We start from the raw sequence: 72,089 nt of genomic DNA, 5'->3' as shown, positions 1-72,089 counted from the left end.
GACCCACAGGGACAGGGCAGGGTTTCCCCAACTGGGGCTCTGAGTACCATGGACAGCTGCCCCACCTCAGAGCCCTGGCTCCCCCCTCACCGAAGCACTGTCTCCTCCTCTCCATTGGCAGGATGTTCTCTCTTATGGCAGCTTTGGGGGGATATTTGTTCCCTGTCTGTGTCTCTGTATGACTCAACATGAAGGTTATGGAGAGAGGTAAGTGATGCCTGAATTGCTCCTCCTTGTAGTGGTGGCATGGGAAGGTTCTCGATAGACACAACATTTAGACACTCACCAGGGAGCTCCACCTTCTCTATACACAAGACAGATTCCGGCTCACACTTGGGCTCATTTTTTCTGGTTCTGTTTCACTTGTATTTCTAATCATGTCCATTCCCTTAGTAGCAATTTCATTGAGATAAAGCCTTTCACAGGTAACCATGTGCTGGTACAATGCTTCTTCTCCCTCTTAGGGCTGAAGCTCCTGACCCCCGCTGGGCACTCTGCCAGGCCCCACAACATGTTAGTGGAAGCCCAGGATACTCCCAGAGGCCACATGGGAGTTATGAATGCACTTCACATGGCCACACTCTGGAGAAAATACTTGATATTTCCTTTCCAGTGTAGATGCTACTCAAAGCTGCACAATGCTGAGGAGAGGTAGCAGGGGGTTGGACTGGTATTGGTGTTATTTTGGAGTCCTCAATGGCCAGCCAGTCACATGACAATAACTGAAATACAGCCCCTGCACCCAGTCACTGGGGAGGCCTTGTGATCTCATTGGGAAGCAGAGGCATCTCGATATGTCCTTGTGTCTCTCTGCTTTGGATTAGTTGCTCTGGCTTTCAGAGGTTATGTCACATCTGAGGAAACAGGTAAAACAAACACTACCATTCTCTGCAGCTGGTGCCAGTTGGTGCCCTGAGGGGAGCAGAATCCCCACAGTAGCTGCAGGCTGGCAGGTGTGCCATTGTCACCACTGGCACTGCCAAAGTTATCTTTGGATGCAAATCCTGGGGAAAATTGAGTGCTTAAAAGAGGACAAGCTCTCTAGGGTCATATTAGTCATTCCTCATTAGAAAAGCACTGTTGGGTTCTTTGTTTCTCTCACTCTCCAGTGTATTTAGATAAATATATTTTCTAATTCTCCAAGTCCCACTGAATAAAAGAGAACTGCAAGGTGAGAATATTAAAGCAGCAGATTATCGAGTGCTCCCTGTGAATTGAAACTCTGGCAGAGACATGATTGTGGGGATGGGGGGCAGCATTGTATGGTAAACTGCAAAGGCAGAGAGACTTGGCAGGAGGGAGTGGAGTGAAATGGGGAATGAGAAACAGAGACAGAGAGGGAAGGAAGAAGAAAGAAAGGGGGAGAAATGGAAACAGGGCACAGGGAGGAAAAAGGAGAGGTAGACTGATAATGAAAGAGCGATTGTGAAAGAAAGAGAAGATAGAGAAAGAGAGGAGAGAATGGGAGAAGGATAATGGAGGAGAAGAGGAGTGTGGAAGGGAGGAGAACGGTGCAGGGGAGAGGCTTGGCAGCTGTTGAAAGTGGTACGCGTTTCAATTTTTTATGATTTGAAAATACAACCATTAACATGTCAGATGCAGAGGTAAATGGCAGGGCTCGTTTACAAGCCCTAATGTCTTTGAAGAACAAATGCCACATAAAAGGAGAGCTTTTAAAGCATTCAGGCTGGGAAATGCCGCCTGTTTCTCTCTCCTTTTGCTGGGATCGCTCCCTATCAAAGATTACCAAGGCCAAGGTTGTTTTCGTGATTTTGTTTGGGGTTGCTTTCTTCTTTTTTTTTCCTCCTCTCCCTGCAGTTTGTGCCTCCTGTTTGTCACATGAAGCTGTGAAATCAGAAGTGTTCTGCTCTTCACTTCCAAAAGCCGCAGGCAAACGGATTTACATCAGGTGCAGACAGTTACAAACTTCACATTGTCGTTCTCAATTTCAGCCGAGAAATTCCCTTCTTGTCTCGGTGATTTGACTTGCTATTTTCTCTGTCTGGATCTCTCCCTGCAGTGTCTTTCTTTGCTTTCCTCCCTCTGTCCATGCCACAGCCATATCCTCCATGTAGACAAAGAGTGCATCACAGCTGAAGGCCTGGTTGTCCCCTTTGGGAGTGTAAAAAGCTATAGGGGGAAAAGATACTCCAGAATTTCTTCCAAAATCAGAACCCTCTCATCCTATCAAGTCCAGGGGAAGTTGCAATATCAACAGCGGCCAGCAGGTGTGGTTTCCATTTGGGGAGGTCTTTCTTTTGACAAAGAGACAATACGACACTCAGCAGATTGCCTATAACCACAACAACTGGCTCCCATGCATGACCTCAACCATCTACCATACATAGACTGTGGCAGTGGATAACATCAGCAGAAGTAGGTAGACAGACACCATAAGTTTGGAAGAGAGTGGATAATGGGACTACAATCCTAGATCACTAGAAGGATAGTAACTGTTAAGAAGTGAGGGGTATGAGAATGAATGATTAGTTGACTTGAATGGAAATATGTGCAGATACTGCTCCATGCTCAACTCAGGTGGGCAGGGGTGGCAGGGGGAGCAAATGACAGTAACTCCAGGACACATCTTCTTCCTCTCCCGCTCCCCACCACACACTTTATTAACTGTCATTGATGGGAAGGGCAAGTAATTTCAACTTGTCTAAACTCCTCCTACCACCCACGTTCAGTGCAATAGAATGAATAGCATGGTACCCAGAATATTAATTCCACTCTACCCTTGCATTCCTGAAGTTCTCGAATGAGTAAGGCTCGTGTTCTCACGATGCACATACAACAGGGATTATCCAGGTTTAAAATCAATGAAAATGCAGTGTGTAAAACAATGGAGAGGTGAGGATAGGTATTGCAGATCGTATTCTTTACATAACAGTTAGATAAATGGGCATCTAGAGAGACAGGTGAGGCTGAACATAAATAGGGGGACAGTCAGACGTTGTTTGAAATGACATGTATGGTTACATTCAATCACAAAACTGATCAAGACAGAAAAATGGCTCTACAACAAATCTCTGGCCACTCAGAGGCAAATCTGTCATGGCTCCAGGGTCCCAGAATTCATTTGCATCCGTCTGAATCTGAAGCAGGACACACAGATTCCAATACATGCACATTGTCCGTGTCACCTCAGTGTGCCAACCACTTCACAGATGAGTCACTACACCAGTCTCCAGGCCATTCTACAGGTCTCTGTAGTCCCTGAAAGTGTTATGAGTCTGCCCCAGCCAAGATTGGCAGCTGTCCCAAGCCCAGACTGGAGAAGGTGCAAGATAATGCTACTCTCAGCCAACTTCAGTGCATTCTTTTTTTGCTCCCTCCCTTTCTCTCCATGATTATTGGAGGGAAACACACAGAGGAAGGGATTTGGCCCTGGCCATGCCTCCTTTTTGGAAAGTGCCTCTCATGTTTCCTGTCTCCTGACTGACAGGGACATGGCGTCACTTTGGGTGTAACCAGGGTTTCTGAGAGGACTGAATCTAACTGTGCCCTTTTTGCCAAATGTACATAACACCTGGATGGCATGATCTGGACAAAGGGTTACAACAGACCCTGATTGTTGCCATGTATTATTATCAATTATTTTCAGCATTGTCAATAACACTATTGCATTCGGACAGCTACTGATTTTTAGTTTGTGCTTATTCATGGTAGTCCCCTTGTACTGGCCCTATTCTCTCCATGGAAGAAGAATTGGACCTCAGGAACCTGAGTTATGGGAATGCAAATCAAACCCAATCATTTTGGATGGAGAGAGGAGAAGCAGTTCCAAGTGGTTACATCCCACCAGCGATTCTACATGGAGGCACGCAGGTTCTATGGTGATGAATAAAGACAAAAAACTTTAGACAAGTTATTCCTATTCCTTAGAAGCCTTTTCAAATCCAATAGAAATTGACTTGAACCTGTGCATGGAATGGAAAGTGGCAGCAAACAGAACTGATTTAGAGGGCAGAAAGGAAGTTCAGTTTGCTATTTTCGCACCACTACCAAGGTTATTTTTTGCTGATTCTGCACTTGCTGGTTCCAGCTGGGTTTGGAAGTGAAACGTCTCAAAACACATGAAGAAAGACTGTTCTGACAGCATTCCCTGCCTGCACAGGAACAGGAAGTAAGTGGAATCGGAGGAGACCAGGCTTTCTTGTGAGAGACTCCAACCCATTTATACAGACCCAAGATGTTCTAAAAATTCTAGAAGTTCAGACTTGTAGTCACTCACAAGATCAGATAGAAAGATAGATCGATCTTTGAATCTTTTGAGATTCCTTTGTCACTCAGGCCCTGTCACTGAATGCAAATTCATCTTAAAGTGGATAAAATGTCATTGTTAAAAGAAGAAACCCGACAGCCGATGTCACAAGCAGCTGTGGGGAAAAATATCATTGGAGTAAACCGAGTCAATATCCCTCCATAGGAGTCCTGGAGAATCTAACAGCTTCTGACTTTCAAAATGACTCCAAATGCAAAAGGAATTTCAAAGAGAAGATGAAAAATCTCACCCTTCCTTTCAATCACATCAGCCGCTCTGCAGTCTTCCTCCACCTCTCCTTCCCCAGGCTGCCCTGGCATCCTCATCTTTATTCATGGAGCTGAGTTCAGAAGCAGATGCTCTCACCCCCCTGCCCTGGAAAGATAGGGAGGGGGGTTGTCTCCAGTTTTCATGAACACATCTACAAAAAGTTAGGCTTCCATACAGTACACGAAATGTAGCTTTTCAAGCCCCCTTTGGACCATTATTGAGTTTGACATGTGTTCCACTCCTGATGGATCCTGGCCACTGGAATATCCATCTGATAATAGAATAAAATAGCCAGGCCCCCTGCGTACTGCATTTTTCATATACTACGCCCTGACTTCACATTGTTTAGACTATTAGAACAATTTAGAACAATATAGCCTAGCAGGACTCCGCCTGCCCCAGGAGAAAGCATGTCCTTTCATTGCAGAACAGATAGCAGAGAAGCAATGACTACACCGCCCAGCCAGCAGCGCAGTGATATTCATTATTATTCAAAATTCCTGCATCACAGTTCACTTTACAAAACCTAGAGGAAAGCACATGCCCTGCCCCAAAAAACCTACAGGCTAAGAGAGGCCGAATAGACAGGATATAGGAAAATAGCTTATGAAAAGCAGGGTGTGTGAATGGTAGGAAGGACTCCTGGAAGAAGTTGGATCTGAAGTAAGAGAGAGAGGGCACCCGATGGACAAAAAGAGAAAGGTTGTTCCAGGCATGATAAAAAGCATGTGTGACAGGATGCAGGGGACCAGTCTTATCCCTAGTTCACAAGGGTTAACTCCAGCTCTACTTCCTCCTCTCTTTACTCAGGGAAAGTGCTATGAGAGTGGCTGCTTGGGTGACAGAGCAGGGAGGACTCCTGTGGAGATGTTGAGCTCCACACTCGAGCCCATAGAAGTGAGCTCAAACCCAAGATGAGATAGGGTGCCATACGGGATTTTCTCGTTATAAAGTCAAACTCTTCAGGCAGAGCCCCTTCTTGCTGCAGCTGTGTTTGTCTGTCACATCATCCTGCCAGCTTAAACTTGGTGTCAGGGGCTGGACAATTTCAAACTTGTAGAGAGACTGTGGATAAACTGAAAGCAGAGAGCAGGAGGCCTTGACGAAAGGGACAGTGGTAGTCCCAGCTTTATTTTCTGCTAAATTGTTCCTCATTTTCCAACAGGTTTCTGAATGCTCCTGAGGAACGATCAAAGCAATTTCTGGCTGAGACATATTTGTACCAATGCTTGCAGTTCAGCCAGAGGGGGTGATTCCCAGCCATGGCATCTACCAGGCTGGACAGAGAAAAGCTCCCTTCTGACTCTATGTGATAAACTGGCTGGCTATTGATCCTGGATCCACAGGCAGGATTCAGCTGTGTTAATGTGGAGAAGGCCCATGTGAATATGGAGGAGGGACTCGACTAAGTTAAATCTGTTGGCCAGGCAGTTAGAGTGAGATAGACTGCACGCTGCTAGTCCTACCCAGTGATTTTTGCATTGGCTGTCTAGCTCAAGGCAGCATCCGCGATAGCTTTATCCATGCTGTGGGGAAATGAACAAATGTAGGGATGAATAGCATGTATCCACCACCCAGATGCCTGATCTGCTCCATTTTGCACCTCTCTTCCCCCCACACAGTAAGAACATAGCGTACATTACCAATGTTTGAGTATACCAATTAGCAAACCACACAGCAGTGCAGATGCTCCATGATTTCCAGCACTGCAGCTAAGCCACCCCAAACCTTTCATCATATTCCAGGCTGGGAAGAATCCCAGTATTAATGATGATGATGATGATGTATATGCTACCCATCTTTGCAATATCTAGGTGCCAACACATACGTGTACACAGCTGGCAGGCATGCAGTTTAGCCTTGTTTGACAACATCTGTCATCTAGTCCGCCAGTGACCTTTGGCCAGTAAGATTTCTTCTAGCTGCCAGTGCTAACTGCACTGATTGTTAAACTCACTTAAATCTCCTGTCCTGGTAAATTACCTGTCTGACAATCAAACACAATGAACTGTAGGCTTGAATGGCAGAGCAGGCCCTCCCAGCCTGAGGGGAAGGCATCCCAACCATCCCTCCCTGGCTCAGAGCTGTGCAATCTCCATGCACCAAAGGTACATTAGTAGGACAGCAGTCACCGTTCTTCTGTGAAGTTTTGAATAGGCAGGTGCACCACCATAATTTGCCATGCATGATTACTGTTGTTCCCTCCCAAAGGCATGGCTGAGTAATGATGCCTGTACAAGTCCCCAGGGCATAGGGATATTTCTCCACTGAAATCCCTCTCCTTGGGTCAGTTACAGGCTTTCCACCTCACCTGTCACATGGGTAACAGAAATCTAGAGTCACCACATTTGTCAGCTATTTGCCTCTTGCGTCTATTCCGTGATGCAGCTAACTGATGCTGGGGGAGGGAGAGGAGGGTGCATTGTAAATTACTCTAAACTATCTAACTATGCACATAGCCAGTCTATGTAACCACTTGCTCTGTAACTCAAAAAAGGCTGAGGTAATGTTGGTAGGTTCAGGGAATCAATCTGAATATATAGTGGGATTATATGTGCCCTTGTTAACGAGTATGTGGGCCTGTAGTTTGTTATAAGAGTCTGTAGTCAGGAATTCTTGCTACATCCTCAGCTTCCGCTGGATAGGGTGACCAGAGGGCAAGTGTGAAAATCGGAACAGGGGGTGGGGGGTAATAGGTGCCTAAATAAGAAAAAGCCCCCAAAAGCTGAGCTGTCCCTATAAAATTGGGACATCTGGTCACCCTACTGTTGGAAGATCCTATAGCAGTAGCGACCAGGAAGGCCATTTTTCCATCTCCATCTTGGCCAGAACCCTTCAGCCATTTATTCAGATGGAGCCCTCACTACCATAATCCACACCTGGTTCTCTCAAAATTAGACTCTCCCTGCAGGGTGCCCTACATGGCACTACTTGCTAAATCAACTCACAAACTGGGGCTGGTGCAGAATGTAGCAGGCTGCTTAATATCTCACCTTTGGCCCGTTGCAATACCACTCCATGCTTTGTATTGATTGACCCTCTATTGATTTGGGGTGGAATCTGAGATATTGTTTTGACCTATAAAGTCCTATTTGGCCTATATGAAAGATGACATTGTCCCTCTGGAATGGTGGTTAGCTGGTGCTGGAGCCCCCTTGGTCTGAAAGGGAGGTTGTGACTGAGAGGGTGTTCTCTGGGAGGAGTCTTTCACTTTGGCACTTAATCCCCTGGGAGTTCTGGTGATGGTGATGGGGAAGTCTGTCTGGCCTGGCATTCCTAGCAAGGTGGTTATACAAGGTTAAGCATTCATGCCTACATGGCTTAAACAGAACAACCCCTTGGAGCTGAGCCTTAAAACCCTGCTTTGCACCAAGATGATAGCTCGCCTTGTGTTTACATCTCTCATCCCGGAGCCTCCCACTGGACAGCAGGTATGGCTGCCTACAGACCTGCATCCCAGGCAAAACAGAAAACTTGAGCTTTTTCTAGCTGGCTAAATGAGTCCCCATAAAACCTCTGAATGGAAACAGAAGCTTGTGTTATTAGAAGAGAGAGAGAGAGAGAGAGAGAAGCCCCCAGTGAAACAAATGCCCCCTTGCACCTGCCATATGCCACATTGCATCACAGTGAAAGGAGTGAGTTACAGCCACAGACCCCATGCTTAGCTCCCCTCAGTACTCAGCCCCTTCTGGGCAAGACACACAGACCATTCATTCTTACTGCACTGCTTACATATAGCACACAAAAGGGTTAATTCTCAGCAGCTGCTCCCCAGATGCCGGTTCTGGAATTCACATTTGTGTAATAATAAACCTCAGGGTGGTGGGGGGTGAGGGGGGGGCTGCTTGTCCCCCTTCCCCCTTCTTCCCCCAATAACTGCTCTGCTGCCAAACACCATGGGAGGAGGAGAGGAGCAGCAACCCAGGTGCTGTGGGATCTCTTCCGATGGACTCACAGGGAGATGAATTACTGGGCCGCCAGGAAAACCTGGTTATTTTTCATGTTGCTTACCCTTGCAGCGTTAGCAGTGGGGCGGGAAAAGCAGAAGAGAGCTCAATCCAGAGTGCAGGACCAGGGTATAATTTGTTTCAGGAGAGAGCAGTGAGGAGAGACAGATGTAAATTTTATTTAGAGGCTTTCTCCTTAATAGCCCACATCATGTGGCAGGGCAGCACACCTGCTTCCAATCGCCAGCCTCCACTTAGTGTTAGCCCGGCTTGGGTTTGAAAGGAAAAGGGGCTGCTCCATTATTGAGTTTGCCGCTCCCTTCCTTCCATGGAACACTGATTTAGACTGAGAGGTTTGCGTGGGCTGGAGGTGCTGTGAGGGGAAAACGGGAAAGGTGGGGGAGAGAAGTTAACTCCTATTTCAAAGGGGCTGCAGATGGATGTGGTGTGAAACATGGCACTTTCCCTTCTCCCAGACTCATGCAAATACTTCCCCCAGTCCCAGTCTGGGTGGAGATTTGAATGAATCTAAAATCTCGAGTACAAGTCAAACCCAATGAGTTTCACCTAGTATTGTAAGGAAATCACTATTCAGTCTGGATTTGCCTGAAAAGGTCACAGACCTCAACAAACCTTGTGAGCAGAAATGGGCTTAAGCCACAAACCTGAACATTTCCCATGTATGCCCAAGGGTGTTTGGATTCACAGACCCAGTTCAGGACTCTAAAGGTCCTAGAGAGTTTGACGCGATTTGGAGAGAGATCAGAGGTGAGGTGAGGTGGGGTTGGGGAGTCTATCTGGAATTCTGATTTGGGCCCATCTCTACCAGTGATGAGTTTAGCATGAAACCCCAAACTGGGTGAGTATCTTGTGCTTCCAGATTTCACTGAGAACTTCTCATGCAGGCCAAGGTGACTTTTCCCCCAGCACATACTAGCAGCACATTTTGCACCATAAGGAATGAATGGGGCAGTTTTGATGAGCTGAAGAAGCCTGCTGTTCTCTTAGGAATCTCTGTTCCCCATGCCAGGACTGGCTCCTGATTGCTCCCACTGCCACATGGAGAGTGGGACCCAGCATATGTGGTTGTGACTGTGGATTGAGGAGAGAAAAAGGTGGGATAGATTTCACACCTTGACTGTGAATGCGCAAACCTCAGTATTCTATGGCTCAAGGACTCTGTTCTCTGCCTCAGCTAGACCAGCCCGTCTACGTGGGTGGGTTCGAGTTCCTCCTTCGGCCCTGTGATCTCAGAAATGTAGCTCTGGAGCATCTCTCCTTCCCTATCCCATGGCTAGGGGGGAGGGGCTTCTTCTCATGTCTTTTGATCCACATTTTAAGAAGGCCCCATCTGTTCCTATTATTTGGCAGCTTCACACCCAGCCCGCCCCTGAAGAATGAATTGTACGGGAAGTGGTTGGTGAGAGCTATCAGGCTGGGAGATCTTTTTAACACAAACAACTAGTTGTTTAGATGTGACACAAGGTACGTGGTATTTCTGTACAGGAACCCTGACTCATCAAGATTGCAGATGCAGAGAAAACATCAGAATCCTGCCTTTTTTCACGGACAGCAAAGAGGATTCACATAGACCCCAAGAGGCTTGAATGAGATTTTCCAGTTTTCTATTTGATGGAAATAGAAAATGCTCAAATAACCCACAGGAATGTTCCAGTGAACTCTGCACATCTGAGACAGTCCCTGGGAGAGGCAGGAAGGAAGCACTTCCACAGGCTGAGTGTGTCGTGGCACAGCATAGGCCCGGGTTCTCCACAAATCAGACACGTGGCAGTGTAGACATGGCCAGGAGAAGCAGCTATTTCCACTTCTAGCAACTTTTTTTATTTCAAAGCCCTCCTCTTCCCTTGTCTCAGCTGCCTCTCCCCACCTGCAGTGAGGATGCCCTCAGCTGAACCTCATGCTCAGATCACACCTTGCCAGCTTCCAGATAATCTGTGACCTGAAAGCACCCAGCTCCCGCAAGTGCAGCATTAGTAATGAGCTGGGAAGGAACAGGTGCAGCTTGTGGTGCCGGTTTCAAACTTTCTGCACAGTGGTTACTGAAGTGTGGGAACATTTGCCGGCATTTCCAGAGGCACTGCTCCTTGTTCAGAGCTGTGGCACAAGCTAACCGTACTAGCCTGAAGGGGAAACTGCCTTCTCATCCACTCGACCCCCCTGGGTTAAGTAGGTCAGGTCTGAACAATGCTAGGGAAATAGAAAGAAACACGTAAGTGCTAGGTATTCGTGTTAGTATGAATATTGATGAATTGGCCTGGAAAGTGGAGCTGCCCAAAGGATTGCACACTGGAAGCAAAAACAGGTGCAATGGGGCCTCTTATTCACTGGCTTTCCAGACACAGAATATGTCATTTGAAAATCCATCCCCCCACTCCCCTGCCCCGCCTTATTTCTGCTCCTCTGATGTGCACAGAACTGTATGCAGGGCATGACTCACCGCAGCTCTCTGTGCCCAAGAAGCTCCAAGCTCACTCATGGGCCTAAGGGTTTGGGGGTGAGGGGGGGTTAACTTGAAAAATAATTCTGCATAAGAAGCCCGTGAACTGTGTGTGTGCCTCAGAGCTGATCTCACAGGAGATGGGGTAAGGGGCATGGAAAGACTACTGGGACCTGGGTGGGGAGCTCGTTCTCCTTCCTCTCTCTGTGGGCATGGCTACACTTGCAGATGTAGAGTGCTTTGAATTAAACCAGCCTTCATAGAGTGCAGTAGGGAAAGCACTGCAGTCTGTCCACACTGACAGCTTCAAGTACACTGGCGTGGCCACATTTGCGGCACTTGCAGTGGCATTGGGCACGGTGCATTATGGGCAGCTATCCCAGCATACAAGTGACTGCAAAGTGCTTTTCAAATGGGGCGGGGCGGGAGGAGTGTGACAGGGAGTGTGTTGTGTGTATGTAGGGGGAAAGAGAGTGGGTTGTTGGGGGGCTGAGAGCATGTCAGCATGCTGTCTTGTAAGTTCAGCCAGCAGCTGACCCCTCTCTCTCTCACACACACAGCATTCCACAGTAATGGTTGCTTTGTCTCAGAGCAGATAAGCAGTCGGCTATCAGAAACGGAGCTTTCAAAGGGCATTTCTGCATTCCTACAGCGATTCCAAACAATGACAAGAGAAGCCAATTGACTTAAGGGGATTATGGGACATTTCCGGAGGCTGATCAGAGCACAGTAATGCAACATCTCGTCCACACTGGCCCCCCAGCGGGGGCGCAGCAAACGTTATTCCACTCGCTGAGGTGGAGTACCAGCAGTGCTGTAGCCAGAGAGTCAGAGTCCTCTATGTGCTTTGCCAGTGTGGACGGGTAGTGAACTAGTGCATCCGGGGCTCCTTTATTGCGCTGCAACTCGCAAGTGTAGCCAAGCCCTGTGTCTCCCCCAAGCAATTCATTTATTTACTTAAACAACACTAGAAAGAGTAGTTTGTCCTGGGGAAGGGCTTAGTAGAATAAAGGCAAGACAAGGCAATACCCTATCAGACTATCAAGTGCCTCTGCTACCCCTGACAGGATGGGATATAGAGCCATGGTGGGAGATGGGTCAGTGCTAAAATGATGATGGACTTGAACTTAGCCCAAAGGCCACTCCCTCTCTCATTCCTCTCTTTCTTGCATGATTTGAATACACACTCCTCATGGCTGGGACTTGTCTTGATTCCCTCTTCTCTTCATCAGAGGCCCTTTGTCACCAGTGCCCAAAATTATTCCTCACACCCCTTCAGAGCAGGTGTGATTCTGGATAATGCCACCTCCTCTCTGCCGCCCTGTCTTTCATATCCTGACATCCACCACCCGGTTCAAATGGGAAGGGCAGAGTGCTACAATCTAACTTTGTGTCTTCTTCAACTGGACTTTGTAATCAGTTAGCTGTGCTCTATATGGATCAGAAAGGATGGCGCGGCTGCACAATGGTTGGAAACCTCTCCCAGTAGACTCCACAAGTTTGCATCCTGCCATGGTTATTTCCTTTCTTCATCCTCTCAAGGAAGATTAGTTGAAAATCATGCTGTTTAGAGTGTAGGGTGCTCTTTTGGCTAAAACAGTAAATCTGAGCTACTCTCTGTCCCATGTGGCATGGACAATCCGATAGCACTTCTCATAAGAATACAGCTGTGTTTTGGTACACATGCACAAAATCCCTCCCCTCCTCTAGCATCTGCAATGCCTTGTACTGGCTGGCTGTGGCTTTCCACCCCAGAAGTGGCTGCACTGCAGTGATGTAGTCACTGTCAAACCCTTTGGGATGAAAGGTGCTCTGTAAATGTCTGATATGATTGTATGGCAATAATATTCATTTTCTAACTTGGCTTTTTCACGTAGATCATATGTTTTGTATCATATATCATGTCTCTTCAGCTGTTTCTTTTGGGAGAATGGTAAGAATCCATTAACCTATTATTGCCTTGGCAAAGAGCATGTTTATAAAGTCACCCCCTTTGCAGAATTTAGGCTCAATTCCATTGAAAACTCCAGCAGACACACACTTCTCCCAAAGATGTGGGTAAACAGGCTGGGGAATTTATTTTGGCCACTGGAGGGCTCCCATATTGTTCCAGGAAGGTAATAGAAAGACATTAAGTGAATGAAAAAATGTAACCAAAAAACCAAACATAATAGCTATAGAGTTCAAACAAAGTCTGTTCTCTAGCTCATGCATATGCCAACTATCATGCAAATCAGGCTCAATTTAAATTCCTCGACAAAAAAAAATGCCATAAAATGTGTCCTGTCCTCCATAAATATGGTATGGTACCTGTTAAATGTGTGTGTGCTGTTAGAGCAATTAGGTCTGTATAAAAAGCCAGAAAGAAGAAAGCTATGAGACCTGACTCCCCAGCAAGTTTAATCCTGGATAGATAAGCCTAGTTCACCGCTTTATCTTACTTGGCTCAGGTCCCTGGCATTCTCATTATGTGGCACCTTAGAATTCCAGTTCTGTTATCTGTCTCTCTCACACACAGTGATTCACCATTGCCCTGCATCTTGTGCAGTCATTTATATCAGTACAAAGTAGGTGTGAAACACTATCACTTTGATTTGGTGGGATTTTATTCTCACTTCGCACTAGTGTAAATGTCAACCCAAGGTGCAAGGCAACAGAGAAACACGTCCACACATTATTGATTCCTATTAGACAGGGCTATGAATAACCAATCATGTCAGTAAACTCTCAGCTGGCCCTTCCTTAGCCCACAGGGTGTACAATCCCATCTGTATTAATAGAAATGATCCTTTGACCTTCTCAGGTTCCTGAGTATCAGAAAATCACAAAGCACTTTACGTGCTCTAATAAATGAAGCATCATGACCTCTGGCCAGCAAATATTGTTATCCCCTTTTTACAGATAAGGACACAGGGATATGGAGTTTAAACCCAAATTGACACCCTCAAAATATGTGGCCTAATTTACAGAGGTGCCGAATATGCTTTCCTTGGCTTCCCTGATGGTTGCCCTTGGAGTGGCTCTCAGATCTGGGGCATAGAATCCAAGGAACTGGGATTCAGCACCTGCCCTTTGGAAAGGTGCAAGCTCGTCTAGCTGATGTCATCTCTCCCTTGTGTTGCTAATACGCAGCAGCAAAGGGAAGGTGGCCAACTGGGATGATTTGAAGAGGAATATGTGTTTTTCTCTGACTCCCTCTGAATGATGTTTCCTTTGAATTTGCCACTGCTTCCCCTATGCTAAGTGGTTTCTCTAATATTAAAAATAACCCCTCCAAATGTATCTTAAAAGGGCCCCGTTATGACTATTTTATTCTCTGGCTTCAACCCAGTAGCTGTCTCACAGGGCCTTGATTTCATCATGCCTTTCCACCCCTCACTCTCACAGGGAGGGGGGGGTTGGCCTTGTTCCCATGCTCTGGACTCAGAGGGGGACTGGGTTTCCTTTGGAAAGCACTGTTAATTTACATGAGAAAATAATTCACAATTTTTTCTTTCTTGTGTAGAAACTGATTCTCTTTACACGGCATCTTGAAAGCAAAGCCAGTTAAAAAGATGCCCTGTGGGCCAAATTTGTCCCTGGGGTAAGGCCATGGATTTCAAAATAATTACACCAGGGATGCATTTGGCCACTTAGTTTTCAAACCCTCCGTGGACTGACTCCAGCCAACCTCCAGGACCTTGTGTCCCTTTCTACTCCCCTTCCTGTACCCTCTGCTTCTCTGGCACTGGCCTCCACGCTGTCCTTTTCACACAATCGCTCTGGTGATGGTGCAAGAGCCTTCCTCTCCTCAGCTCCTGCCTTGGGATCAGCTTTTATATCAAATCTCATCTGAAAACATACCATCTCCCTTTGCCAGCACATCTTCACCCCTCTCTGCCTCTGCTACTGCAGCTCATTTAATCCAGAAGAGAGTGTCTAGGACACAAGTTAGTGTGACAAAGGTATTGTAGTGAATCAGCCCAGAACTGGTCCTGGAAACTTCCAGTACTCTGGGCAAAGCTGTATGAAAGGCTCTCCCTGCATCTGACATGATGCCTCCTTGAGGCTGTTCAAGTGTATATCTCCAGTGTCACTGGATATCTAATCTAGTCTGCCTGACTGTGACCACCTATCTATCTACATTCCCTCCTAGTCTGCCATCCTCTGTGCATCTTAGTGCCATCTCAGGTGTGACAAGACCCTCCCCGTTTCATCTCTGCACCAGACTGTACCAAACTTCATCGCAACCTGAGCATTCCTGGGTTTCTGTTCACTTAGGACAGACTGTGAAGAAAAGCACCAAGGGGTGCAAGAAACATTCTAATGGAAAGTAAAATACGGGGCAGTGGACAGGAGTCAGTGTTGGAGTTCAGAGGCCTAATCTTGGTCTTAGTCACATGAGGGTAGATCGGGAGTAACTCTAGTGAAGTCAATGGACTTACACTGGTGTAAATCAGAGGAGAATCAGTCCCCAGGAGTTTGGTTTTATAAGGCACTTGTTTGTTGATTGTTCCGAGTTATATTATTCTTAGAAATAGTTTTATCTCATTGGTTTAAAAGCATTAAAGTTATTAGACAGGAAAAATAAATACACCCTTCCTCCTCTCCATATAATATATATATATTATTATTACATCCCAAAAACTACATTAAAGGAATGTTAAGTTTACAAAGTCAAGAACTCAAAAGTTAAGCAATGCCAAGATTAATTTGATCCCCTTGTGCATATGCATTATGATACAGCCTTGACATGATCACATGCTATTTTCTCTGCAGAACCCCTTCCTCATTCAAGTCCTTTGCACAGTCCTGATTCATTCCCAGAGCACAGTCCATTCTGAGTATTGAATGAGGCAAGGGGCTTGTGGGAAAAATAGCATGAGCTAATGTAACTAAGGAATGTATCATAATTAAAGCTGTGTGGATAACTGATTTTTTGAGTTGGTTGGCCAAACAAAAAAAATTAAAATCATTTCAGATTTACCTGAAATGATTTTTTTGAGGTGAGGAGGGGGGAGAGGTTTCGCGAACCAAAAAATTGTTAAAATAAGAAACTTTTTTAAAAAAAGTTTCAGGTCAATCAAAATAGTTTCTTCAACCTAGAACAAAATGTTTCATTTCATTTTCAGAGTTCTTTAATTATTTTAAATGGGTTTTAACATAAAATTGAGTGAAATTTCAAAACAAAAAGTGGAGACATTTCATTTTGGAAATTCTACAACACACCATTCAAGATTTCCAAATTAGCCAAAACAATTTGCCAAAATTGACCTAAATTTGTGAATTGTTTTAATTGACCCAAATCTGTGTTTTTCAGAGAAAAAATGTTTTGCATGAAAAATTTTGCCATCTCTAATTATAATGCATAGGTGCAACAGGTCCAAAGTACAGTTACACAGACAACCTGAATTCAGGCATTTCCTCATTTTTGAGTGCTTGACTTTGTAATCTTCACATTCTTTTAACATAGTTGAGATTTAGCTAGATAGATTGATTGATTGATTTTTCTGGGAGACAAAGAGATTTCTATTTTATACTAGAGTTACGAAGGCAGAGCAGGGAAGAAGGAGCGTGAGGCAAGGAATGGAAACACCACAGGACAGCCAAGAGCAAGGCTCCCACTGCCTTCATGGGCTAAGAAACAGAGTGAGCTGGAACAGCCTTCGTCATCCAGACTCCCTCCTCTGAGAGAGGGTGAAGAGTCAGTGGCTCCAGTCCATTCCCTTCACACCCTTCCTGGCCCAGCATCCCCTTTTGGCTGATTACAAGCTCAATATGTTTCTTGTTACTTTGCATTTGTAACTAAACTTGGTAACACTTAATCAATTGGCTAACTGGGGACTGGCTGGCTCAGGGTAATGGGAATAGGATCTAGTGACTTTCACCTCTGGGTCACTGGTTTAAATCCAACCTGAGCTGGCACTGACTGAAGGTGGTTACTAACAGATGGCTTTTTGGTGGCCAACATGAAAGAAGTTGTTCTTCGTTCCCTTCCTACTGGAAAGAGTTCACATCCTAAAAACCCACACCTATTAATAACTGGTTGGGTTCTGCAGAATGACACTGACTGAGTTGGTCCTGGGGAGCGAGCTCCTCCTGGAAAGGAGACCTCCAGGTCACAACTAAAGACCATTTTGCTGGAGCAGAATGTGGGAAGCTTGCCCTGGCGTTACTGGTCCTGTTCATGCTCCATGGATAAGCAGAGGATTCAGCCACCATCACTGTCAAGCCAGTAGTTTTCACCAGTCATAACATTTGCTTTTACTCTTGTATAAACTACATATAAGTGTATGTTAAATGCAGCCTGAATGAGACAAGAATAGTAAATTAAATGAATGCCATATCAATTATCAAGGATTTGTTCCCTGAGGTTTAACAAGTTTGTAATAGACACAGATCTCATTGAACATGGCCATCATTAACACTCACAAAATCCGCTTTTAATATTTAATGGATAATTTAATAATTAATTAGCATTTAACAAACACACAGCACAGGAGCCTCCAGTCTACCACCGAAACAGAACAATAAAGACAAAATTATGGCAACGTTTTGCTAATCATTTTAGTTTCGCTTGATTCTGCAAGTTTGGCTTAATCAGACTAAGTATCCCACAGAGGCTGCCTCCACCCCCTGTCCTCCTACAAACCTCCCCGCTGTTACAGTTAGGCTGTTCCATAAGAATATGGAGTGGTAACTTTTGCTCCTGCTAAAACCTGCAGGCTATGGCTGTGATGAGGCCTCTGACAGGGACACATTTCACAGCAGAATATCTGGAAGGAAGGATTGTGTGTTAATATTGTGGACATAGAAGAAGAGCACATGGGAGATCTATAAAGATAGCTAAGAAGAGTGATAATACATTGCTGACTAGATGCAGGGATCGTGCAAGCAGGGACCATGCAAGCTTCCCCATGCATCAACTTGACCAATGCTCATAAGGCCACAACACCCCTCGCTATTCCAGTCCTGCCCCCCCCCCACAGCTTTGCTAAAGCATCTCACTTATAATCTACAATGCCCCAGTCCTAGCAGCCCCACCCTGCTCTGGCAATGCACCTCACTCCTGATTTGCAGCATCCCCTGCTATTCCAATCCTGGGACCACTCTGACACACACAGCTGGGCTGATGCATCTCACTCCAGCTGCTATTCCAGTCTTGCGCAGAGCCTGCCAGTCATGTTACACTGCACTAAGACACATGCTGGTTTTGTAATATGAAGTAACATCTCCTAGAGACTAAACTTAGCCACTAAATTTTGTTCATGTGTCACAAAGCCCAAACAAGTACTCAAGTTTCCAGAAGGGAATAGCAAGTGCATTCACCTTTGGTGTCACCTGCGCCATACACCCCACCACCACCCAGTGCACTGCTGAATCCTCTCCCCCTTTGTACACCGTGCTGCCAAGCTCCCATTAATACTATATGATTATTAATGGCTGTTGTATTTGCTGCTAGTGTTCCTGTTAATTGCTTCATTGTATATTAAACAGGCACTAATCATTTTGTAAATATTGATCTATTTTTAGAATGGCACTTTCACTTAATGACTGACATGAGTAAATCTGGCCACATACGGAAGGGGAATTGCAGTCACTACAGAGGAGAGCATGGGACGCTACCAAGAACAAACAAAACCAGCAAGTAGGGCCCAGTCTCAAAACTAGAGAGGACCTGGAGTGCACGGAACCAGAAACCATCATGAGCCACATTCAGACCTGGTGTAAGCTGATAGTCAATTGAGTTCTCCTCACCTATCCCAGATCTGAATATGGCTCTGTGGCCCACCTCATTTAATACTGCTCTTTTGCTATGCTCTTCCCTGCCCCTGAAATTGCGGAGGGAGGTATGATCATTAAAGACGATGCCCCAGCAAGAATGCTGAGGTTATAGAGAACTGGGAAGAAGACAATCTCTTCAAACTGCGGGCCTCACCCGCAGCCCTGGTGGCCCAAAGCAGCAGACAGGTTCTAGGACAATCTTACACAGCCGCTTTTTGCTAAAGCACTCAGAGGCTTTTAGTCAGCCTTGGGCACTTGTAAATTAAAGGCTTATTATTAGCAGTATTCGAGTTGTACATGTTCTGTCTCCCTTGGGATGTTCATTTCTGCTGATTATCATATTTTTTAAAATGTAATGAATTTTTGGAGATAATTAAATCCCTCTGTGTGTCTTACTTCACCACTAGTGAGGACGCTGCATATATGTAGATAGAAATCATCACTTTACATTTCTGTAGGGCTTGTCACCCCAAAGGCTCCCTACATGCCTTGCAAACTATATCTGCTGAATATATCTACAGGCATCCAATACCCTCCCACTGGAGTGTAGCCTCCTCTGGGGTGGAACCCAGAAACTGTGTAACTGTACAAGAAATTTAATCAGATTAAATACATACAATTATAAGTCAATAAAGTAAAGTAAGCTAATTCTATGCAAATAAATAACCAAAAGCAAGAAGCTTTGATGCATGATCAGAGGTTGGAGTGAAAATCAGGAGCACCGTTTTTACCATAACTTATCAACAAGAGCAAACCTTCTCCCAAAATCCAAGTTCCCCAAGATGGCTGAGTTAGCACCCCTATAGCAGAAGAGATACATTAATCATTAGCAGAACTATCCTGGTGATAGGACACCGGCCTAGACAAACTATTAGTTATGCTATGGCAGCTCTTAGTTCTGTCTTTCAGCAAACTGCCACACCTTTCAATGACATAAACTTAGGCAAATATGTAAGAATCGTGACATCAGTTAGAACACACTTTCTTTTACTGGGAAGGAGGAGTTTGTGTTCATGGATCTATTTGTGCATTGGGGCGGAGGGTTATTTGAATATGTGTGTGTATGCGTATGCATGCATATTTGTGTGCGTGCCCATGATGTACATATGTGTGCCTATATTAAGAACAAAAGAACAGCCGGGTCAGTCCAAAGGTCCATCTAGCCCAGTATCCTGTCTTCTGACAGTGGCCAATGCCAGGTGCTTCAGAGGAAATGAACAGAACAGGTAACCATCAAGTGATCCATCCCCCTATATTTGTGTGTTGAGAAGTGAAGTTGTTTTTCCAACATGTCCTCACATTCACTGATCCCTCTTTGCTTTTTAATAGATAGCTGCTTTCCCTTATTTTCTCTGGATATCCTTTTCTCTTCAGTCACATTTCCTTTCCTTTCCCTCCTTCCTTTCTTGCACACAAAGAAAAATCCCTGCCACGATGTCTTCGTGCACCCATAAATCTTTTGCGCGGGTGGAAATAGTGTCATTGAAGGAAGATCTTTTTTTGTACAAATTTCAATAAATGCCAACAGAACAGTGCAGTAAATGATCCTGAAAATACAAGAGCAAAAGGGAGACAAAGTAATGGCTGCTGAGGGGGAAAGAGAGTGAAATGCCTGGATTTAAGGCTGCCAAACAATGCATTTAAATAATTCAATTTGCAAAAGAAGAAAAGAAAGAAAGAGGGGGGGGGGGGGAAGGAAAATGCAGCTTGTGTAACAACCCAATAAATAAATCTGAGAGAGCAGGATCCTGGAAGTGCAACAGGGAGATAGGTCCTCTCCTGTTTAGGAGAGTTTTCATTAAAATGTCAGCAAAAAAATATGTTTTGATGGATGGAAGTCTGTAATTTCAGTTTGAATTCCTGCAGTCCACATAGAGAGCACGCTGCTGTCCCTTCCCTGCCTGCATCCTAGCCCTCAGAGTTTTCTCTTGGCCTCTCCCAGGATGCTCTCAGCAAGGCTTTTGGGATAAAAGAACAGGAGTCCTTGTGGCACCTTAGAAACTAACAAATTGATTAGAGCATAAGCTTTCATGGGCTACAGCCTACTTCATCGGATGCATAGAATGGAACATATAGTAAGAAGATATATATATATATATATATATACACATACAGAGAAGGTGGAAGTTGCCATACAAACTGTAAGAGGCTAATTAATTAAGATGTGCTATTATCAGCAGGAGAAAAAAACCTTTTGTAGTGATAATCAAGATGGCCTATTTCAGACAGTTGACCAGAAGGCGTGAGGATACTTAACATAGGGAAATAGATTCAATATGTCTAATGACCCAGCCACTCCCAATCTCTATTCAAACCCAAGTTAATGGTATCTAGTTTGCATATTAATTCAAGCTCAGCAGTTTCTCACTGGAGTCTGTTTTTGAAGCTTTTCTGTTGCAAAATTGCCACCCTTAAGTCTTTTACTGAGTGGCCAGAGAGGTTGAAGTGTTTGCCTACCGGTTTTTGAATGTTATGATTCCTGATGTCAGATTTGTGTCCATTTATTCTTTTGCGTAGAGACTGTCCAGTTTGGCCAATGTACATGGCAGAGGAGCATTGCTGGCACATGATGGAATATATCACATTGGTAGATGTGCAGGTGAATGAGCCCCTTATGGTGTAGCTTGAGGGCATGTGGGAAGCTCATTGGCTAGTGAGGGTTCCAGCCAGGCAGGTACCTAGCATAACCACATGGTTTGAGGCCTCTTTAGCCAGTGCTTACAAAAAAATGTAACAGGCAGCATTTTGCAGAAGTGGGAACATGTTTGAAGAAGTACAGCTGCAGCAGCTTGAAACAAGGCAGCGTCAGTATGCAGGAATCTCAGGGCCCCTCAGGTATCCCCACAGGAAATACTTCCTCCCAGCACTTGCCCGGCCGTCCCACTGTTTACTGTTGTCTCTCCTAAATTGCCATGGTCAGCAGTCATGGTTATGTGTTGTGTTAACTAGATAATTTAGAATGCAAACTCCTCTGGGCAAGGACCTTTAATTCCTGCCACTATATATCTGAAAAGCACCATTTATGCCAATGGCACCATAGAAACATATCAATAATTAATAAATAATAATAGGAATGTATAGCTTGTTACTGCTTAGTAAGGGCTCAATCCAAGGCCTATTTAAGTAAATGGAAATCTTTCCACTGGCTGAAATGTGTGTTGAATCAGGCCCTTAAATCCTTTTTATCAGTGGTGCTTCCTGGTATACAGACAGGGCACCAGGGGCATAACAAGGGTCAAGTGAATACCATGCTTGGAATTTATGCCACCTAATCATCCGTGCAAGCTTCCCCAACACCACCCTGCCAACGTACATATGGGGCACCGAAGAGGAGCCGCTTCTGCGGTGAAAGGGCAACTCGTTTTTCATGGCCCAGTCAGTCTTTGGTCCCTCTTTGGAGATTGCATGCACTTGACACCTACCCACTGTAACATGGAATGAGACCCCCCCCAACCCATTTCACCCAGGCTACAGGACAGCCAATGGGTAGCAATGCCTTTGGTTGGGACTAGTCAGTGCTGGCTACAGGTAAACGGCTCCACATCTGGGTAAACAGTCAATAGCAAACAGGCCCACCAACAGCAATTCCGGGCCCCAGGGCAGAACAGTCGCTGGGCGCACTTCCAGCATGGCCAGGGCTTCCACATGCCTGCCTGGCTGTCTTTGTCGCCGCTGGTACCACCCCACGTGCACCTAGGAGCCCTGTGGCCTGCCGGGTGATTTAAAAGGGCCGGGGCCCTGGGCAATTGTTCCCTTTGCCTCCCCCGCACCCCGTCGGTGGGCCTGATAGAAAATAATTTATCAGATGAATTTGGCTTGAGGAAATAATTATTTTTTTGAATGGATTTGTTATTCAGATCCATTTCTGGGAATGACCTTGTGGCTTGTTCTTCATTTCAGTATTTGTTACTCAAGATTGGAGGGAGTTTGGTTTCTTCTAACTGGACATAAAGGTGACATGGTGATTCTGGTGCTTGACTGGGTGAGTGTCTCTCCTAGAGTCAGAGTTCTTGTGCAAACCCCTCCTCCCAAAGCTGAGTGTGTGATCTGCATTCTGTGAATCGCCTCAAATGTTTGCTCAAAACTGTTCCTGTGATTTACACATTGGCTAGAATGTTGAAGGAAAGGAACAAATTCAGGTTGTTTGAGCAAATACATTTATTTTACGTTTCTGTGGTATTTGCTTAATTTTATCACTGTCCCCTGAACTACACAGGGCCCCTTGCTGGCAGGGCAGTGACATTGCTAAAGAGCTCTGCAAAAGGTAGGGAGAAAAAGGAAATCTCCCACAACATAACTAGTAATTGCACTAAGACAAAGGCAAGAAAAACCTTTTGGGTGTGAAAACACCCCAGGCCCACAACCTTTGCCTCTGAAGCATGAACTCCTCTTCCGACTGCCTGGGGAATGTGTTCAGAATCTTATTAGGTTTCAGAGTAGCAGCCATGTTAGTCTGTATCCGCAAAAAGAAAAGGAGGATTTCTCTAAGGTGCCACAAGTCCTCCTTTTCTTTTTGAGAATCTTATTAGTGACTCTGACCCACAATTACTGCTCCTCACACCATCCCCGAGCAGAGTTAATTAAAACTCCCAGCCAAAACTTCCCGGGGAACACTCTCAAAACACACTTTAGATTCCCAGGAGAGAAACTTGCTACAGTGAGTCAGCTGTACGTGACAGACATGCAGCATGGGAAACTTGCAGCCTCAGTGTCTACTAGCATCCTAGGTAGAACCTAGGGGAGGAGCTGGAGGAGAGGAGACGTTTCCCTGATATACATGCTGTGCCACATTTCTATAATATCTAGGGCTGGGATTTTCAAAGTTATGCCCTCAGCTCCCACTGAATTTCAAAGGGATTTAAGTACCTAACTTTCTTAGTCTCCTTTGAAAATCCCAGCCTAGAGCAATGAATGACTGAAAGTAGAGATTGGCCTCAAGCAAACTACAAATCCAAACATTCCCAGGCTTTGGGTGGGGGGAAGGACATGTCAAAATCTGGATCCCAAATGGAGCTACCCCTGGTGTCACTGATTCAAACTGTGACCTCTAACCCAAACCCAAATCTAGGGGGGGTTCTTTTAGCCCTCTCTCAGCTGAAAGGTTTTGCTTATAGGGATGCTGAAGAATATTCTCATTTTGTAGCCTATGCAGTCAGAAAGGGCAGAATCTGACCCCACACACCAGCAGCACCACTGAAGTCACCAGTGTGATATGGGGCTTGGCTCATAATGAATAATAAATTCAGAATAATTTACTTTAAAAAAAATTCCAACAGTTATAACTAGTGTAGATTCTGGAGCCTTAGCAGCTGCCAAAGGTTCCAGCAATGTCCAAATAGAACAATCCTGCTTTGCTGCTGGATGCTGTTGCCCTCTCTAATGGCCCAGATAGGACATTTACCTTAGTGGAAATTCTGGGAGACTCCACTGGAATTCTTCATCTGGTCTCTGCTGTGTTCTTCTGGAGAAGCAGGAACCCCAGCAGATCCATTGCTCTCTCCTAAAACCTACTTGCCTCATGGACCCAGTGTCAGGATCCTGACCAATGGTCAGAGCAAGGGCAAACCTGAGGCTGAGAGTAGTGGAGGAATTCATAGACAAGTTCCAGGCCAGAATCAATACCAAGGATCAGCATCCAAATCAGGTTTCAGGGTCCAGGTCAGGAGAGGTCCAAATCAAGCCGGGGTCAATGCCAGGAGTTCCAGAGCAGGAATGGTCATGGCAGTTACAAAAGATCCACACTGTTCCAGGAAACATCTCCTTTGGGTTTAAATGGGGCAGGGAGCCAATCAGGAGTAATGAGCCTACTGCCTGTTGGGTCCCTTGAAGCGAGACTTCCCATGATCCGCATCCACAGCAGGTTATGGGTGTTGGAGCAGGTTATGGCTGTTGCTGGGTGGCAACATGGAGATGTTTGCTGCTGGCAGCTTTCCAGGCCCAAGTCTGAAACCAGCTGGGCCTTACACCCTGTAGAAACAGTTGACAACTTTTTGCTGGAATTTTGCAGTGGCCATGTTCAGTGCTGTTGCATTTACCCACACACTGCTGTCTAGAACTGGCCTGACATCCACAAGTTCCGCCTTCCTCATTCTCTGATCTTAAGGCTGCCCTTGAAATCACCACACGGCTGAAGTGAAGTTTTGAAGAGGAAAACAAAAGGGCGAGTAAGGAAGATCCCATGAATTTGTTGTCTTCCTCTTCCAAGCGTTCTCCATACCACAGTCACCCAGCTAGAGTCTCTTCCATCACATTCTTCCAGAGGCTTTTCAGTGACATACACACTTAGCCTCAGATTCACCCGTGAGGCAGAAGAAGGTTGGGGTTTTCTTTCAGGAGGGGATGGGAAGTTGTTCTTTGTTCCATTGAATGGTTTTGTTGGTATCTTGTGTTTGGAAAAATGACATCGGGGTCCTCCAGTAATTACTACTTTGGGAACTATACAGGATGGGCTGGGAAAGCCACAACTAGTTCCCATACAAACACAGACATTTGCACACAACACACACTTGCCAGTGGGGTATGGAGTCCTATTTCATTACTTCAGTTACTCTTCCACCTCCTCTGACTTTTCCAATGGAAACCAAAGGAGAGCGCTTCAGCTCTGTTGCGTGCAGAGGGGAGTGAATGAGCCCATGTACGTGCGTGTATAAAGCTTTTGTCAGAGGTCCAGTGCTAAGAACATCTGTTCTGTGGAAGTCTGCCGCAAGAGCTATCTCCAGTCACACTCCCTTGGCAGTTATTAGTACAGATGCTTCCACCCTCCGGTGCAGGACAGCGGTTGTGTTTTGAAAGCTTTCTAATATCCTTACAAAGCCGTGGTATTTGGGACTCTGGGAGTGATCTCAGCTGGGAGAGTAACACTATTAGCCAGAGCAATTGGCAGCAGATAAGTCTAGCAAATCCTCTCTAACATCAGGTGAGGAGGAGCAGAGAAGGTGCTACGTAACATAAGGAATCAAGACAGCTACAACTGCAAACAGAACAGATTAATGTACTTTACAAAATGCATTGCACATGTGTTTAATATTTATAATACAGGCACACTTGAAAAGCACTGTGCCTTTTAAATAGGTTGTGTCAGATGGTATATTTGGAATATATTAAATGATGAGGATGTATTTTTAATTATCTGTTTAACAATGCTTAAACCATGTTTGAAATATTTTTCTTCAGAGGAGGAGAGAACATGACTTCTTCCATTCCCTGGGGAGTAGGGGTTGTTACTCACAGAGTTTATACCCACCTTTATATTCCGCTACACACCTCTGTGTTTGTCACCAACACTCACAGTCTCCCAAGACTGGAAAATGAGATAAAAGCCAAAAATGAGGGTCACATGAAAAACATGAGCCTCAGGGAGGCCAAATCAATGAGAGATCTATTTCTGGAGATAGCTCTCTGCTGCGAGTAATTGCCAGCAGAGACGACCCCCAACTACAACCCCAGAATTGAACTCCACAGTCTTTTGGGAATTTCCCAACCAGATCTGCACCCCAAGGTTGTGCCTCCCACTAGTTTCCAATGTGCTGCAATGAGCAACGTGGTAACAGCTGGCCAGTTTGGGTAGAGGAAAGCCAATGTGGGAGTCAAGCTGCTTTTCTGAAGTGGAATAGGTCCTCTATAAGCATGTGCTGAGGGAATCCTTCTGGTTTATCATGGGGGCAGCAAGGGACTCAGGAGTATGTCAGGAGTGCAATATGATGGCAAGACCTTGCTCTAGATAAGAGCTAGAATCGGGCCCAATCCACCACATTTGAACCTGGTTTTCAAGCTCCCCAAGTTCAGGAAAGTTGGACCACTATAAAGTTAGGGGCTATTTGCTCAGTTCAGATCCATGTGCAAGATTCTGAACACCCCCCACTGCTAGAGGGTTCTGTTCAGACCCAGGAGTCAGGTTCAGGACCAACTCTACTAACAACCCCATGTTATGTCCTTGGCCAGCAGAAGAATGCCAAACAGAGTGAGAAAAGCACCATGTCCTCCCCCCAGTCCCCAACCCAGAGAACCAAAGCAGAGTCTCCTACCTAGAGGTCGGAATATGAACAAGAAGCTACTAGGCAGCTTGCCAACATCACTTTCTACAAGCCATTACCCTCTGATCCCACTGAGGGTTACCAAAAGAAACTACACCATTTGCTCAAGAAACTCCCTGAAAAAGCAGAGAACAAATCCGCACAGACACACCCCTTGAATCCCGACCTGGGGTATTCTATCTGCTACCCAAGATCCATAAACCTGGAAACCCTGGACGCCCCATCATCTCAGGCATTGGCACCCTGACAGCAGGATTGTCTGGCTATGTAGACTCCCTCTTTAGGCCCTAAGCTACCAGTACTCCCAGCTGTCTTCGAGACACCACTGAATTCCTGAGGAAACTACAATCCGTCAGTGATCTTCCTAAAAACACCATCCTGGCCACTATGGATGTAGAAGCCCTCTACACCAACATTCCACACAAAGATGGACTACAAGCCATCAGGAACAATATCCCCGATAACGTCATGGCTAACCTAGTGGCTGAACTTTGTGACTTTGTCCTCATCCATAACTATTTCACATTTGGGGACAATGTATACCTTCAAATCAATGGCACTGCTATGGGTAGCCGCATGGCCCCACAGTATGCCAACATTTTTATGGCTGACTTAGAACAACGCTTCCTCAGCTCTCGTCCCCTAATGCCCCTACTATACTTGCGCTACGTTGATGACATCTTCATCATCTGGACCCATGGAAAAGAAGCCCTTGAGGAATTCCACCATGATTTCAACAATTTCCATCCCACCATCAACCTCAGCCTGGACCAGTGCATACAAGAGATCAACTTCCTGGACTCTACGGTGCTAATAAGCGATGGTCACATAAACATAACCCCTATACCAGAAACTACTGATCGCTATTCCTACCTACATGCCTCCAGCTTTCACCCAGATCACACCACACGATCCATTGTCTACAGCCAAGCTCTACGATACAACCACATTTGCTCCAACCCCTCAGACAGAGACAAACACCTACAAGATCTCTATCAAGCATTACAACTACAATACCCACCTGCTGAAGTGAAGAAACAGATTGACAGAGCCAGAAGAGTACCCAGAAGTCACCTACTACAGGACAGGCCCGACAAAGAAAATAACAGAATGCCACTAGCCATCACCTTCAGCCCCCAACTAAAACCTCTCCAACGCATCATCAAGGATCTACAACCTATCCTGAAGGACGACCCATCACTCTCACAGATCTTGGGATACAGGCCAGACCTTGCTTACAGACAGCCCTCCAACCTGAAGCAAATACTCACCAGCAACCACACACCACATCACAAAAACACTAACCCAGGAACCTATCCTTGCAACAAAGCCCGTTGCCAACTCTGTCCACATATCTATTCTGGGGACACCATCATAGGGCCTACTCACATCAGCCACACTATCAGAGGCTCGTTCACCTGCGCAGCTACCAATGTGATATATGCCATCATGTGCCAGCAATGCCCCTCTGCCATGTACATTGGTCAAACTGGACAGTCTCTACATAAAAGAATAAATGGACTCAAATCAGACGTTAAGAATTATAACATTCAAAAACCAGTCGGAGAACACTTCAGTCTCTCTGGTCACTCGATTACAGACCTGAGAATGGCTATTCTTCAACAAAATAACTTCAAAAACAGACTCCAATGAGAGACTGCTGAATTGGAATTAATGTGCAAACTGGATACAATTAACTTAGGCTTGAATTGAGCCTGGGAGTGGATGGGTCATTACACAAAGTAAAACTATTTCCCCATGTTATTCCCCACCCCCCACCGTTCCTCAGACGTTCTTGTCAACTGCTGGAAATGGCCCACCTTGATTATCACCACAAAAGGTTTTCTTCTTTCCCCTCACCCTCTCTACCTACTGGTAATAGCTCATCTTAAGTGATCATTCTCCTTACAGTGTGTATGGTAATACCCATTGTTTCATGTTCTCTGTGTGTGTATATAAATCTCCCCACTGTATTTTCCACTGAATGCATCTGATGAAGTGAGCTGTAGCTCACGAAAGCTTATGCTCAAATAAATTTGTTAGTCTCTAAGGTGCCACAAGTACTCCTTTTCTTTTTGCGAATACAGACTAACATGGCTGCTACTCTGAAACCTACCTAGACCTAGCCACCATTTCTGTAGGGATTTCCATCAAAAATTAGCTGGTGAGGGCTCAGATAGTGGCACCAGAGGGACCCTACAGATTTCACATTTCTCTCTCTGGAGACTCTGCAGACCTCACATTTCATGCACCAGATTTTAAAGTGTTAACACACTCTGTCTCTCACTGAATTCCTATAGTAAAGCCTGTTTCAGGACGGTGAATCTTGAGAGAACTGGGCCGATTCACTCCTAGACCGCATACAGGAAACACCAATCTGCTGCCTTGCCCATTCTGCTCTTCCTGCCCCTCTAATCAGCAGGCACTTCCTTTAGGATGATTTTCCCAGGGTTTCCCATTACCCCCCTTAGCTGATTGCTCCTTAAGTGCATGGCAGTGAGATCACAGACATCTCCATGTGATCACATGCCACAAAGCCCTCACAGAGACTGGATCAAGGAGCCAATAGTTGAGATGTTTTGGACCAAATTATGGTCTCTTTAAAGTCAATGGAAGTTTTGTCAATAGTTTAGTGGGATTAGGATTTCCCTGTCAGACTGTGCCTTTTAAGAGATCATATTTGAGCAAAGATCTATCTCTAGCATGCAGGGAGGGAGCTCTGCAGGCACCAGGAGAAGGAGGGTTCTCCTGATGGACATAATCTGGGGTTAATAACTACTAAATGTTTGCTATCCAAGCATATACTGGTCTTGATCCTTCGTTCAAAGGGTTGCAGAAATATCTCCTATTTCTGGAGACTCTGAGATGACATTTCCTGAGTTATCTGCAGTTTAACTGGAGCTGTGAATCTTCTCTTTGGTTGATGGGGATTAGTCCACAAACAGCTGTGATGCTCTGAGTCCTACAATACCCTCCAAAGAGGATCCTGACCCTAAAGCTGTGCTCAGCTAAGAGCTCTCAATTTACTGTTCATTTTAAACCACCCTCTGCTGTAAAATGCCATTAAGTCAGTTTATAGGTGGCTTCACCCCAACCCAGTTTAGGTCTCTGCTACCCTGGGTAGATGAGGGGCCCAATTCTCCACCCACTTACACTGCTTTTGCATAGGTGTTATGCCATTGACTTTCGTGGTGATTTGCGCCTATGTCAGAAAGATCAGAATCAGGACAGGGGAGTTTTAGTCCAAAATCTGTCCACCAAAAGATAGGCCTGAGAGGGAACAGTACTCACATCTGCTGCCCAGTTAATTTAACATGAAACAAAGGACAGGACTGGAGGGTCTGGCCTATTGATCCTTAGAAAACAGTCACACTTGGTTTGAGCCTGAAACCGAGATGCCAGCTTGACAAATAGAGCATTCTTCCCTTAATAAAGTCATCAGTGTCTCTCTTTCCATTGCAGAACCACCTGGAACAGGGGAAGCCAGGGAATGGAGCCAAAATCTCTTGTATGTTGGCTCTGGTAGGTTGTCCCCTTCTGGACTACAGGAAGGAAACAAGTGTCCCCTTAGGATGGTGAGAAGGTTTGCCTTTCTTACTTTAGCCAAACCAATCCGTGAGGGCCTTGCTACCATTCATAAACCTGTGAAATATCTCCCCCTAGCAAGGAGGTAACATCATCCATCCTCAGTAACTGAACTGATTGAATTATGGCCCCAGATCCAGAGCTCCAGCTAACAAGGTCTAGGGAGGGTTTTAACTCCAGCAAGACCCTCAAGGAGAGGAGGGAGTAAAAAAGGAAGAGAGACCTCCCTCTACAATGGCTGCACGGGACCTAGTTTCATCCTTTACAAACTGTTCTGTAGCAATGAGAATTGCCTCTTTCAATTATTGCTGTTTCCGGTAAAGAGGGAATATTTCCAGATGGGGAATTCATGATGGTAAAGCACTTCCACTAAAGCTAAATAAATGCAGTTAGAAAAGCAAATAGAATTAAGGCTGCTGCGATTCATTCAGGGACCTGGGGATATTCTACAGGTAGCACATTTCCCTCCTTCTGTTATTCAGCGCAACACAGGAATTTGGAGACTTGCAAAAGTGGGGTAACTTTTAACATGTAAGCGCACACCTGTGTGCCCTTCCTCACATGGCCCCAAAGGGCTGATCCCCGCCAGTGAACTCTGCAGGGGTGAACTCCTGTTCATCTCATTAACACAATGGGACTTCAATGTAAAGTTAGTGGGCTAAGTCAAGCTGGTGATCAGAGCAGAACGGCTCGTCTACTCATGCACAATGTACCACTGAGATACAATCTCAGCAGTACAGATGAACCCAAGCCAAAAAGCCCGATTCTGGACTTCCCCAAAGTTCAGCGGTATTTGGATCTGAGAAGTAGATTCAGGCCCATTCCATTCATGGCATTCTCATCCCCACAATGCCCTGTTATCACTGCAAAGAATGGTGCAGATGAATGGGAATACTCTTGACTCATCAGATTCAGCAGCTAACTACAGATCCTACCAGGGCCCCGGTTTGAGTCTCTGATGCAGTAGCATGTAAATCACACATGCAGAGATTCACACATACATACTGTTGCTCCGTCTTCTAACCCCAGTGAATTATTCTGACAGCAGTGTCACCCCTCTGCCCAAAAGAGGCCTGGCAGGCAGCTTTGGAGTGAGAAATCAGTGACATGCAGTCTGGGTATAATCCAAATGTAACTTGCTTTATTTATTCCTATACACTGGGTCCTCCTGGAGTTGGACAGAGATCATACATCATTAAGGCAATCTCTTCTTCAAGGAACCAACTCGAGTGCTTAGTTCCCAGGGAGCAACTGTGCCCAAGAATAGACTCTAAGCAGAGAGCAAGGCAGAGGACAAACCGTCCTGAAGCTGGTTCTTCTCCCTCTGCCCAGAACCTTGCATAACCCAGAACTAACAACAAGACAGAAGGTCTTCTAGAGACTAAACATTTTCTCACATACTAAGAAAAAGAACTTGGAAGACTATGTGTAACTATGCCACCTAGTAACATTTGCCAAAATAATACACATGCTGAAGTGAAACTCCACCAGTAGTAACCATGGGGGGAGGACTAGTCTAGACGGTGCACCGGCGATCTATCTACCATATTGTCTAATCCTGCTGAGCAGGTCTAGACAACCTGGTATTTAAAATGTTGGTGGCTGCCCTTTGCTTGTCTGCCATAGTGCTAATGCACATCCTACCCAATGGAAGTGAACCGGGGTAGTAACTGTGCAGACAAAGCTAACTCTTTACATCTGCTCTAGCATCTGGCCTGCAGTTGGCAGACATACCACTCAGCAACTTCCTTTGAGCTAAGGAGAGGATAATGTAGGAGTACAAAAAAAGTCCTATACCCATATGAATTTTGTGCTTTAAAAGACATGTTCTTGCTGTTCACAGTTTAGTCTCTTGGCAGTTCCCCTCAAATTGCACTCAGACAGACATTAAAGCAGGATAGGGTACAAAAGTCCTCTCTAAAATGTTGTTGCTCGTGAGGAGTCATAATTCAGCCTCTGTCAGCAGCTTGACTGGTCCTGCTCTGGGACCACCCGACCTACTGATTTCCTCCATCCTTCCCTCTGCTGCTGAGCACTGCTCCCCCCACAGCCCCAGTGGGATATGAGCTCATTGATTATAACTCAATAGGACCTGAGTCTTATCTCCGCTGTGGCCTCTGGGCTCCCACCAATCAGCAGACTTCAGAAACTTCATCACATAAAGTTGCAAAGAAAGTCTTTTAGAGAAATGGTTCCCACTTATTAAAATAAATCCGAGGTAGCAGTGAGGTCAGGTGGATGCCAATAGTGCTCTGTGATTCGCAGCTCCAGTGACTGACACCTTCCTGCGAGGTGGCCAAAGCCTCCAGCCTCTTGTCATCTGCCCAAGAGTCCTGCCTCGGCCTACAAATCTCCATTCTGGAGTTCCCAGACACTGACGGGGAAGTGGAAGGTGGTGCATGGTGGTTGTGGGGATTTTAATTACATTCACTCCCTCTGTGTCAGGTCCAGAATTGTCCTGATTTGCTTGTATGCTTAAAAAGGAAACCAGCAGAGAATAACATTCAGGGTAAATTTCTCCATGGAGCATCTCTATGATTTTAGTACAGTCTCCTCAGATTGGCTTCCCATTCACATCCAGTAGACCCTCTAGCAGTGAGTCAGCCTTTGGAAGCACTCCAGATTCACGGCCTAGTTCTCAGCTACATCCCACTGCTCTGGCAGAGCAAAGGAGCCTTATATGGATTGGAAACAGCCTCCTGAGCATATCCCCCAGTGCGTCCGGGAAGTATAGAGCTGGTTTTAGGGCTGCATGTCAGACCTGCTCCTAGCCCCTAAAGGCTTGTCAGGAAGGGCAAGGGGCAGGGAAAGACAGGATCTGATTGTCATGTTCTCTGCTATCACTATTGTCTACTTCCTAGGGCCTCTACGGAAGCCACAGTAAGCAGAGTGTAAGTTAGAGCAACCCTGAGGAGGTGAAACAAAGATCCTTGTGCTAAAGTCCCTTGAGATCAAGAGAAAGAGGGAAAATTGCTGACATATATTCAGGAGTGTCTCTAAACAGAGTGAGTCTTAAGGTTTTCCAGCTGGCGCCAGATAGTAATTATTTTTAATACGTGCTTCAGAGAAAATGAATTGTGCCATTAGTGTAAGAATTCATCTGTAAGCCCTGACTGTCATTTTTTCTTTTGGTTGTTGTTGAATTAAACGAATGGAGAAAACTCTGATTTTGTTTTGAAATCACTCACACTGTTCCCTGGGTTCTGGGGAGATCTCAGGAGCCTAGATTTCTTACAAATATTTTAGCCACACTAGCCCATCATCGGGAAGTCTGTTTCCCCACTCAACGTCACTCAATCTGGTCTCTTTGTGCAGAGCACAGTGATCAGCGGGAGAATGAGCAGAGCCAGGGGAAGAGAAGGGAGCTGCTCTATTCTATAAAGGGATTGGGATCCTATTGCCAGGCCAGGTAAAAGGATAAGACCATTGTAACTCTAAGTCTATGGGATGCCACAGCATCCTATAAGACAATACATAATCACTATCATTGCAGACCAGCTACCCATATACACACTCTAGTCATTGCCTACAATACCTGCTTATCATCCTACTTACATCAGGTTTACACCAATATAACTCAGCTGACTTTGATAGAGTTACTCCTGATTTACATTGGTGCTGCTGACAGGCGAATCAGACCCTGACCTCTGCAAAACCTCTCTTCATCCTCCTACATGCTAAACAGAGAATAGGTGCCCCGAAGTTCAGTGTCAGTTCAGCTGCATTCAGTACTGTGCATCCAAGTCCTTACCGCACGGTGCTACACATTGCATTAGCTTTAATGGGCTCCCCTGTGGGAATGGCACAGCACCCCAGGCCTGAGACAGAACTGGCCAGCAATTGCCATCAGTGCTCCCTTCTTCAGACCAAGTAACTTCACACTCCGTGGAAAAACCCATAGGTTGATAGATGGGCTGAAATCTTCCCAGGGTTGGTGAATAGCTTGTTGGGCCTTTGGATCAGGTGTTGCGCTCTAGAAGAGTTTCTGTGGGGTGACAGCTTTAGATGGACACAATTACTGGCAACTGTCTCTTCTTTTCCAGAATGTGCTTTACCCTACCCCTGAGCCCGGGAATGGGAACTTTGTTTATTACTTTTTAATCTGTATAGTGATGACCTCAGGCCACATAATATAGACCCAGATCCCAATTCCCAACCTCCTGAAGTTCAAGGCTGTTTGGATCCATAAAAAGATTGAGTCCACTCATTGAATTTAGATCCAGACCTGGATTTTCATCCACACTCTTTCTTCTGTCCCCACCCAGTACATTTCTTCTTTACAGCACACTGCGGGGATGATGCTAAAAGTGCTGGATAGTTGTAAGGGCTAACTATTCCCATTACATCCTGAGGGGAGATGGTCCCTTCGTCTACATATATTGTGGATGGTGTCAGATGCTGTCTTACCCAGGAACAGCTGCCTGCCTCCACATATTGAGCATCCATCTCAAGTCTCCTGCTTGGAGATGGTGGCTGGCCTTTAGGATTTAGCATCTGAACAATCTGTGTAATTGTGCACTTCCTTCACATCTAACAGGATTTGTGTCGTAGGCTAATGATGTGCCAATAGCTTTTACTACAAATCCTCTCGGAGATCTCCCAGACGGCTGGTTGATTCTTGTGACCCGCTCTGTATGTTACATTATGGAGCTGCTACTAATCCCACCATAAATATGTTTTTAATGTTTAATTTACATCTCACTCACATACAATAATTGCTCTGGAAAATCTAAAGTGCACCTTAAAAATGGAGCTCCAATAATTATTGTATATTAAATACCATCATTGGAGTATTAACAACATATTTCTATACAGAAATAGAGTTTGAATACAAAGTACAGTATTGTGCCACACTCATTATACAAAGATCATGAAGAAAATGGCCAGCTTTGTATTGCGTTAATGAGAACAACTTGCATTTCTGTAGTACTTTCTGCCAGAAAGATCCCAAAGCGCTTTACAAATATTTACAGTATATGCAATACAGACCTTCCTACTGAAAAGTAGCATCTGTTTGCCAGTACTCACCAACCCTACCAATAAAGTAGACAGGAAACAAGGGATCCCTGATCCAGCTTAAACAGCAGAGGAATTTGGGGGAGGCAGATTACAGCTACCAAACTAGAATCTGGCCAAGTCAGCTGTACTAAAGCCCCTTTGTGGACTGTGCCATGAAATCTCTAAAGCCCTCCAGGGGTTGGCACCTTGGATTTACGTCTCATTCACAAGATGAAATATGTTTTGCTTCTGATTTTCAGAACTACACATGGGCAATTGCCTGCCTAATTTGCATGCTTATCATAATTGCGTGTGAAAATATATGTGCAAATGGCCATGTAGATGCACTCATGAGCCATGTTAACTGATTTACCCCATTATCACAGTAACTTCACAGACAACTGAGGATTGCAACTGAGTGTGCAATTATCAAACTCAGACCCCAATTAGGTCTATTCTCCTCTTACTGTATATATTTTAACATCAGTAATAAGGTGTATCAGATGCAATAAATATATGGAGGTGCATATGAATTTGACATGGGGTCCCACAAGCATCCAGAATTAGTGAGTTAATGTGTGAATAGAATTAAGATAATCTAGGCATGGCCCAATATCTAAACAAATACTTTGCCTCAGTCTTTAATAAGGCTAAAGAGGATCTTAGGGATAATGGTAGCATGACAAATGGGAATGAGGATATAGAGGTAGATATTACCATATCTAAGGTAGAAGCAAAACTGAAACAGCTTAATGGGACTAAATTGGGGGGCCCAGATAATCTTCATCCAAGAATATTAAAGGAATTGGCACCTGAAATTGCAAGCCCATTAGCAAGAATTTTTAATGCATCTGTGAACTCAGGAGTAGTACCGAATGATTGGAGAATTGCTAATATAGTTCCTATTTTTAAGAAAGGAAAAAAAAGTGATCCGGGTAACTACAGGCCAGTTAGTTTGACATCTGTAGTATGCAAGGTCCTGGAAAAAATTTTGAAGGAGAAATTAGTTAAGGACATTGAAGTCAATGGTAAATGGGACAAAATACAACATGGTTTTACAAAACGTAGATCGTGCCAGACCAACCTAATCTCCTTTTTTGAAAAAGTAACAGATTTTTTAGATAAAGGAAATGCAGTGGATCTAATTTACCTCGATTTCAGTAAGGCATTTGATACCGTGCCACATGGGGAATTATTAGTTAAATTGGAGAAGATGGGGATCAATATGAACATCAAAAGGTGGATAAGGAATTGGTTAAAGGGGAGACTGCAACGGGTCCTACTGAAAGGCGAACTGTCAGGTTGGAGGGAGGTTACCAGTGGAGTTCCTCAGGGATCGGTTTTGGGACCATCTTATTTAATCTTTTTATTACTGACCTTGGCACAAAAAGTGGGAGTGTGCTAATAAAGTTTGCAGATGATACAAAGCTGGGAGGTATTGCCAATTCGGAGAAGGATCGGGATATTATACAGGAGGATCTGGATGACCTTGTAAACTTGAGTAATAGTAATAGGATGAAATTTAATAGTGAGAAGTGTAAGGTTATGCATTTAGGGATTAATAACAAGAATTTTAGTTATAAGTTGGGGACGCATCAATTAGAAGTAACGGAAGAGGAGAAGGACCTTGGAGTATTGGTTGATCATAGGATGACTATGAGCTGCCAATGTGATATGGCTGTGAAAAAAGCTAATGCGGTTTTGGGATGCATCAGGAGAGGCATTTCCAGTAGGGATAAGGAGGTTTTAGTACCATTATACAAGGCACTGGTGAGACCTCACCTAGAATACTGTGTGCAGTTCTGGTCTCCCATGTTTAAAAAGGATTAATTCAAATTGGAGCAGGTACAGAGAAGGGCTACTAGGATGATCCGAGGAATGGAAAACTTGTCTTATGAAAGGAGACTTAAGGAGCTTGGCTTGTTTAGCCTAACTAAAAGAAGGTTGAGGGGAGATATGATTGCTCTCTATAAATATATCAGAGAGATAAATACAGGAGAGGGAGAGGAATTATTTAAGCTCAGCACCAATGTGGACACAAGAACAAATGGGTATAAACTGGCCACCAGAAAGTTTAGACTTGAAATCAGACGAAGGTTTTTAACCATCAGAGGAGTGAAGTTTTGGAATAGCCTTCCAAGGGAAGCAGTGGGGGGCAAAAGATCTATCTGGTTTTAAGATTCTACTTGATAAGTTTATGGAGGAGATGGTATGATGGGATAATGGGATTTTGGTAAGTAATTGATCTTTAAATATTCAGGGTAAATAGGCCTAATCCCCTGAGATGGGATATTAGATGGATGGGATCTGAGTTACCCAGGAAAGAATTTTCTGTAGTATCTGGCTGGTGAATCTTGCCCATATGCTCAGGGTTTAGCTGATTGCCATATTTGGGGTCGGGAAGGAATTTTCCTGCAGGGCAGATTGGAGAGGCCCTGAGGCCCTGGAGGTTTTTCGCCTTCCTCTGTAGCATGGGGCATGGTTGACTTGAGGGAGGCTTCTCTGCTCCTTGAAATCTTTAAACCATGATTTAAGGACTTCAATAGCTCAGACATGGGTGAGGTTTTTCAGAGGAGTGGGTGGGTGAGATTCTGTGGCCTGCGCTGTGCAGGAGGTCAGACTAGATGATCAGAATGGTCCCTTCTGACCTTAGTATCTATGAATCTATGAATTAGACAAGCCATTTACAATACACACTTTGCTTCTCTACAAAAGGACACTAAACTATCTAAACTACTACATGCCACAAGGGGCCACAACAGTGATTCCCGTAACCCACCCAGCAATATTGTTAATCTATCCAACTATACTCTTAGCCCAGCAGAAGAATCTGTCCTATCTCGGGGCCTCTCCTTCTGCCCCTCCACCTCCACGGACATGATACAGTTCTGTGGCAACCTAGAATCCTATTTTTGATGTCTCCGACTCAAGGAATATTTCCAACACACCTCTGAACAACATACTAACCCACAGAGACCATTCTACCAAGACTACAAAAAGAAGGATTCTGGGTGGACTCCTCCTGAGGGTCGAAACAACAGACTGGATTTCTACATAGAGTGCTTCTGCCAACGTGCAAGGGCTGAAATTGTGGAAAAGCAGCATCACTTGCCCCATAACCTCAGCCGTGCAGAACACAGTGCCATCCACAGCCTCAGAAACAACTCTGACATCATAATCAAAAAGGCTGACAAAGGAGGTGCTGTCATTATCATGAACAGGTCGGAATATGAACAAGAGGCTGCTAGGCAGCTCTCCAACACCACTTTCTACAAGCCATTACCCTCTGATCCCACTGAGGGTTACCAAAAGAAACTACATCATTTGCTCAAGAAACTCCCTGAAAAAGCACAAGAACAAATCCGCACAGACACACTCCTGGAACCCCGACCAGGGGTATCCTATCTGCTACCCAAGATCCATAAACCTGGAAGCCCTGGACACACCAACATCTCAGGCATTGGCACCCTGACAGCAGAATTGTCTGGCTATGTAGACTCCCTCTTTAGGCCCTAAGCTACCAGCGCTCTCAGCTATCTTCGAGACACCACTGACTTCCTGAGGAAACTACAATCCATTGGTGATCTTCCTGAAAACACCATCCTGGCCACTATGGATGTAGAAGCCCTCTACACCAACATTCCACACAAAGATGGACTACAAGCCATCAGGAACAATATCCCCGATAATGTCACGGCTAACCTAGTGGCTGAACTTTGTGACTTTGTCCTCACCCATAACTATTTCACATTTGGGGACAATGTATACCTTCAAATCAGCGGCACTGCGATGGGTACCCGCATCGCCCCACAGTATGCCAACATTTTTATGGCTGACTTAGAACAACGCTTCCTCAGCTCTCGTCCCCTAATGCCCCTACTCTACTTGCGGTACGTTGATGACATCTTCATCATCTGGACCCATAGAAAAGACACCCTTGAGGAATTCCACCATGATTTCAACAATTTCCATCCCACTATCAACCTCAGCCTGGACCAGTGCATACAAGAGATACACTTCCTGGACACTACAGTGCTAATAAGCAATGGTCACATAAACACCACCCTATACCGGAAATCTACTGACCGCTATGCCTACCTACATGTCTCCAGCTTTCATCCAGACCACACCACACGATCCATTGTCTACAGCTAAGCTCTACGATACAACCGCATTTGCTCCAACCCCTCAGACAGAGACAAATACCTACCAAATCTCTATCAAGCGTTCTTACAACTACAGTACCCACCTGATGAAGTGAAGAAACAGATTGACAGAGCCAGAAGAGTACCCAGAAGTCACCTACTACAGGACAGGCCCAACAAAGAAAATAACAGAACGCCACTAGCCATCACCTTCAGCCCCCAACTAAAACCTCTCCAACGCATCATCAAGGATCTACAACCTATCCTGAAGGATGACCCATTACTCTCACAGATCTTGGAAGACAGGCCAGTCCTTGCTTACAGACAGCCCTCCAACCTGAAGCAAATACTCACCAGCAACCACACACCACATCACAAAAACACTAACCCAGGAACCTATCCTTGCAACAAAGCCCGTTGCCAACTGTGTCCACATATCTATTCAGGGTACACCATCATAGGACCTAATCACATCAGCCACACTATCAGAGGCTCGTTCACCTGCGCATCTACCAATGTGATATATGCCATCATGTGCCAACAATGCCCCTCTGCCAGGTACATTGGCCAAACCGGACAGTCTCTAGGTAAAAGAATAAATGGACACAAATCGGACGTCAAGAATTATAACATTCAAAAACCAGTCGGAGAATTGTTCGATCTCCCTGGTCACTCAATTACAGACCTGAGAATGGCTATTCTTCAACAAAATAACTTCAAAAACAGACTCCAACGAGAGACTGCTGAATTGGAATTAATTTGCAAACTGTACACCATTATATGAAGCTTGAATAAAGACTGGGAGTGGATGGGTCATTACACAAAGTAAAACTTTCCCCATGTTTATTCCCCGCCCCCCCCCCCCCCGCTGTTCCTCAGACAATCTTGTCAACTGCTGGAAATGGCCCATCTTGATTATCACTATAAAAGGTTTTTTCCCGCCCCGCTCTCCTGCTGGTAATAGCTCACCTTACCTGATCACTCTCATTACAGTGTGTATGGTAACACTCATTGTTTCATGTTCTCTGTGTATATAAATCTCCCCATTGTATTTACCACAGAATGTATCTGAAGCGAGCTTTAGCTCACAAAAGCTTTTGCTCAAATACATTTGTTAGTCTCTAAGGTGCCACAAGTACTCCTTTTCTTTCTGCAGATACAGACTAACACGGCTGCTACTCTGAAACCTGACTATTACTTGCGCATTCTAAAACATTCCGGCTCTTATGGATGCAGTCAAGGGAATGGCATATCTCTGTAAGAAACCCCCTTGGTAATATAACTCTATGGTGTTTGCTCCCCCACTTCCAAGCAAGTTCAAGAGAATCAGCACATCTATTGATCATGCAGAACTTTTCTATCACCAAGTAAAACTCAGTCGGAACAACCTCTCACCTCCAGTAATTATGGTCACATGGGTGAGGATCACAACTCCCCATTTGCAATATATCATCACTAAGCAGACATGCAGACACTGTCGTCTGTCACTAGGAAACTTTCAGACATGATGAATCAATTATTTCAAGTCCTACACACAGCCTATAAAATAACGAAGTGGAGAAGTTCATAACCACTCCAGACAAGCGATAAGTAACAGCTGCGTCCATCCATCCATCCCTCCCACTATAAGAGGGGGCCCAATTCATCTCCCATTTTTTGGACTGCAACTTCTCTACATACACTCTTGCGTTTTCTACAGCACAAATTCACACATGTTAGTCCTGGTGTTTAAAAGGCACCTGGCACTTGTATACATACAACTTTGTGTGCACACAGCCATGTGTGTACGTTGCATGTGCTTTCAACAGCATATTCAGGTGATGGATAGGGAAACGAGGATTTTGCCAGCAGAAGCATAAAGATACTAACTGATTTGTCCAAGAAAATACTATGTGTCTGTGGCAAGGCTAGGAACAAAACCCAGTTCTTCCAAGTCTTAGTTCAGTGCCTTAACCACAAGACACATCCTCTCCATATGGGTGGTAAAGGTTAATTAGTTGGTGTTATATGTGAAGTGTTATATCAGGATGAGGTGTTGGTGCTGTCACACACTCAGCCCACATTGTGACATAAAGGCACAAGTTTTGCAACAGTTATTTCATTCTCTAAGACACAAATGACTAGGTAGCAACAAGGGATGGGCACAAGCTGAGAAGTTAAGAGACTCCATCTGGGTGAGTCCCCACAAGATCAAATACTTTTCCAAAACTTATTCCAGGGATCAGCAACCTTTGGCACGCAGCCCATCAGGGAAATCCGTTGGCGGGCCGGGACGGTTTGTTTACCTGCAGCGTCCGCAGGTTCGGCCGATCGCAGCTCCCACTGGCTGCGGTTTGCCTTCCTAGGCCAATGAGGGCTGCGGGAAGCGGCAGGCAGCATGTTCCTCGGCCCACGCCACTTCCCACAGCCCCCATTGGCCTGGAGTGGCGAACTACAGCCAGTGGGAGCTGCGATCGGCCGAACCTGTGAATGCTACAGGTAAACAAACTGTTCCGGCCTGCCAGTGGATTTCCCTGACGGACCGAATGCCAAAGGTTTCTGATCCCTGACTTATTCAAAGCTTATTCGGACCTCTGGACCCACAGAAGTAGGTGAGGAATCTGGTGGGAACAGACTGCTTTCATTCTATGTCAGTACCATTATTTGCAGGCCTGGCCAGAACCATGAACTTCATGAAAATAAAAGGTTTCAGAGTAGCAGCCGTGTTAGTCTGTATTCGCAAAAAGAAAAGGAGTACTTGTGGCACCTTAGAGACTAACAAATTTATTAGAGCATAAGCTTTCGTGAGCTACAGCTCACTTCATCAGATGCATGCTCACGAAAGCTTATGCTCTAATAAATTTGTTAGTCTCTAAGGTGCCACAAGTACTCCTTTTCTTTTTATGAAAATAAAAAGCACTTATCAAAAAGCAAAATGTACATTTCAGAACCTCTGAGAAGTTCAGTTCAAGTTTGGATCTAGAAATAAGCTCAGGCTTGGGGCTGTTGTTACTGTGTATTCATCCCCACTGCTATTGGGAACATTACACTCCTGGCGGGACCCTGCCCATCTCTTTGGTGCATCTTCTGCCACTGCTGTTACAGTGGTCCCTTATCTTCTATCAGCTCTGCATCAAACACTCGACACGGAGCAATATAATTGAATGGAATTTAATACTAGCCTGTCAGAGTCAGCCTGCAAAGCTGTCAGAAAAGCTGAGAAATCAGAGTTTAAAATCAGCATGTTTTGTGGGACAGTGGGCACAGACTGCCCATATGTTTCCCACACACATCGCCAGTCATCTGGGAAATGCATAAATCTGAGAGGCTTTCATTTTTCCATTTTTCCCTGTTTGACTTGTCAGAGAAATTTCCCTGCCAGCCCATATACCTTCACACAAAGCACATGGCTCAATCTTTCACAGATGGGCTTTCCTCCTGTCTGAGCTTTGATCAGGGAAGGAAAACAGTGGGGGAAAGTATTGCCCCTAAAATGTGTCTGTGTGCACATTTGGGTATGTGTGTGCATTTGTGAATTATTAGCCACCAAATGCATCCGATGAAGTGAGCTGTAGCTCACGAAAGCTTATGCTCTAATAAATTTGTTAGTCTCTAAGGTGCGACGGGTACTCCTTTTCTTTTTGTGAATTATGTACATATATATTTCAGAGTAGCAGCCGTGTTAGTCTGTATTCGCAAAAAGAAAAGGAGGCACCTTAGAGTACTTGTGGCACCTTAGAGTACTTGTGGCACCTTAGAGACTAACAAATTTATTAGAGCATAAGCTTTCGTGAGCTACAGCTCACTGCATCCGATGAAGTGAGCTGTAGCTCACGAAAGCTTATGCTCTAATAAATGTGTTAGTCTCTAAGGTGCCAGAAGTACTCCTTTTCTTTGTACATATATATGAATGTGCATTTGTGTATGCACACATTTATGCAGGCATGAGTGTGCATCTGTGTAAGCATGAGGTTGTATGTAGCTTTTGTGTGCGTGTGTGAGAAACAATTTTTTATGGTAGCACAACCATTCCATTTTACAAATCAATTGCCCAAGTTACCAGTACATATCATTACTGTCAGACTGGCATTACAGGCGTCAGGAATGAGGTGCACCAACACATCAGGGACCTGGGGGAAGGGAGCCCAGGACTGGAATAGCAGAGGGTGCTGCAGATCAGGACGGAGGGGCATTGACAGAGCTGTGTGAGGCATAGGCGCTGATTCCATGGGTGCTGGAGGGCTAGAGCACCCAGGGAAAATAATTAGTGGGTGCTTAGCACCCAACAGCAATACTCTTGTGATGTTTTCAAAAAGAAAAGGAGTACTTGTGGCACCTTAGAGACTAACAAATTTATTAGAGCATAAGCTTTCGTGAGCTACAGCTCACTTCATCGGATGCATTTGGTGGAAAAAACAGAGTAGAGATTTATATACACACACACAGAGAACATGAAACAATGGGTTTATCATACACACTGTAAGGAGAGTGATCACTTAAGATAAGCCATCACCAACAGCAGGGGGGGGAAGGAGGAAAACCTTTCATGGTGACAAGCAGGTAGGCTAATTCCAGCAGTTAACAAGAATATCAGAGGAACAGTGGGGGGTGGGGTGGGAGGGAGAAATACCATGGGGAAATAGTTTTACTTTGTGTAATGACTCATCCATTCCCAGTCTCTATTCAAGCCTAAGTTAATTGTATCCAGTTTGCAAATTAATTCCAATTCAGCAGTCTCTCGTTGGAGTCTGTTTTTGAAGCTTTTGAATCTTGTGATGTTATTTCACTAGTTCTCCTGTTATCAAAGGCTTTGTCTGGACTAGCATTTGTCCTTTTGTTGTAATTGATTGCCAATTGCTTGTTAAGTTACTGTAAATGCTAATCTAGATGCAAACATTTGAAAAGTATCAGGACATGGTAGCTCAGCCTCAGGCACAACAGAATAGGTTAGGGTCAGAGAAAGCTGAAACCTGATTGAGGAAAGAGGCCATCCAAAAAATCTTGTCTTGAAAATAGCCACAGAGCTGGTTTAGTAGTCAAGATTTTTGAGGTCGTTTAAGTGAGATACAGTCCCACTAAATAATCATGTAACATCCAGATTTTACAATTCTTATACCATTTTTTTTACACATACTTGGGGCTCAAACTATGGCTCTGATCCTGATATTAACTCTCTTGGGATCAGCCATTGATAATTTCCACCACCCACTTCCCTTTTGGAGAAGCAATAATAAAAATGCTATTCAGGGACTGGTAGAATTTAGGGTGCAAATTTAGGTCATTTGATCAAGAGGTTCCCAATATATGTCCTCCCCCTGCATTATGAGCTTCTTTTAATTTTCAAAGTACTCTAAAATCCACATGCATAATGAGATTGTCTAGGATATTGGTTTCCCTGAAGTAGATACAAAGTCTGTGGCTCCCTGCTATTCCTCTTGCTGCTTCCAGCTGGTCGATGTGCTCCTCACAGCCCATCAGTTTCCATCCTGCTTTCTTCCCATGACCCTTCCAGTCCTACCAGGGGCATAGTGGGACCAGGAGGAGGATAGAGCTGGTAGCTAAAGTGGCAGATCATTTCCCTCCCACAGGTGCCCTCCAATCATGCCCCCTCACTAACACCTCTTCCTCAAGAAACAAGGGAAATTCACTGCCCAAAGACAGGTTTCAGAGTAGCAGCTGTCTTAGTCTGTATTCGCAAAAAGAAAAGGAGTACTTGTGGCACCTTAGAGACTAACAAATTTATTTGAGCATAAGCTTTCGTGAGCTACAGTTGCATCCGATGAATGAGCTACAGTTGCATCTACTGTAGCTCACGAAAGCTTATGCTCAAATAAATTTGTTAGTCTCTAAGGTGCCACAAGTACTCCTTTTCTTTTCACTGCCCAAAAACATGGTTAATGCAGGTCTTGTTTACACTACGCGTCTTTGCCAGTATAGCTATGCCAGCTAGACTCACCCCTGCTTAGTACCCTCTTCAATTCAAGAAGTGTGTTGCAGATTCCTGCTGGCACTGCCAGTCTGAAGTGCCTTCTCCGGCTTGTCAGATTGGGTTTATATCTGCTGGTGAACCACAGAGCCACTCGTTAGACTGCTTCCCAGGCTGGCAAACCACCCGTGATTCATTAATTTTATACCAGTGTAACTCCACTGATTTCATTGGGGTTGCTCCTGATTTACACCACTACAAGTGAGGAGAGAATCAAACATAAGCACCGACTCTGTGGGTGCTCCAGGGCTCAAGCACCCATAGAAAAAATAGTGGTGGTGGTCAATACCCACAAGCCACAGCTGTTCCGCTGGGCCGCCGTTCAGCTGTTCAGTAGCTGGCACAGGGCCTCGAGGGAGGGGGCGAAGCAGGGACAGGAAGAGGCGGAGTGAGGGTGGGGTCTCAAGGGAGAGGGTGAAGGGGAAGTGGAGCACCCACCAGGAAAAATAAAAGTCAGTGCCTATGGTGTGGGGAGCAGGCCAGGACTGAGGTGCTGTGGCAGGACTTTTAGGAAGCTTACCCACCAGCTAGCTGCGCTTTGCTGGTTTATTCATACTTCCCTTTCATGAGCAAGGGAAATGAGAGGGAGCTCGCTCGAGAAGGAAATGCCTCCGTTTGGGGGTGAATCACAGCTGAAACTCAAGCATGGCTCCTTCTGTTTTTCCTTCCTTTTCCATGGGGGATGGACTGGATGGAAGTTCTCAGGATGAAGTTATCTTTGGGAGTGTCAGGGCTCATTTTTCTTAATAGGAATGCTAATAGCTCATCTCATCTCATCTCTTCAGAGCTGCTGCCTCATGGGTCCCGGATTAACGGTGTCAGGAAAAGCATTGGTGTGATTCCCAAAGGCACAAGGGAAAAGATTAGAACTGACAGGACAGCAGCTACTGAGGGTTAGGTGCATTAGGAAAGAAAACAGTGCCCATGCCTCCGGGATCTCCCTTGCTCCAGAGAGGTCATAGGTCACTGTACGTCCTGTGGGCTTAATCAGAGCAAGCTCAGCAAATACAGCATTTTCCCTCCTTTTGTGTCTGATGCACTGGCATGATTAGATCATTTGGAGACACCCTCACTTCTAGGAGACACTCTGGAGCCGATAGAGCAGTGGTTCTCAAACTTTTGTACTGGTGACCCCTTTTCACATAGCAAGCCACCGAGTGCGACCCACCTTATAAATTAAAAACACTTTTTTATACATTTAACACTATTATAAATGCTGGCGATACCGTGTAATAACCTCGCGACCCCCCCTCAGGGGTCCCGACCCCCATTTTGAGAACCCCTGTGACAGAGGCTTCCTGTTGTCTGATTGTGGGGCTCACCTTTCCCCTGTATCCTCCGGCGTTCTGGGGTTCATCACTGTGGATCCGGATATGTAACTTGTCACTCTGGGGATCTAGCACCTGTTGTTTGCCATAAAGCTGTTTGGGTATCCCGAATCTTTTGTGTTTTCTAGCAAAGCAGAATCAGTGAAAGGAGGCTTTGTAAAGGAGACAGGAGTCTGAATGCACCAGCCTAACACCTGTGGAGCTCTGTAGCCCAAATACCCAGAGTGGGGGAACCTAGTATCTGGGCACCCTTGCAACAAAGATTCCAGAGCTGGGGAACCAAGTATTCTACTGGTATCAGAAACAGGTTCTCTCTGACCCTAATTTATGGCACCAGTGAGAGACTGGGTACATGCTTAACAACTGAGGCTGCAGAGCTTGGAGTCTGGGGCAAAAATCCCGGGGGGTCGAAAATGAGATAGTACTAAGGCCGTTGGATGCCTGGGCCAAAAGGACCCATAAATGCAGAGAATTCTTTGGGTTATTATCTCTCTTTTCCTGCCTTCCCACTCCCACCCTGGCACAAACGGCTTTTCTGTGAAACTTAAACTTCAGCCTTCTTTGCCCTCTGCCCTGCCTATGACATAGCCACAGCCGGAACAAGCAGGCGGAGATGCTGTGAGCCTTAAAAATCACCTTGGTGTTAGCCCGTACTGAAAGGGCCCAGATGATGTGTGTGAGAACCAGCCCCTCCTCTCGCGCCCCCTTCTCCCAGGGGTGCCAGCCCTTCACTTGAAGGTGAGCACGACTTGTTATCCTGCAGCCAATAGCCCCATCAAGATTCCCGGCGCCCGTCTCCTACGTGACGTTCCAACTCATTAATTTACCCCATTAGATGCTCCTCAGAGAGCTGAGGAACTTGGGTGCGATTTTTCTTCCCAGATTTCAGCCCTGGAACACATGTGAAGAGTAACACAGATACCCCTTCTTCCCTCTTTCCCCTCCTTCTCCTTTTCCCTCATCATCAACATTAGGGTTTGGCCTTTTCTTTTTTGCCCTAATTTTGGAATAATGTTTAAAGCATGACCGGACTCCTGTCATTCTTCAGCTATGATCCACTTTACAAGGACGATTCTGTGAGCCAAAGAAAACACTGTGTATGGGACCTAAGCAAGAAATACCAGACCTGCTCTCACTAGCCTTAAAAGCAATGTGCATTTTGGACCATACGTCCTGTCTGACAGAGCTATTCCAATTGCAAACATGGGAGAAGAATGTCCTGGGAAATACCCAGAAGAAATAATCCTTACTTATTACCACTCCTCTGATTGCTGAGATAAAATTCTTAACTCTAATTAGGTAAAGGGAAACTATTTTCCATTGGGAACTTCAGCTCAGCATAAACAGCCATTAATCAATAGGGAAACTTGTGGTGACCAGAATATTCTGGGCTCCATGTAGAATTTTCATGGCACCATTAATAGCCAATTCAACACCAATTGCCTTTACTCCCAGATGGCACGCTGGTGTAGACAACTGCATAAGAGTGCATGACACTCCACAGTTTTAAACAAACAAAATATCTCCTTCAGAATGACTTGGGAGAAGAGGTCACAAAGGGGAAAAGCCTCCAGCTAGTAGTCACACCTGCAAGCATCCTGTTGTCAGAAAACAGGAAGGAAGGTGGTAATTGATACTGGGATTTGTAAGACTTGGGTTGTATTTCTAACTCTGCCACTAACCAGCTTTGTGACCTTGGGTAAGTCAACATCTCTGAGCCTCATTTCCCTATCTAAAATAGGGATAATATTTAACACTATTATGGGGTGAGAGTGGTGAGTCTGTGGTGCATGTGAGGCTCAGTTCATTAGCATTTGTAAGGTGCTTAGAGATCCTTGAATGGAAGGCACTACAGCACAAAGGCAGATACTGTTATTATAAATCCTCTTTAGCCAGAAAATGCCCCATTAGTCAAATGGGTGGGAGTGAATCCACCCACCTTTTCTATTGCTTTGATTTATTCAGATGAATGTGTTCCTCAGAGGAATTCAGTGCTTTAATCCTTCTGCTCTGTTGCTTTAAAAAGAGCAAAAAATGGGTGGAAATTGCTTTTTTTTTTTTTTAGTTAAAGTTATGGATCATTTTAGTTTTCAGGCTTGTGAGAGACTGATAGTAGTGAGAAGAGCCAGACAACCCTGATGAAGGCTTTCACATGCAGCTCTGCTAATGCCTCTCTAGCCTGACTTGCACTATTCCATCCTGTCCCCTCACCCCACAGCTCTGCCAATGCATTTCCATCCCAACTTGCAAAACCTCTTGCATTCTACTCCAGTCCAACCTACCTGCCCACCCCCCACCACTCTGCCAGTGTCCTTCCAGGTGAGCCTACTGGCCCTCTGCTCTCCCAGTTCTGTTCGAGATAATAACTGGCATCTGATAGCACATCTGAAGCCAATCGGTGCTGGCTAACTGGGTGATGTAATCAATGGAAACTCTATGTATCATTTCCAGGGGCTTCTGCTGCTGTTTCTTTCCAGAAATGAATATCAGTTCAAAAAGCTGCTAGATCAGCCTAGCATTTACCCAGAGGAGCAGAAAACCTCTGCAAATGTCTGTGATGTTCCAATGTGAAGATACCTGAAATTCACTGAGCCATTTGAGTTTTTTGTAATTAGCAGTTAAGTCTGGACCTGCATCTGGGTCTGCTGGTGCCAAGAGGTTAACTGTAGTTCATAAAGTTGTTTGCAATGCTCCATCTAACAGCCACAATCCCCTTTTCCCTCCTTCTGCAGCCCCTCCCTTTCTCCTCTCCTCTCCTCCCCCAGCTTGGAGCTGAAATATGTTTTCTTGTGCCTTGTGCGCGCACACACACAATTCTAAAGTATCAAGGGCTCAGAGATTAAAAGGCACCATTATGGGAGTCAAACATAAATTCTCTTTTTATTAAGCAGAGTAAATGTCATCAGTGAAAAAAAGCAGAGGAGGATGGAGAATGGAGGAGGATTTCACTCCAACTTCCCTTTACTTTCATTCCCACTCCAAGCCCTGGCTCTGTATGATTGTTTATTTAAGAGTCCAGTAAGGAAAGCTCGTATCTCAGCAGATTTCTATGGGGATTTACAGCACCATTACAGAAGTACCGTAATGAACAGTCTATAAGATATCAGTGTGGGTTGGTTTGGGTCTTTAGTTCTCTCTCATTACTGAGATTGTTGGTTGCTGGAGTTGGTATCAATCCCACAACATATAAGGGGACAGGAAACATATTAAGTGAGAATCTGGTATCTGTGCAGATATCAATGGGTAACTGTCCCATTGTTTCATGTTCTCTGTGTGTGTGTGTATATAAATCTCTCCTCTGTTTTTTCCACCAAATGCATCCGATGAAGTGAGCTGTAGCTCACGAAAGCTTATGCTCTAAAAAATTGGTTAGTCTCTAAGGTGCCACAAGTACTCCTTTTCTTTTTGCGAATACAGACTAACACGGCTGCTACTCTGAAACCTGTCTTACCTATGGTGGAAGATGGTGATTTTAAGACCGATATCAGGATCTGGGCTTATACCTAACTCTAAGGCAGAAGGGGCTGCCGTATTGCCGGAAGTTCCATCCTCTGGGTAAGATATTAAACCAACACCCTTTTTGCCTCTGATCTGGTGAGAGATTCAGTTGGGATTTAGATTCCCATGGCCCTTCTGGAGACTAGATCACCCTGGAGTCCTTCCCAATATTCCCCTCCCAGTAAAGCAAGTTCTCACACTTTTGAGAGGTTTCTGAATACATATCAGCTTCTGCTCTTGTCTACACCATCACTATGCAGCTGGGGTCAAGCTATGGTTTTATAAATAGTTTTTGCATAAACAGCTTTTCTTCTATGAATAGCTCAGTGGCTCAGCAAACCAGACTGCTGACTAGTGATCAGTAGGGCAATGACCATTCCTTTTCTAAAGTAGAGGGTTTAGGCAAAAAGCCACCAATGACCTTGCGATTAAGATGCAGGACTGGGACTCAGAATTCCTGAGTTCTATTACCAGTTCTGCCACTGACTTCTTATTAAGTTACTTGGCTTCTCTGTGCTTTAGTTTCCAGATTTGTAAAGAGGGGACAACAATGAACACGGCAGGGGAATGGGAGAGCAGGGTTATAAGAATTAAAGTGGAGTTTTCAAAAGCACCTATGCTGCTTAAGAACATATGTCCCATTGAAAATCAATGGGACTTAGGTACTGAAAATCCCACCCTTAATTAGTGTTTGTAAAGTAGGGCCAAAGGAAGGCAAAGTAAAGTGTTATTCTGATGGTCCCAGACACTGCAGTATGATATCAGTAAGATAAGCTATAGGCTATGAGACCATTACTGTAGAACATTATTTTGGTTGGCTGTTTCTTGGTTTTCGGAATGGGGGGCAGGGGGTAGAAATTTGTTGTTTTGTGTTTACAAGGGAACCTTTAACATATCCATGGAATCTAGAAGTATCAGACAAATTCATCCCTGGTCTGAAGTTTGGCTTCTTGGGAGACAGTTCTCCCAGGTCTTCAAGTGCTGGACCACCACTAATGGACCCTCAGGGTAATCTACACAGGGATAAAAAACTCATGGCTTGCCCAGGTCAGATTACTCCAGGCTTGGGCTCTGGGGCTGAAAAATTGCTGTGTAGATATTTGGGCTTGGGTGGAGGCTGAACTCTGGACCCTATGAGGGGGAGAGTCCCAGCACTCCAGCTCCAGCATGATCCCAAATGTCTACACAGTAATTTTTAGCCCCACAATCCGAGCCCTGTGAACCCGAGTCAACTGACGCAGGCCAGCCGCAGCCATGCCGCAGGTCTTTTATCCCTGTGTAGATGTACTCTTAGTCCACTAGCTGGCTCCATCAGACACAGACATCCTGACTATCTGCTCACTTGGGGCAGATAATAACTATGTGACAGAGGGTTGGGGCCTGAAATTCCCTCCATATCTGGAGCTGTGAACCAGTAGTAGCTTCGTAGGCCTGACCCATACTGTACAATCCTATGCTGCCCGAGGTGCTCTCAGTCGTAGACTGAGTGATGGGAGAAGAAGAAGTGAATCTGACGGTAATAACCTGAGGGCCCTACATAAAGGCCTAGGCTGGAATGCAATTGGGGATTCGGATCTGTTGGGCGATAAGAGTCCTGGAGCTGGGACTGCAGCGTGGTGGGAATGTTCTGAGTTCAAAGGCCAAAACTCTATCAGGTGAGCTGAAAGGTTTCACTTAACTTGATGAGACAGCACCAATTTGTGTCACATGCTCACCTCTCCTAATCACTCTCCTATGGGATGGTCTCCAGCCCCCTTGAACCTGCACATGGATCTGAGATTCTCCCAAGCATATCATGTGCTAACATGACAGTTCCTCAACGCCTACAAAATCCCTGGACCTCACTCATATCCTTTAGTTATATCCCGTGGTGTTGTAGCCACCTCAGTCCCAGGATATGAGAGAAACAACGTGGGTGAGGTAGTTGGTCCAATAAAAGATATGACCTCACCCACCTTGTCTCTCTCATCTCCTTTAGGACATGCAGTTGGTTGAGATCTTAGACCCTTATGGAACACACCACTTCCAAAACTCTCTCACACAAAGACTACAAAAAGAAAAGGAGTACTTGTGGCACCTTAGAGACTAACAAATTTATTAGAGCATAAGCTTTCGTGAGCTACAGCTCACTTCATCGGAGCTGTAGCTCACGAAAGCTTATGCTCTAATAAATTTGTTAGTCTCTAAGGTGCCACAAGTACTCCTTTTCTTTTGCGAATACAGACTAACACGGCTGCTACTCTGAAACCTGTGATTATGCAAGACAAAGTACTACAGTAATGGCCCAACTCGCGCCAGCAGTTGTACTGTAGAGTTTGGAGCTCGTATTGTGAAATACTATTGTATTTTTTCTAAGGGGCAGACAAGGAAACAGGGAGCACCTGGGAAGTGTTTTCCCTTTGTCAGGTTTATTTTTTGTCATGTACTTGTCTGAGATGGTTTTGTTCATATACAGCAGCAGAGAAATGACTGAACAAAAGTGCTCCTTTTATTTATTTTTTTAAATACTTCCTTGTCATCTTTGTACTGAGGTGTGTAGTTGTGTTTTCCAGGCGTGTATATGTGAGCGACAGCAAGAGAGAGACTACAGAGCCTGCAAAAACGCAGGGATAATAAATACTGCACATTGTGGTAATAGCTTAATGCTTAAGGTGAAGTGTTTACTTAAGTGGGCTTCACAATGCAGAGGGAGCGCTTAGGACACATCTTAAACAAATAGCTGTGGTGAACGGTAAATCTGCTGAGGAGCAGGTTTATTTCTCTGCCAGGTGCTCCTTCTGAGAGAGATTTCCATCCTGCTGCATATAATTCTGATCTTCTGTAATTTGGGAGAGGAGGATTTATTTTTGCACCAGGTCTGCTAATCATTGCACTTCATCGAGTGCCATATGTGTGGGCTTTTATTGATTTAGTGGGTGTGTGCTCTCATCCTAGGATCTTACCAGAGAGTTTTGTTATAGCCGTAGGAGCAGTGAGTCTTAGCTGCTTGACAGCTGCCAAATGATTGAGGTACATCACAGCTAAGACACACCTACTGCCTGTGCTTGAAAGAACCAGGTATGACCAGGCATCACCCGCTCTACTGGTGAATCCATCTTGATTTCATTGCAATGTCAAAGCCAGACACATCAGTGGGCAGCCTGAATTATGACAGGTGCCCCCTGTTGGAAGAGAGCAGCATTTTTATTATTGAGCCATAAAACTGTGAAAAAGAGTCTCCAACTCTTCTTCTCCTTATCTTCTGCATCCCCACCAGGGACCTAATGTTCCCTTCTTGACTTATAGGTCCAGGTCCAGTTCTCCATACAGAATCTCAGCCAGCGCCCTTCAGTCTCAGTCATATGGGACCACACTCTCTCAAGAGCCTCTCATTGTTGATCTAAATGCTTCTAAAGCTATTGCTCAGCATTTCCCCCTTCCTTCTTCTTCCCTTAGACCATCCTCCCCTAAGACTAGGTGTGGTAGGGCCATCCCAGAGCTAGTTAAATGGATCTTGAATCCAAAGCCACATACCTGAGAAAACCCCAGTTGGCTCTGCTAGGCAAACCCCTTGGTTCCCTTCCACAGCCTTTACGAAGGCAGGAACTAACCCCTGAAACAAATGCTTCACTCAGGAATGAAACAACATGTATCTGAGCTGAGACAAACCCTCAGCTGGTATCAGGAATGATTTGAAGGGGTAACCTATGCAGAGTCACATGTACAACCACAAACACCAGCAACAGTACAATGCATGCAGTGCCCGACACACAAGCATACTGGTCAATACTCTCTAAACCAATTAAAAGTCCACACAGGCTCCCAGTCCTAGACAGGGTACCTTCTGCCCCTTGCATTGCCTGAGGGTGCTTGGGCATGGTGCGAGCTCAGAGTGCAGAGTCTTGTCGGCGGCCACATGCTTGGCATTCAACCCCCTGCTTCCCAGTGCACTGGTCAGGACTCCTCTGCTCGAGCCATGCCCGAGTTCTGCTCCCTGGTTCAATCCCCTAGCCCCAGATTTTGGCTGTACTTGGGCCTGTTCCTTCCAGCAGCAGCACATGCTCAGACCTCAGTACCTGTGTTCTCTTTCTAGCCCCAGCTCTGTGCAAGCCCAGAGCCAATCACCTGAACCTGCTTGGGAGTCACATGCCTCCCCTCCAGTAGGATTTCCTCCCCGCTCTCCTTTCTGCCCATTCTCTCATCAATGCCAGCACCTGGGGATAGAGCCAATCCTTCCACACTGTGTCTGCTCCACCCAGTGCTGATTCTGCGAATCCTGAGGACAACTGACCACACCTGGTCCCCTACACATGGCTATGTTGAGCTCTAGACAGTGGAAACCACACCCTCTGAAAACACTGGTTTCAGAGTAGCAGCTGTGTTAGTCTGTATTCGCAAAAAGAAAAGGAGAACTTGTGGCACCTTAGAGACTAACAAATATATTTGAGCATAAGCTTTCGTGAGCTACAGCTCACTTCATCAGATGCATCTGATGAAGTGAGCTGTAGGTCACGAAAGCTTATGCTCAAATATATTGTTAGTCTCTAAGGTGCCACAAGTACTCAAAACACTCTGATCTATCTGGGTACTGACAAGGCTTCCATGACGACAGCATCTGAGCCCCACCCAAATAATTAAAAAAAATAACAAATGCAAAAATAAACTCTCTCCTCCTTCACTGTTTGTAGGAGAAAACTTGACGCAGGATGTGAATGATTATTGTTTTGAATGAGTGCATTTAAGAGGGTAAGCCTGGCTAAACATATGTGTAAAGAGCTGTTGAGGAGGAATCAGGACTGTGGGTTGGTTATATAAATAGTTATTAAAATGCCATCAGAGGGGAAGAGAAAAGATATGAGAAGAAAATATTCAAAAAGGAAAAAATGAATGTTTCGTCCTTTCATTATTTTTATAGCATAGAATTTGTTTTCTCCAGTGTCGTTCAGAATCAAAGAAATGCCCTGGGGAAAGACACCTCATGAAGTGGTTGGACAGATGGATAGACAGATTGAACACAGGCTTTGACCCACCTGATCAATCCACTGGTCCATATAGTCTGGTATCCAACCTCTCATAGGGACTCAGCCTGGTGCTTCAGAGGAATGAAATAGATAAATAATCATGCACTGCAGTAGATGGGATTTAATTCCTTCCTGACCTATCAGGAAATCAGCTTTGTGGCATGAGATCTGATCACTTTTACTCATGTCTGTGGCTGCTGTGGCTGTTAGCTGTTTCCACTCAAGAAAGGGATGTTGGCCATGCAGATAGTTTTCTGAAAACATCCTCTAAGTGCACAGCAACTGTCAAAAAGGTAACAAACCGTTAGGAACCATTAGGAAAGGGATAGAAAACAAAACAGAAAATATCATAATGCCATTATATAAATCCATGGCATGCTTACACCTTGAATAATGTGCACAGTTCTGGTCACCCCATCCCCAAAAAGATACATTAGAATTGGAAAAAGTATGGAGAAGGGCAACAAAAATCATTAAGGGTATGGAACAGCTTCCATCTGAAGAGAGATTATAAAGACTGGGACTTTTCAGCTTGGAAAAGTGTTATGGGGGGTGTTATGACAGAGGTCTATAAAATCATGAAAGGTATGGAGAAAGTGACTAAGGAAGTGTTATTTACTCCTCCTCATAACACAGGAACCAGGGGTCACCCAATTAAATTAGTAAGTAGCAGGTTTAAAACAAACAAAAGGAAGTACTTTTTCACACAACACAGTCAACCTGTGGAACTTATTGCCAGCAGATGTTGTGAAGGCCAAAAGTATAACAGAGCTAAAAAAAGAACTGGATAAGTTCATGGAGGATAAGTCCATCAATAGCTATTAGCCAAGATGGTCAGGGATTCAACTCCCAAGCTCTAGGGGTCCCTAAACCTTTGACTGCCAGAAGCTGAGAATGGGCGACAAGGGATGGATCACTCAATGATTGCCTGTTCTGTTCATTCCCTCTGAAGCATCGGACATTGGCCACTGTCATAAGACAGGATACTGAGCTAGATGGACCAATGGTCTGACCCACTAAGGCCATTCTTACGTTCTCATGCCCCTGAGTTGATCCAACCAGTGCATTTGACATTCTGCTGCTGTGTGGTCAGCACTCCATTCCATGACTGCTTACATGAGGCCAACACTTAGGCCTGGTCTACATTTAAAATTTAAGTCGACATATCTATGTATCCATATCCGAGTGCCACAGCTATGTTGACCTAATGCCTGGTATAAACTACCTAAATACCATCACTCGTGGAAGTGGAGTTCCTACACTGATGGAAAAACCCCTTCTGTCATTATTGTCTGTGCCCACATGACAGGGTTACAGCAACATAACTGTGCCACCGTAGTGCCTGTACTGTAGACGTGGCCTTAGACAAAGCCCCTGTGGTAACACTAACTGTGGTTCTCAGTCTGTGAGCTAGAGACTGAGGGCTGGTCTACATGGAAAACTTACAATGGCATAGCTGCATCTCTCAGGGGTGTGAAAAATCCAAAGGCAGAGAGGAGTGGCTAAGATGACCTAACTCCGGTATAGATAGTGCTAAGTTGATGGAACAATTCTTCCATTGGCCTAGCTACCGCCTCTCTGGGAGGTGGATTAACAGTAGCAATGGGAGAGCCCCTCCTGTGACTCTAGCAAGTGGCTACACTGAAGTGCTGCACTGCAGCTGTACTGCTGTAGCATTTTAAATGTGGACATACCTTCAGGGAGAGCTACAAGGCACGTGTGAAAGTCCTGCAGCCTCAGTGAAGAATCCCGTTGTCTCTACTACCCGAGTCCTGATTCTTCTCTATCATAAAGGACAATGCACTGACCTCCCCTAGTGATGAATCCCACAGGTCAACTCTATGCTGAAATGTGTGCATCCTTTCCTTGCTATGCATGGCCATCTGCTCACTTTCCAATCTTCCTTACTCTCTCAGGCTGAAAGGGAGACACTTGTGAAATTTGTCCTTGGCACTTGAGACTGGAGAATCTTGGGTCCTTTTGTGTATTTTTTTTCCTTCCAGTAATGAATTCCTCCAGCTCCAGTTTACCCTCCCCCTTCCATCACTCTCTCACACAGATGCACGTACAGCTTCCTTCTGTTATCTTTGTCAGCAAAGAGAAACTGATACAGTCCATTAGCCTAGTTCTGCTCCCCTGATGTTCCCCCACTGAAAGGGAACATGACACTGCAGTGTCAAGCACAGATGTGAGCTGTCCATCCTGACAAACATGTGTTGAGAAAGCATTTTTGACCGAGTTCCATAGCCAGAGCTAGTGTCAGACAGCAGGGGTGGAATTAAGGGACCTCTTGGCTTGAGACAGTGTAGATAAGCAGCAACAGAAAGCAGGAAGACAAGGAGGTTGCTAGCCCCAGAAATTTCAGAACAAAGAATAGTGACACAAAATAATTGGAGAAGGAATGTAGCTTGATTATAGATAGTGGGGAGAGGCTCAGATCTTGTACTGAATGAAAGACCAAGATAATGGCTTAGGAAGAACATTATCAGGCAAGTGGGAATGATTTATTCAATTGAAGGGATTAAGAGTCCAAAAGTTAATGTGTCTAATGTAAAGTATGAAGGCTGAGGAATCCAGGAAGGAAGGTCCAGACAGGGTGGGGGTAGCTGCAGTGAGGCATGCTACAGTGGGCCAGGATTGGGGGTGCAGTGTACCATCCCAAGCTCTCCCTCCTTTACCCACTGCACATTCACTCTGGGGGTTGAATGTTCTTTCCTTGTGTGTGCAGAAGAAGCTGGATTGCTTTGTGACTCAGTGCAAAGTAACCCACAGAAATTCAAGGTTGGCTACACAACGCAAGTTCAGCGAGTCCCAGTCAGAATGCCTCGCTGTGCTCTGGGGGTGGGCTCATGGAGCACAAGGGCTATTTGGGGCTGACATCTGCATGGGGAAAGTAGCCAATGTGCTCTCCTCTTTGCATTCAAGATCTGTACTTCTGGGGTCTGACCATCCTCCCAGTCAAATCAATGGGAGTTCTGCAGGTGTTGATCTCTCAAGCACAGGGGCTTTTCTGGGCTGATATGTCCATTTCTGCTGCACATGACACAGAGGGTCTTCCATAGACTGAAGAAAGAGAGAAAGAGTCCAAAACAACACTCCCCATACAAGACACTATTCCCCCACACCACCTCCTCCCTCCCCTGTCAGCCAGTGAACAACAAGCCAAATTCGCTACCGACACAACTCCAGTGAGTTGAATGGAGCCCCGCCAGCAGAGTTTGGCCCAGGGTTTCCTCATTGTTCAGTTTGTCTTTCTCCTTTTCATCTCTCCTCCCCTCCCCTGCTCACAAGGGCCCAGCCAGACCCAGGGAGGGAGGGAATCCTGTCAAATACTAACACAAATATTGTGCAAAGCATATTAAAATAAAAGGCTCTTGTACTGTTTAGTGTTTATTGAAGGGGTTTCTTTTTATTTCTTTTTCATTTGGCTCCTGCAACCTTTTGGAGTGTGACTGCTAAAAATGAAATGTCCGGAGATGATGACCAAGCCCGGTGGCCTCTCTCCCACCAGCTTTCAGATTGTCTTTCTTGTACTATTCTTCCTCCAAACTGCTTTCTTCCTTGTCTGTGCCCCATCAGACCCTTCTGCTCTGCTCCTTTTACCATTCTGTTTTGTCTCTTTCCTCCTTCAGAATTACTCTGGTTATACTCTTTCCCTTGCTGTCAGTCTGGCACACATTTTTGCCCTGACACACAATCACATCATTCTGGAGGCCTGAGAAGCCTGCCTTGCGATTCAGGAGAAGAGCATCACATTTGAGGTGATCCTTATACTCACACGCCGCTCTCACCTGCCCAGGGACACATGCATGTACCGACCCTCCAGGCACATTCATACCACCTCTGCATGACACACACATACATACAAGATGATGAGAAGATGAGATTTTTCCTTGAAGAAATTTGCCACACTGCTCTACATTTTCTCCTGTTTTTAAAAGTGAGGCTATAAGGGAGATCCACACACTGTATGCAATGCACAACTCTTCTCCTCCTCACACTCCTAATCCCTGGCTTTCTGCCCTCCTCTAGTTTGGAGTAAGGGGCTGAGGGAACCCTGGAATCTTCTGAAGCTAGGAGAGGGAAGGAAGGAACCCGTTACCTCTGCCATAGGCCAGCTGTATTAGGAATAACAATATTCCTTCAGGACTATTCAGTGGGTGACACTCAGAGTGTAGGAGACACTTGTTAGAGCTTCAGAGTAGCAGCCGTGTTAGTCTCTAAGGTGCCACAAGTCCTCCTTTTCTTTTTGCGGATACAGACTAACAAATGTATTTGAGCATAAGCTTTTGTGAGCTACAGCTCACTTCATCGGATGCATTTGTGTGTTATGCTGGTGTAACCCACACACCTCCTGGGTGTGATGTTTTGTCCCATCTAGTGGCACAGAGACCACTGAGAGAGAGAGAGAGAGAGAGAGATTAATGAGTCTGCTTTACAGCTATGTGGCTTTTAGCTCATGCAGTAGAAGCTCATGCATTTAGCTCCAGAGGTCCAGATTCGATCCCGCCCGCCGACGACTGGGGTCTGTTGGCGTTACACTGGGAACCCTCCCACAGGAGAGTGATTGTAGCTATGGAGAGGAAAGCAGCAAAGGGAATAAGGTAGCTCCTGGAGACACATTTTTTCACCAGCAAATGGGTCACACAGTAGGGCCCATCATCTGCAAATAAGGTAAACCAGCATAAAGGAGATAATACAGGGAATGAGTCACTGGAGAAGGTGAATGAAGCAAAGGCTTTGCTCCTGGGGGAGGAGGGTATAAAATACTATCAGTCATTTCTGTGGTGCTGGATTGATGGGACAGGTCAATGCAGGAAAGTGGGGGAAATCACCACCTTGGGAAAAACAAAGCCAATTTTCATTGCAATGGCAAAATTATGCAGTGAAAATGGCATCTGACAATAGCAAATAGGGGATGAGGCTTTGCAGCATTTCTCAGGGTGAGAATCTGAGTGCAGGAAGGGAAATTGCCCCCAGTGTCTGAGGGCAGAACTGGGATCTTTGGGTATGGATTAGAATGGGGCTGCTAAAAATGTGAGGCACCTCACTGCTCCTGCTGCCCTGGATCTGCCAGAACCCATCTACTCCACAGAGCCCTCAAGGGTCCGTCTACACAGCGAGCAGCAGCCGGCTCCACTGAGTCTCACAGCCAAGTCAACAGACTTGGGCTTGTGTCATGGTGCTAAAAACAGCGGAGGAGATGTTGTGGCTTGAGCTGGAGCTTGGGCTGGGAAGCCCAGCCCGCTCCTTAGTTTTCAGGGCCCAAGCCCGAATGTCTACACAGCGACTGTTAGCACAGCAGCGCGAGCCCAAGTCTGCTGACTTTGGCTCTGACACTTGCTGCCGCGGGCTGTCACACCCTATGCAGATGCACCCTAAGAGCCTGTGTACTGGGTCTCCACAAAGTCCCGAGTCTCCAGTTACAAGAAAGAGACAGGAAATAAAATGACGGTGGATTTGGAATAGCAGTGTACTCTGTAACGTCCATCTATAGTTGTGATCCCAGGCAAACGGGATGTGATCAAAGGAGCTTATGAAAGGCTGGATAATTGTCAGACTCATGTAGATGGGTGTTCTTCCTAGGACAGTGTTTTTCTTTGAACCTTATTGTTTTGCAGCACTCTCTTTAGGCCAGATTCTGATACCTTTGCCTGAGGAGGATCTTACTACCCTACTAGTCTCACTGGATATACTCATGGAGCAATGCACTAGAGTATAAGCAAGGGTGTCAGACTCTGGCCCCTTGTTCGCAACTGCATTTGTGTTTTGCCTACGTGCCTAATCAAGTGAGATGGGGCCTTCTTGCATTCTACTCAGGTTAAAGAGGGAGGATCTCAATATTCACAGTCTGGCTTTTTGCTTATCCCCAGAGCACTTTAAAACTGAAGTCTGTTTCCTTACATTTTCCCCTCTGTCACACTAGTAAGCACACAAGTTTCTTTTTATGGGACTGCTCATGAACACTGGGGCTCTGCATGTCAGATGGTTATTGCAAGGTTGCTCATGAGTGTGGGACTATGTACGTTGTTTTATTATAGAAGGGTTGGCTGAAAGTGCTGGAGCTCGCCCACTCATTATTGTACGGTTGTTTAGGGATGCTGGTCCATGCATACTGGCTTATTGTTATGCCACATATGTTGGGCTGTGCACTTTGGTTTGTTGTTGTAGGGTTGCTCATTGGAGTGGGCCACACAAACATTTTGGTTTATGTAAGGCTGCTCGTGAATGCTGAGCTGTACATGCTGGTTTGTTACTGTAGGCTTGCTTGCATACATGCTGTACATGCTGGTTTATTATTGTAGGGTTACTTGCGTATGCTGGGCTGAACACACTGATTGGTTTTTGTTGGGTTGTCTGTGTATGCTGGGCTGCACGCCCTGGTTTGCTATAGTCAAATTAGTGCTAAGTACTGGGACTGCTGTCATTTTTATCATTTAATTATTTTGTTATCAATTTAAATGGTGCAAATGCCAAGTGCTGTGGGGTTGTTTTTTTGTTTGGCTCATTGGCTGGGCCTTTTGTTGGTGGTGTTTTTGATTTCATCCTAATGAATACACTGAAGCATTTGTGAGGAAAAAGCTCTACAAAGAATTGCAGCGCCCATGCAGATATTTAAAAAAACCAGCAGATTATTTTTTCATGAACGAGCAAACAGGATCCTTTCTCTTTAGAAACCAGCCCTCTGTCATTCAGGCCCAGTGTGCTGAGAAGACAAAAGGCCAACTCAATGGGGCATCGAGGCAGAAGGCAGCAGCAGCGGCTGTTGAACTGCCGTGGAGATGTATGAACTGTGGGAATGCCACAAACCCGCTCAGCAGCAGCCTGCGGTGGAATGCCCGGGCCTGGCTCACATTTCAAAGTGGTTGTTTTTAAACTGAATGTCCTCTTTTTTAACATATTCAAGGCCAAGTTATGATAAAAATCTGACACAGAGCTGAGAGCGAGGGCTTGAGTTGCATTTTGGCACGGACAAGTCTCATCCCTTCTGCAGAAGGTGCCTGGCCAGCGCAAGGCTGTTTCTTGTTTCATTTTGTTTTCATAAATGATAGGAGGCTGGGAGGGTTTGGGTGAAACAAACCACCGGGCACTTACCTGTGACCAGCACAGGTGGAACCTTCCCACTGAATGAAGAGACAAAGAGAGAGTCCTTTCCCTGTGGGACACTGTGTTAGCGAACATATTTCTCAGGCATGGTAGGTGAAAGTGAAAACCTGGTCTGGATTACTGTGCTTGCCTCTCTCCGGATGGACATGGTTGTACTACTTTTGGCAAGTGTCAAAAACAAGCCCAGCAAGCACCCAGTGCAGGCTGATCCTTGGCCTTTTCCCATTGCTGACACTCCTTATATTGGCCTACCAGCTCACATAAGATCATTTGAAACAAATAACAGGGTGTAGCGATGCGACGACTCACTGGCACAGCACCTCTTGTTGGTCATCCTGGAAAATTAGCTCTGCCACCCCGGAGAGCCCTCTGCATGCCAGTGTCTCACCTGCCACTCCCTCATTCCTCCTGGACCCCAGTGGCCCTCTACTGCAGGGTTCTGCCCCCCTGCAGTAACCCACAGCTCTCCCCTCCCCAGGGAAACCCCCAACCCTCTATCCCCCACCTCACCTCAGTCTATGGCTACTGCCAGTCACCATCTAGCCCCCACTCCCTGGGGCAGACTACAGTGTACAAGCCATTCATCATTAGCAAAGGGGGGTTTGGACCTGCTGCCTTTGCCTACTCTCTGGGCTGCAGCCTCCACAACCCCAGTACCTGGTTTGGCCTTTAACAAGGCCTGCAGCCGGAGAGTTGCCAGGCAGGAGCTCCCCTGCTAATCTCACCCTTTCCCAGCCCGCCCGCCCGCCCGCCTGGTCCTTCTCCCTCTGAAGCTGAAGGGAGAGTCTGCCTGAGCTCTGAGCTAGCAGCCCTTTTATAGGGCCAGCTGCGGCCTGATTGGGGCGCGGCCCCAGCTGTGACTGCCTTCCCAATCAGCCTAGCTTATTGACTCCCCAGGGCACCCCTTTCCTAGGGCTGTTTTAGCCCCATCAGGGCTGGAGCAGGTGACCAGCCCACTACACAGGGCTATCTGGGATGGTACTTTGTCCACGTGTTTCTTTCCTTTCTCTCCTGTTGCACAGTGGCATGCCACTCATGATCAGAGGGAAGTGATCGCCTCCAAAATTTCTTGCCAAGATTGCTGTCATCTCGTCTCAAGTTCATATGTGCTGCCATCATGTTCCTTTCCCCCCGTGAATAGTCCAGTGAACATGTTCACAAGCAGAAATGTTCACAGAAACTGTGAATTCAAGCAAATTCTGAATCTGAGTATTTGCGTCAGCGCCACTCGCGGAGAAGAGATACACACTGTGACCGAAGTGTACAATCAGAACTAACCTACCCTGCTAAAATTTCAAATATGGAACTATTCACACAAAGCACTGGTAAATGCGTCAGAATTATTCACCAACATTATTCCATGAATAGCTTCAAATAATAAATAAATCCAGGAAAATCACAAGCCCTTCTAGCGACAAACAGAAGAAGAGATGAAGTTCAGTAACAATTATTTATTCAGTTCTGGTCACAACATCAGTGCTACTTGCAGGGCCTTAGGAGATCAGTCCAAGGCTGTCCAGAGTTGACTTGACTCCATTAGTCTCTAAGTGACATGGGTTAAAGTGTTATTAGGGTCTGCTGACACTCCTCAGCTTGTCTTTCCCTATACTGCCTGACCTTACTTGACTTGTTCCACAGGGGGTTTAGAACTGGCTATCCTGAAATCTCTTGAAATTCTCTATCTCAGAGAATGGATTCTTACTAAACAGGCTCCAGAGTCTCCATGTGCTGGTGAAATCCAAAAGCAAAAGTCCCTACCCTTTGAGCTAAGGAGAATCTCTATTGTCAGGTAGCAGTGTGAGCTAATGACACACTAATGGGCAGTTCTAGTTCTGTCCAATAGAGGGCAGTAGTACCCTAACACACATGCCAGTCCATGTAATATATAATTAGAAGTAGTCAATCTGTTAGGAACTTTGGGCTTGTTATCTGTTACTCTTGCGGAGGGTAGGAAGGGCTGAAAGGACAGTTATAAAAGTATAATTATACAGGTGCTTCCAAGGCTGAAGGAGGGGAGAGAAATTAGCTAGTCTGTTGAGATGAGAGTGGAGTGAAAGTGGCTTCCCCCAAAAACGGGGATGTGAAGATTCTGCAGCAATTTAGTCCTGTCCTCCTGAACACAGGGAGTTGTCAAATAGGTCTATGATACAACAGTGCTCGGCCCATTAGCAGGTGAAAATTCCCCCAACTTACCTAGACCCTTGTGAATATTGTGGGGGGAATTCCTTGCTGAGTCCAGGAGGCTATCAGCGTATACCCCCAAGCATGAGATCTGAGCACGCTGATAGTTTGTTGGTGGGGTCTGCCTCACTGTTCTTCAGTCATGAGAACAACCTAGATCCCGGGGAAAGGTTATTTCCCTCAGGAAAGCGCAGCACAGGGACAGCAGTTATTTGGCAGTTCTACTTGATGTCTGCTCTGTTTTACCTGAATATCACAGCTAAGCTACCTCTAACATGAGGACTTGCTCCAGTACCCTGCAGCAACAGCAGATTTGAACCGAGGGTCTAATACTGAACTGTATATCAGAGGGACTCAGAGTTGTGACTCCTTTGATGCAGTCCATCTTCAGCACTTGTTACTCAATAGGAAAATAACTCCCAGCTGGCAGTGATAGTCCCAGATCACAGCAAAATACCAGTTGGACAAATCCATCCCGGATGTAACTCCATTTACTTTGGTGGAGTTGCAGCAAGCATGAATTTGGCTCATCACTATCTGGGCTGATACATACAGGATTTGATTGGAGAGGTCAGGAATAAATTAAGTCTAAAGAAAAAGGGTCAGCCTCTACTACAGAGACACTACATGCCCCAGTGGGATGTAAATATAAATTGCCCTTTGCTATGTGAATGCCTTCCTCTTTATATGGAGCACAAACCAAAAATCTTCAGGTGGGAATGGCCAGAAGAAACTCTGAGGTTACAGATGCCCTAACTCGCCGTGCTGAATTGGGGCGGCAGGGCAGGGTGATGGAGAGACACAGAAAGACCAGAGTTTCTGAAATCAGCAAGAGCCTTTGGCAGCATTTACCTCTGTAGAATTACTGCCTCTGTGGAGGGTCTGGGAAGGAGGGAGGAGGTAGCATAAGAATGGGCATCTCCCACCATTATCCTCAGAGAAACAATTTTCTACCCTGGCCCTGTGCACTCAACCCTAGCCGTGCAGCTATGACAGGGCAACAAACACAACCAGAAGGAGCTGATCTGGCTCTCAAACTATTACGCTTGGGGAAATCCATTTCTATTTAAACTGTCAAGTGTTTGCGCAGGAGAGGGAGAGCAGGGAAGGGAACAGAGATTTAAGTGACACTGCCGTGTGAGTATATACTGCATGGTTGAAGTTACCAGCTGTGATTAAAGTTCCAAGTCCTTTCTTGGAGGCTTAATTTGGGTTCAGACAACAAACTTTGCCCTCAATTTCCTTGCAGTGGGATAGGCAAGTGTCTGTGTCAGAGAAGAATCCCAAAGCATACAAAATAAAAAGCCAGGGGTGTGAAAGAGGAAACTCAGAAAGCTGAGGTAAAACCATCTCACAAGCAAAGATCTCTTCATTTTCTCCCTGTGGAGAGAGAAATGGAAGAAAAGGAAGGTAACAGTTCTAGGAGTAAATGGCAGACAAGGCCACAATCATGCTATCTCCTCCTTGGAATAATGTTGACAGAGGGGGACATAAGATTTCTTAGGGCCATCCGTGGCTACAAGGTGTTCTGCACTGAACACACGGCTAAGGCCTTGCATAAGGGAATCCAAGCATCTTCTGGCTACCCAGCACTCCTAGCTATCTTCGACGACACCACCTGAATCCTGAGGAAAATATAATCCATTGTGATCTTCCAGAAAACACCATCCTGGCCACTATGGATGGTAGAAGCCCTCTCACCAACATTCCCACACAAAGATGGACTACAAGCGTCAGGAACAGCATCTCCTGAAATGTCATGGCAACCCTGGTGGCTGAACTTGTGACTTTGTCCTCACCCATAATTATTTCACATTTGGGACAATGTATACCTTCAAGTCAGCGGCACTGCTATGGGTACCCCCACAGCCCCACACTATGCCAACATTTTTATGGCTGACTTAGAACAACGCTTCCTCAGCTCTCGTCCCCTAACGCCCCTAACTCTACTTGTGCTACACCTTCCTCTCTGGACCCATGGAAAGAAGCCCTTGAGGAATTCCTACCATGATTTCAACAATTTCCATCCCACCATCAACCTCAGCTTGGCCCAATGCACCAAGAGATCCACTTCCTGGACACTACAGTGCTAATAAGCGATTGTCACATAAACACTACACTATACTCACCAGCAACCACATACCACACCACAAAAACACTAACCCAGGTAACCTATCCTTGCAACAAAGCCCGTTGCCAACTGTGTCCACATATCTATTCGGGGACACCATCATAGGATCTAATCACATCAGCCACAATATCAGAGGCTCGTTCACCTGCACATCTACCAATGTGATATATGCCATCATGTGCCAGCATGCCCTCTGCCATATACATTGGCCAACCCGACAGTCTCTATGGTCAAAGAATAAATGGACACAATCAGTTGTCAAGAATTATAACATTCAAAAACCGTTGGAGAACACTTCAATCTCCCTGGTCACACGATTACAGATCAAAGTTGCAATATTACAACAAAAAACTTAAAACACTCCACAAGAGACTGCTGAATTGGAATTAATTTGCAAACTGGACACCATTATATTAAGCTTGAATAAAGACTGGGAGGGATGGGTCATTCACAAAGTAAAAACTATTTCCCCATGCTTATTTCCCCCCCCCCACACACACACACACTGTTACTCTCACCTCTTGTTAACTGTGGAAATGGGGCATCTGATTATCACTACAAAAGGTTTTTTTCTGCTGCTGGTAATAGCTCACCTTAACTGATCACTCTTGTTATAGTGTATACGCCACACCCATTGTTTCATGTCTCTGTGTATATATATATCTTCTCAATGTATTTTCCACTGCATGCATCCGATGAAGCGAGCTATAGCTCACCGAAGCTTGTGCTCAAATAAATTTGTTAGTCTGTAAGGTGCCACAAGTACTCCTCGTTCTTTTTGCTGATACAGACTAACAGGGCTACCACTCTGAAACCTCTTACCAAGCAGTCTCCCATTTTACTTCAGGAGTAGAGTACCCTGCATTGTGTCAGTGCCTTCTTCTGCCACCTACATGGTGACACAAGCATTTTAACCCAAGAAGTGTCTGAATCCAGCACTTGTGAAAAGGTGCTGGCTGGTCAGCCCTGGAGTCTGACTCTCTAGTTTAGTCACAGTTTGGCTACCGCACAGGCAGTAGCAGGGCGAGCTTCCTCCATGCTACCCTGCCAATATGCCAGAAAGGACCTCATCTGAGGGTAAAAGGGGAGATCGGTCTCCATGGCTCATTCAGCCCTTAGCCTCTGTGTTGATGGGGTCAATTACCATATTGTGTGTCAATTGTTATTGTATGTTTTTTCTAATATGAACACCTGTCTGATGGGGTTCAGGCAGAGTCATCCAATACATTTCACAAAGCCACAGAACAGCCAACAGATGGTAACAACTTTAGCAGCTACTGACATAGGTTGGATTTGAAATGACAAGCAAGCAGTGAAAGGCTCCATAACACAGGAGTGTTTTTTTTTTAATTCACTGTTTCTGAGGCCCATTATACAAGAGGCAATTTATTACGATTATAAATAGGACCATAGCAGCATGTTGTGGCCATTTATTTCACCCAGTGACATAGTACTAAACTTACTTTGTTCAACATCCCTTCTCAGTATACTCATTAGCAGAATAATTAACAGCCACCACGGCACGGGGTGCCACATGTCCAATCCCCAGAGTCTGTGTTACAGGGAATCGTCCTCACACATTCCCATTCAGCTCACCACCAGACAAGATCATTTCTGTAAAACATTCATGAGCAAGTTTAAAATAATAAAAAATTAAACAAGCTTTGCTATAACGTATGAAATATTTACCATGCTACTGTAAGCTAATTGCATACAGAAACTACAAAGTGCCTGTGTATAGGCTAAGTGGCATCACCAGCACCTGGTGGCTGAAGTCCAAGGTCACTGCACCAGTTACTTGACTGGCAGGACAGAGAGCAGGAGCAGTGGTAGGGAAGAGAGGCAGAGGTTCTGTTCCAGATACCCTTGAGCTCCGCTGACAGAGACTGCAGAAAGTACATTGGTGATATTTATCAGGAGATAATGTGTTAACTGGGAATTCTCGAAGCCCATGTGACAAACCTCAAAAAGTGCTAGGTTTGGAACCTGCAGTTTGATTGGCCTCACCAGTTTGGATGTTCATCCAAACTCCCCAGTGCTGTCAGACTGAAATCTCATGGGAGGTTCTCTCATGATATTTGTCACTTTTGCTTCTAGCCCCCACTGAAACCAGGAAGTGCAATACTGGAAATAGAGCTGGGTGAATAATTCAAAGCAAATTATATAGCTGACAAATTTAGCCTCTCTTATGCTCACAGAATATCTTAAATCATTGGAGTTTTCTCAGTTTGCTTGTTATGTAGAAGTATTTAACACATTATTTGTGTTTTGTTTTTTGCTTGGTTGCAAACAGCTCACTGTGGATGTTCAGCAATTGCTCAGATAGTCACATGGCACTGTTTCTGGTCCCCAATTGGATGTGAACAAACACTTCCTGCATGAATACTCATGCAGGGAAATCTAAACTTCAGTTTCCATGACCACTTACAAGTGGAGGCTTTGAAATTCACTTTCCTGTAAACATTTATTCCAGTAAAACTCATTTGTGTAAATCTTTGCAGAAGTCAATACTACATGGGTGGGATGTGGCCAAAGAGAATTACCCTTTCCCACCCTGTCTCTCCCCACTAGACCCCCACCTCACCTCCACGGTCTGCCTGTCTCAACCAGACCTCCCACCTTCAACCCCAGAGCACCTCCTGCCCATTACTGTACCACAGCAATAAAGTCCCAGTTCCAAGAGATCAGAAAAGCACCAGATCATGCTGGTTTTTCATCATTTTTTTCATCATGTTTTCATCATTGAGGTAAAGCCCCTTAGTCCTTCAGGGCATTTAAAAGGTCATTTGCTCCCTGCTGCAGCAAACTAGGATCCAAGAGAGCAGAACCAGTGAGAAAAAAAGAAAGAAACAAGGAAACAGAAAGTATCAGTTCATGCCATTATATGGGATTTATCTTCTTAATATACAGGGAATGTTGCTTAGTAACACACCACCTCTCCTCACCCCCCACATCTCCCCCCCAGCATAGCCCAAATGAACCTTGAATTGCATGGAGCCTTCTCAGGCACAATCATGAACTGAGTCACGTGGACTTGGTTAGTGTCGAAACATGGCGTTTCTCCTCTATCAAGCTCAAATTCGTTCTTTCTTCTTTCCAGTGGCAGGTGCCCCTCATCGCAGGCTGAGTTGGCTGAGCCCTCTTCCCCCTGTTCACAGGAGAGACCAGAAGGTAGAGGGTGAGAAGCATAAAATCACAGGCTGGATGCTGAAAGAACACAAGGTTATGCTCCTTTGGTCGCATCTCATGGGTGATGCTAAGCCATGTGCCAACAATTGGAGGCAAGGCCCCGAAGCACAATCCCTGGAGTTGTATAGCAATGATGACAAATCACGGGTTCAGAAATTCCACTGGAATAAACATCAAATGCACAGATGATTTCCTTGAAATGGGACAGAGCCTCCAAAGGCATCACTCTTCCCTCATGGAAAAGTCCTATTGGATGTCATAGGGTCTTACAGACTTTTAATAAGGTCCTATATATATTACTCCAGTGTTCTCAACCTGCAGCCCGCAGGCCACTTGCAACCCAACAGCACATAGCTGCAGCCCTCAGGATCACCACAGGTAGTGTATCTATTGTGTGGCTGCAGCCCCCATAACAAAGAGTGCTGTATATGTGGCCCACAGTGGTAAATAGGTTGAGAACCATTGCATACTCTAACCCCTCAGAGAGTTTACAGAGGATGGGGAGATCCTTTCTGTAGGCTTTTGGGCCATCCTATGGAAATCTATAGTAGGGACAGAATTGACTATTGTATTCTACAGGATGATCTAAAAAAACCCCTTCCATACAAGTTTATTATTTTCTGTTAAATAGTATAGGACTTTTCCATAATAGCCCCAACACCCCCAACCAGAGCCTTCCCATACCCTCATTCTAAGTCCCCCTGGGACATCTTTCCCACCACTCTGCTCCTCTATGACTCCCAACAGGCCACTGTGACATCCCATCAGGGAAAGGATCTCAGGTTTTCTCTCTTTCTGTGTTAGGCTTTTGCTGGCAGCTGTATTCAAATCTCACATGTGCTGAGGTTTCTTCATAATGCAGTATACTCTCCCTGACCCTAGAGCAGCCACAGATTTTGTGAGGTTTGGAAGCCAGGAGAAGAACCTCTCTCTCCCCACTCCCAGGGGCAGTCCAGTAATCAATAGGCCCCAGCTGCTTTAATGACTACACCCTTGTATCCCACGCTACAGCACAAAGCAGAGCAGATCACTAAGCGCTGAAGACCAAGACCAGGGAGTGAGAACCTGAGAGAAGTTTCTCCCATAGCACTAACAACTAGGCCACTGGCTAGGCGCTCTGACAAACACACACACTTTAGCATTTCCAGACCCTCCATTGCTCTTGGCTCTCCCACAGCTCACAAACAGCCTTTTTTGTTACACTGACATTTTACAAGTGAAGTGATTAGTTCAGAAGCTAGACAGACCCTGTGGGTATTTATTAAAAAAGAAAGAAAGAAAAGAGAGATGAAAATATCCTGGCTCTGGTGAGCAATGGGAGTTTGCATTACAGCAGCTGCACTACCTATTAAAAATATCTTTCCAAGTTCCTCTCTCCCCAGTATCACAGCAATGGATTCAGAGTGGAGACAGCATTGAATGTGAATTACACACCAGGCTATAAGCTATCAAATCAATATTAGGCATTTTAAAGCATTTTATTTATTGAGTGTCCCAATGGCCTGAGCCAAATTAGGAAAGCAGGTACCATGGTTACTATCTGTCTAGAAAGAAGCTAGCTGAGGAATCTGGGGTGTTGCCCTGACAATACCAAACATTGCAACTTTACTCTGCATTTGGCAGAGACTTCATCACTCACGTATCACATCAAAAACCTGAATATAGACCCTGTCAATGGTGATATTTGCACTTAAAATGTACAGGATTTCTTGGTCTTCCTCTTCTCACTTTTGTACTGAAGAAACAATATCTTCCAGCAATTGAAGCCTGATTTGAAGGACACTTTGAACTCAGGCAGATCTGCACATTTTGGTCATTATTATTTTTATTTTTCAATGCAAACATCACAATGCAAAAATAAAAACAGAAAAAGAACATTTTAAACTTAAAATTGCCAGCTGTAACACACAGCATATCATTAACTTGCCTGTGCCAAGACCATTTTAACAACCTTAACATTAACTATAAAATCAAATAAAGCAATACTTTATTACCAATGGGGAGACAACACAGACAAGGCAGGGAGGGGAAGTCTGAAAGCTGGGATGGGGGGAGGGAAGATTCGAGTGGGAGGAGGATGGGAGAAGGAACTCTGGCCCAGCACCTGGATATTCCTTAGTTAAGTGTTTCTATAGATGGAGCCCAGTGTTCTTCAAACTCATGTAGTTGATCACTGGGGCTGAAGGTGCCCCTTTCTTTGGCTGCTAGGTCAGAATGCAGATC

General features: G+C 45.3%; 1 long non-coding RNA gene across 1 annotated transcript; it reads right to left on the bottom strand.

The window, feature by feature from the left end:
- Positions 1-19,541: 19,541 nt before the first annotated feature.
- On the bottom strand, positions 19,542-26,004 carry LOC122455760. The gene is made up of 3 exons (XR_006274217.1): positions 25,950-26,004; positions 24,108-25,676; positions 19,542-20,253 (listed from the first exon to the last, which is right to left on the bottom strand). It is a non-coding gene; the product is annotated as an uncharacterized LOC122455760 (long non-coding RNA).
- Between the last annotated feature and the right edge of the window lie 46,085 nt (positions 26,005-72,089).

Source organism: Dermochelys coriacea, chromosome 9 (assembly GCF_009764565.3).
Source record: "Dermochelys coriacea isolate rDerCor1 chromosome 9, rDerCor1.pri.v4, whole genome shotgun sequence".
NCBI lineage: Eukaryota > Metazoa > Chordata > Testudines > Dermochelyidae > Dermochelys > Dermochelys coriacea.
Note: the sequence above shows the minus strand (reverse complement) of the source record. Positions and strands in the feature narration are given on the sequence as shown.